General features: G+C 36.4%; 3 protein-coding genes across 5 annotated transcripts; 2 read left to right on the top strand and 1 right to left on the bottom strand.

The window, feature by feature from the left end:
- Window positions 1–12,255: 12,255 nt before the first annotated feature.
- LOC120414742 (uncharacterized) lies at window positions 12,256–14,604 on the bottom strand. The gene is made up of 2 exons (XM_039576052.2): window positions 13,132–14,604; window positions 12,256–13,073 (listed from the first exon to the last, which is right to left on the bottom strand). The coding sequence occupies exons 1-2, from the start codon at window positions 14,236–14,238 to the stop codon at window positions 12,354–12,356; spliced, it is 1,827 nt and encodes a 608-aa protein (XP_039431986.1). The 5' UTR covers window positions 14,239–14,604; the 3' UTR covers window positions 12,256–12,353.
- A 3,452-nt stretch (window positions 14,605–18,056) lies between these two features.
- On the top strand, window positions 18,057–23,955 carry LOC120414743 (uncharacterized protein DDB_G0289917-like). Of its 3 annotated transcripts, XM_039576054.2 has the most exons (4): window positions 18,057–18,696; window positions 18,933–19,147; window positions 19,247–20,358; window positions 23,301–23,955. In XM_039576054.2, exons 3-4 carry the CDS (start codon window positions 19,266–19,268, stop codon window positions 23,333–23,335), a joined length of 1,128 nt encoding a protein of 375 aa, XP_039431988.1. In that variant the 5' UTR covers window positions 18,057–18,696; window positions 18,933–19,147; window positions 19,247–19,265; the 3' UTR covers window positions 23,336–23,955. The 3 variants fall into 3 exon arrangements, with proteins under 3 accessions (XP_039431988.1, XP_039431987.1, XP_039431989.1); XM_039576053.2 differs by having other exon boundaries at window positions 18,933–20,358; XM_039576055.2 differs by having other exon boundaries at window positions 18,057–18,664; window positions 18,933–20,358.
- Window positions 23,956–64,288: 40,333 nt separating this feature from the next.
- On the top strand, window positions 64,289–65,230 carry LOC120414752 (uncharacterized). The gene has a single exon (XM_039576068.1). The coding sequence runs from the start codon at window positions 64,289–64,291 to the stop codon at window positions 65,228–65,230; it is 942 nt and encodes a 313-aa protein (XP_039432002.1).
- The last annotated feature ends 6,859 nt before the right edge of the window (window positions 65,231–72,089 follow it).

Raw genomic sequence — 72,089 nt, forward strand, 5'->3', positions numbered from 1 at the left:
TAATGGCCTATCTACAATCACTTAGCTTAGAAAATTTCACTTAGCTTAGGAATTTGAATCAATGGAAATGAATCTGAGTTTCTACAATGGAAAAGTAATCAAATTAGAAACTGACGTTTGGTTTGGAAAGTTTCAAAATCTACGGTAAGTTGACGTTTCCATATCAAAGGTAAACAAACAACTGCATAGCAACGTATATCAGCCCAGCAAGTTTTCTAAGTTGATTGTGGATGACGAACGTAAGTTGCAGACTTTCCTAAGTAACTACTTTACTTAGATGTTCTAAGCTAAGTGATTGTAGATAGGCCATAAGTGTGTCTAAAGTTTTAAAGTGCAATCTCAAAATACAACACTGCACTAAATGTGTTCTAAAAGGCCTGAAAAGTAGGCCGTTGCTTCATCGTAGAATGTCATTGTAAAACATAAATTCACCCGTCCCTAAATTTTACATCTACTGACGGTACTTTAAATCTATTATTGCAGCCAAATTTAGCACACATTTGACGCCATACGCCAAACTGTGGCTTAATAATTTTCAATTAACTTTCGGCCAGCTCATGAAATAATCATTGCCATTACATGGTCCAGCCCAACTTCCAAACTCCATTGGCTTTCATTACTCGCGCCCCGTTAAATTCCACCAACATTATTCCAAACAATTCAACCCCCACAGAGAGACACGGAGAGGAAAGATTCCAGCTGTTTTCATTGCACCGAAGCATAATCAGATTCCAGCATTGTTTTCCGCTACCTCCAAAACATTAAAACCACCCTGCCCACACTCTCCGCTGCCTTCCTAGCGTTGAACACGTTGCGGTTGCCAGTACAGTATGCTCGATGTCCTGAGTTCTCCGTTTCCCCCTGCCTGACCTACCCTCGCTCAGCAGACTAGACTAACGGACCGACAACCCGACCCAACCCAACCGGTGTGGTGTGCCGGTGGCGAAAATAAATTGTTCTCCTCTCCCAAAATACGAACTCGACTCTTTTGGGACGGGTTGGTTTTTGGCGCTTGTTGAGCAGTACGGCGTTTGTTTAGTTTTTCGCCCCCACCGATGATGTTAGAATGAACTCTCCCTGGGGAGTGGATGCTAGCAGGGTTGGGGAGTGATACAACAACTCCTAACCAGCCTCAACGGCCAACACCACAAAACGCGGGAGTTTGAGCTTCATTGGGCGGGGAGAGTAAATTTGTAGCAGCAGTTGGTATCGATTGCAGCTCCCTTCGGGACGGGGAATTACTGGAAAAGTCGGTAAATATTTTGTCAATTTTTCTACCCGTCACGTGCTTTAATTTGGGTGGACTTTTTCACTTACCCTCCTGCGACTGTTGGCATATTCCAACTAACTTTTGGGAACTTCCTCCCTCACAATTTCTGGTACAGCATACGTGTTTACGCGTTGGAATTTGTCATGAGCTGTATCAGGGGTGTCATGAGTTGGGTCAGGGGTGCTTGAATTTTTTTTTTGAAATTAAATATGTCTTTATTGAATTTTCTTTTAATAATTACATTTCATTTACATTCTAAGTGGTATGGCTACATGCTCTTCATCTTTGTTATATTTTTCGTTTTCTTATTAACTGTTCACATTCATTTATTTACTTCAAATTGTTTTACATTTTTGCATTGAATCGAATACATTTGGGTAAAAAAGAAAAAAACTCACTTTAACAACTAATCCTAACTTAAAACTAAGAAAGCAAATTCATTGAAATATTCAAAGTCATTAGAACGAGTAAACTACAAACTGTATTTTAAGATAAATCCTCCAAGCGTTCTTACTTGTTCCGCACGAGTTTTGCAACCACGCAGTGTTGTTGTCATCTCGATGAAAATGTTCATAAGTTCTTGTGGTGAAAACAGGTCACTACTGCCTTCATCTGTTGATGCTGGTTGGTTTTCCCTCGGTTGCTGACTGAAGCCAGGAGGTGTTGTATTCTCTGCAACTTTTGGCCGCTGATTCAACGGCAATGGCTGCAGATTTGGAACCACTCGAACAGATTCCGCTCCAGGTGACGCCAAAGCAGGAAAATCCACGTCCGTGAAAGTTGGTGGTGTTTTGCGACGATTTGGTTGGTGCCTCGTCGTCGCTTGCTGCCGAATTTTCACAAACTCAGCACGTTTTGGGCAGCTTCGATTCTTGGTCGAATGGTCGCCGCCGCAATTGAAGCATTTGGCTTCAATGTTCTCGTTGATTGTTTCGCAAGCTTGAGTTTTGTGCTCACCTCCGCAGGTTGCACAACGACTCTTGATGAAACAGTTCCTTCCGCCATGCCCAAACTGCAAACAGTTCGAACACTGTGTCACGTCACGGTGCACTGGACGATAACGCTCCCAAGTCACGATGATGTTGAAAATTGCCCGAACTGCTTTCAGCTCAGACGGCGTTGTCGATCCTTTCTCGAGATGAAACAGGTACAGTTGATCACGATACTTGATGTCCTTGTTGTGTCTCGTCATCTTGAAGACTTCGATCACGTTCAACTTAAGAGTTTTGAGCTCTTCTTTCAGCACACTCACATCCATGTCATACAGGCCTCGGAGGACCTGTTTCATGGGGCGTTTACCTGGATCGTCATGGCTGTAGTATTCAATCTTTGTGTTGTTCAGGAAATCCCGAACGTAGTTGTAATCCTTTCTGGTAGGTAGCAGAATGTTGAGTCCATCAGCACACAAGCGAATGGAAGCTCGTAAAGCACCAGATTTGATAAATCCAGTCAGCCACTTTCGCACCGAATCCGATGAAGATGTTTTCACAAAAATGGGTGGCAACTTTTCCCGTCGTTCAAATTCTTCCTTCTCGCTCACGTCCACAGGGAGGGTAGCGAACTGGTTTCCAGACGAATCTTGAGCGTCCTTGCTCAAACTGCCTGGCTTTGCAGGTAGCGCTTCGGCATTCTTTAGCTTTTTCAAATCTGCCGATCCTGCTGGTGAGGACCGCCTCTTTTTCTTGCCGTGAGGCATTTTTTTCACTTTTTAGCACTTTTTTGGTTTGTGAGGGACGCACGTCTGACTCGCTTCTCTGCTGATCGCAGACTCGGGGTGCTTGAAAGTTTGTGCTTAATCAAATAAAAGTACTTTTATACAGCAACAAGCAACCTGAGCAGGCATAAGCTGCTATTTTTTCATGTTCCATTGCATAAACTAATATTGCTATTTTTATTTTCAATTTAAAATTTTAAATTCAATCAATAACTCGAAAGTGGTGAAAATGCATATGGGACATTTATGCACGCAGGGGCAGATTGCTAACAATTTTTTTGGTTTTTTTTATGGAAAGTCATGATTTTGCCAGTAGTATTACGTATCTTTGGATATGTATTATGGATGGACGGATTAATAGTTCACAAGACATCGGAAGGGCTTTTTTCTGAAATCAAATTTTAATTTTGTTTTGATTTACCGGGATGAGTATGCGTCAAAAAATGAAAACCCGCTCGTATTTTCTTTATAGCAAAAACAATTTCAATATCATCGAAAATCTTTTAACGTAGAATTGTTCTTAGATAGTTCACAAACATTTTACCAAAATTTGGAGGAATTTGATGAGCTCTACCTTTAATACCCATTGTTTGAAAATCGACTCAATCTCACCCCTTAGAGGCGGTGACATTGGGTCAAAAGAAACTAAAATAATGTTCAAATAGAAAGATTTCGACGCTGTCGTGCTAACTTGTCGTATGTCGCTTTTTGACGTTCCGAGAAAAACGCGTTTTAATGTTTGACCTTGAATAAACAAAAACGAGAGCACGCATTGTAAATAAAAACAAACACATTTTGTTTGGCTGACCAATCTGTGTGCATTGTCCTGAAGTTTGGTTGAATTTGGTTGCCGAAGTCCCGAGTTATAATTATCACAAATGTTTACGGTAGTCGAGTCCATACTTGTGTCAAACGCGTTCTGAATTGAAATCCCTTTTGTCAATTGTCGCACTTACATCAATTTTCAGGGTGTGCCAAGATAGCACCGATGGTTTTCATTGAATGTCTCAGGATTGAAATCGAATTTTAAGGATTTGTGAAGGTCAAAAGGTGAGTGAGTGATTGAGTGTGTTCTGCACGAAATAAAAGAACTTTTATATGGTTTATGACGACCCATATAAAATATCTTTTAATGCGTCATTGATAACTTTTTGATTCATTATTTAAAAAAATGAAATGACAAGCCATGGTCTCAACATTTTAATGAAATAAGTGTTTTAAAGTGCATTTTACACCTGCCTAGTTGTTTTGCAATCATTTGTTTTCAAAATATCCAAGTAACGTCATGATTCGAATTCCCGGACGCTTCGAAACCCGGACACTTCATCTTGTTTTATCAATTATTTGGATATACGTTCGCATTTTGAATGTCAAAACTGTGTTATTTGATGAATTCTAACATCAACTTTTATTTAAAGTTTGTTTGAACGCTGTAGTTAGTGCCAAAACAATTAAATACAATAAAATTATAAGTTTACCAAAAATGCGAAACATTTCACTTGAAATATTTCATAGGCGTTCGAAGCACCGGGAAGGCAAAGCAGAAATTTATGGTTTCGATTTCCTTAAATTCTAGCAAATTTTTAATAAAAACTATCGATTGTTTTGATGTTAACAGCTTATTTGAGACCTAAAGAATGCCTTTCACTAACATTTCAGTCCAAATTTGTGCGATTCATGAGTAAAATCGAGTGTCCGGAATTCGAAGCAAAAGTGTCCGGATTTCGAATCAGCTTTTATCAGTGTCCGGGATTCGAAGCAGAACAAGACATTTTAATTTTAAAATTCTGAAGAAAAATTGTTAGAAAAGACATATTTTGCATGCATTTTCTTGAAACTGACTGTTTATACTACATCCTGATGATATTTCTACATTTCCAACTTATTACATGATTTTTTGCCAGCTATAACAAAAATGATATGCTACTAAGTGTCCGGATTTCGAATCATGACGTTATTGAAAAGATTTTTTTCGCCTTTGAAAAATATTTTCAGCGGTCTTATTGGATTTTGATGACTTAATATCATATTTCCATAACCAAATAACTATCCATGAACAGAAAAAAAATAAAATAATATAGAAAATGGATTCCAAATTACTGTTGCGAGCTTTAATGGTATCATTTTTCATGAGTATAAGATCAAAAAAATCAAACCATCCACATTAACGACCCCCGGGTCTTTTGTGGTCTCTATTGCAAGTTTTCTGCTCGAACCTAGGAGTCCGAAGGCTTGAATGGGGAGAGCACCCAAACCTCTTTTACTCCAAGGAACCTTCCACCCCAGTGTTTGAACTGACGACCTTTGGATTGTGAGTCCAACCGCCGCCAGCGATTCCACCGGAGTAGGCTTGGTTTGGTGTGTTGTTTGTACTTATGGCATGGAGACAACTCCTACACCTGGAATGACTTAACGGCCTAACAACCAAGGCCGGGACCGACATTTTACTTCCTCATCCGATGGAAGGTTGCAGCAGATGGGAATCGAACGTATAAGATGTATAAGTATAAGATAAAGTCTTATAAAATGTTTTACTGTTGAATTTAAAAGTAGCAATAAAATCTATGTGTTTTGCCTTCCTCACTGAGGTAAGGCTATAATCCTGCTCTGAAAATGAACTTTTGATTAAAAGCTCCTAGACCCACCTTCATGTATACATATCGACTCAGAATCGAAAACTGAACAAATGTCTGTGTGTGTGTATGTGTGTGTGTATGTGTGTGTATGTATGTATGTGACCAAAATTCTCACTGAGTTTTCTCAGCACTGGCTGAACCGATTTTGACCAAACCAGTTGCATTCGACTTGGTTTAGGGTCCCATACATCGCTATTGAATTGTTTGAAGTTTCGATAAGTAGTTCAAAAGTTATGTATAAAAATGTGTTTTCATAAATATCCGGATCTCAATTATATGCATGTAAACGATGTCCGGATCCATCATCCGACCCATCGTTGGTTAGGTAATTGAAAGAGCTTTCCAATGAGTCCAAAACATTGATGATCTGGCAACCCTGTCTCGAGTTATTACCACATAAGTGATATTTATGTACTTTTTTGAAGCCGGATCTCACTTAAATGTATGTAAACGATGTCCTGATCCATCATCCGACCCATCGTTGGTTAGGTAATTGGAAGAGCTTTCCAATGAGTCCAAAACATTGATGATCTGGCAACCCTGTCTCGAGTTATTACCACATAAGTGATATTTATGTACTTTTTTGAAGCCGGATCTCACTTAAATGTATGTAAACGATGTCCTGATCCATCATCCGACCCATCGTTGGTTAGGTAATTGAAAGAGCTTTCCAATGAGTCCAAAACATTGAAGATCTGGCAACCCTGTCTCGAGTTATTACCACATAAGTGATATTTATGTACTTTTTTGAAGCCGGATCTCACTTAAATGTATGTAAACGATGTCCTGATCCATCCTCCGACCCATCGTTGGTTAGATAATTGAAAGAGCTTTCCAATGAGTACAAAACATTGATGATCTGGCAACCCTGTCTCGAGTTATTACCACATAAGTGATATTTATGTACTTTTTTGAAGCCGGATCTCACTTAAATGTATGTAAACTATGTCCGGATCCATCATACGACCCATCGTTGGTTAGGTAATTGAAAGGGCTTTCCAATGAGTCAAAAACATTGAAGATCTGGCAACCCTGTCTCGTGTTATTACCACTTTAGTGAAATTTATGTACCTTTTGAAGCCGGATCTCACTTAAATGTATGTAAACTATGTCCGGATCCATCATCCGACCCATCGTTGGTTAGGTAATTAAAAGGGCTTTCTAAAGAGTCCAAAACATTGAAAATCTGGCAACCCTGTCTCGAGTTATTACCACATAAGTGATATTTATGTACTTTTTTGAATCCGGATCTCACTTAAATGTATGTAAACGATGTCCGGATCCATCATCCGACCCATCGTAGGTTAGGCAATTGAAAGGGCTTTCCATTGAGTCCAAAACATTGAAGATCTGGCAACCCTGTCTCGAGTTATTACTACATAAGTGATATTTATGTACTTTTTTGAATCCGGATCTCACTTAAATGTATGTAAACGATGTCCGGATCCATCATCCGACCCATCGTTGGTTAGATAATTGAAAGGGCTTTCTAATGAGTCAAAAACATTGAAGATCTGGCAACCCTGTCTCGTGTTATTACCACTTCAGTGAAATTTATGTACTTTTTGAAGCCGGATCTCACTTAAATGTATGTAAACTATGTCCGGATCCATCATCCGACCCATCGTTGGTTAGATAATTGAAAGGGCTTTCCAAAGAGTCCAAAACATTGAAGATCTGGCAACCCTGTCTCGAGTTATTACCACATAAGTGATATTTATGTACTTTTTTGAAGCCGGATCTAACTTAAATGTATGTAAACGATGTCCGGATCCATCATCCGACCCATCGTTGGTTAGGTAATTGAAAGAGCTTTCCAATGAGTCCAAAACATTGATGATCTGGCAACCCTGTCTCGAGTTATTACCACATAAGTGATATTTATGTACTTTTTTGAAGCCGGATCTCACTTAAATGTATGTAAACGATGTCCTGATCCATCCTCCGACCCATCGTTGGTTAGGTAATTGAAAGAGCTTTCCAATGAGTACAAAACATTGATGATCTGGCAACCCTGTCTCGAGTTATTACCACATAAGTGATATTTATGTACTTTTTTGAAGCCGGATCTCACTTAAATGTATGTAAACTATGTCCTGATCCATCATCCGACCCATCGTTGGTTAGATAATTGAAAGAGCTTTCCAATGAGTACAAAACATTGATGATCTGGCAACCCTGTCTCGAGTTATTACCACATAAGTGATATTTATGTACTTTTTTGAAGCCGGATCTCACTTAAATGTATGTAAACTATGTCCGGATCCATCATACGACCCATCGTTGGTTAGGTAATTGAAAGGGCTTTCCAATGAGTCAAAAACATTGAAGATCTGGCAACCCTGTCTCGTGTTATTACCACTTTAGTGAAATTTATGTACCTTTTGAAGCCGGATCTCACTTAAATGTATGTAAACTATGTCCGGATCCATCATCCGACCCATCGTTGGTTAGGTAATTGAAAGGGCTTTCTAAAGAGTCCAAAACATTGAAAATCTGGCAACCCTGTCTCGAGTTATTACCACATAAGTGATATTTATGTACTTTTTTGAATCCGGATCTCACTTAAATGTATGTAAACGATGTCCGGATCCATCATCCGATCCATCGTAGGTTAGGCAATTTAAAGGGCTTTCCATTGAGTCCAAAACATTGAAGATCTGGCAACCCTGTCTCGAGTTATTACCACATAAGTGATATTTATGTACTTTTTTGAATCCGGATCTCACTTAAATGTATGTAAACGATGTCCGGATCCATCATCCGACCCATCGTTGGTTAGATAATTGAAAGGGCTTTCTAATGAGTCAAAAACATTGAAGATCTGGCAACCCTGTCTCGTGTTATTACCACTTCAGTGAAATTTATGTACTTTTTGAAGCCGGATCTCACTTAAATGTATGTAAACTATGTCCGGATCCATCATCCGACCCATCGTTGGTTAGGCAATTGAAAGGGCTTTCCAAAGAGTCCAAAACATTGAAGATCTGGCAACCCTGTCTCGAGTTATTACCACATAAGTGATATTTATGTACTTTTTTGAAGCCGGATCTAACTTAAATGTATGTAAACGATGTCCGGATCCATCATCCGACCCATCGTTGGTTAGGTAATTGAAAGAGCTTTCCAATGAGTCCAAAACATTGATGATCTGGCAACCCTGTCTCGAGTTATTACCACATAAGTGATATTTATGTACTTTTTTGAAGCCGGATCTCACTTAAATGTATGTAAACGATGTCCTGATCCATCCTCCGACCCATCGTTGGTTAGGTAATTGAAAGAGCTTTCCAATGAGTACAAAACATTGATGATCTGGCAACCCTGTCTCGAGTTATTACCACATAAGTGATATTTATGTACTTTTTTGAAGCCGGATCTCACTTAAATGCATGTAAACTATGTCCGGATCCATCATACGACCCATCGTTGGTTAGGTAATTGAAAGGGCTTTCCAATGAGTCAAAAACATTGAAGATCTGGCAACCCTGTCTCGTGTTATTACCACTTTAGTGAAATTTATGTACCTTTTGAAGCCGGATCTCACTTAAATGTATGTAAACTATGTCCGGATCCATCATCCGACCCATCGTTGGTTAGGTAATTGAAAGGGCTTTCTAAAGAGTCCAAAACATTGAAAATCTGGCAACCATGTCTCGAGTTATTACCACATAAGTGATATTTATGTACTTTTTTGAATCCGGATCTCACTTAAATGTATGTAAACGATGTCCGGATCCATCATCCGACCCATCGTAGGTTAGGCAATTTAAAGGGCTTTCCATTGAGTCCAAAACATTGAAGATCTGGCAACCCTGTCTCGAGTTATTACCACATAAGTGATATTTATGTACTTTTTTGAATCCGGATCTCACTTAAATGTATGTAAACGATGTCCGGATCCATCATCCGACCCATCGTTGGTTAGATAATTGAAAGGGCTTTCTAATGAGTCAAAAACATTGAAGATCTGGCAACCCTGTCTCGTGTTATTACCACTTCAGTGAAATTTATGTACTTTTTGAAGCCGGATCTCACTTAAATGTATGTAAACTATGTCCGGATCCATCATCCGACCCATCGTTGGTTAGGCAATTGAAAGGGCTTTCCAAAGAGTCCAAAACATTGAAGATCTGGCAACCCTGTCTCGAGTTATTACCACATAAGTGATATTTATGTACTTTTTTGAAGCCGGATCTAACTTAAATGTATGTAAACGATGTCCGGATCCATCATCCGACCCATCGTTGGTTAGGCAATTGAAAGGGCTTTTCAAAGAGTCCAAAACATTGAAGATCTGGCAACCCTGTCTCGAGTTATTACCACATAAGTTATATCTGTGTTCTTTTTTTCTGGATCTAAAAAAATGCTGAAATGTGTGTCAAAACCACTCATATTACCCATTTTTGGTAAAAAGTGAGGAAGGCATCAACCACATAGGTGGATTAAGTTAGTTTTTCAATTCATAATGTTCAAAACGTTTAAGGGGTTACATACATGTAGAAAATCACACAATTTCATATTATAGAAAATTTATAAAATCCACTTAAAAGATGATTTTCAATCACTCCTGAAAGTTTCATAAAGATATTCCATGATTTAACTGAGTTAGAGACGATTTAAGTTCAGAATTTTGCCATGCGCAAAGCCAACTGTCTAACTTTCTGTGCGTTTTTCTCTGAACACCCAGTTGATTTACGGGTGCCACGATATCTCGAGATGAGATGGACCAAATCGTCTCAAAATTTTGGTGAAGACTCGTTAAACCAGTCCCGTGTGCATGACGAAGCCCAATTTTGAAATTTTGAATTTTCAAAAAATACAAAAATCAAAAACTAGCGATTTTTTATATGAAAAACAGAAAAAATATTTTTATCTTTTTTTTTAAATAAACTTTATGAATATCGGCCTTCGTCATGCACACGGGATCGGTTGCACACGGGACCGGTTTAACGAGTCATCACCAAAATTTTGAGCCGATTTGGTCGAAGCAATGTTGAGATATCGTGGCACCCATTTTTTGAAACTGCTAACTTCAAATAGCTATATCTCGGCAATGATGCAACCAAATGTCTTCAAATTTGTTTTGTTAATAGATGAAAATGTACATTTTATCGCCCTGAAAACAGATTTTGAAAAAAGTTTAAGTGTGTGCTCAAACCAACCTCTGACATTTTTGCCGATTTACATGTATGTAACCCCTTAATAATTCAAAACGTTCATAATGTTTAAAAAAATATGAAATATTATTGTCACGATTCCAATAAAAAAAATTAAACAGAAACATCCACTCCTAATTATTTGAACAAGAAATATCACCGACCAACAAAATTTCTGCGCAGGCTAAACTCGAGGGGAAGCATGAAGTTTGAGGTCACCAGAAACAGGTGCACTTAGGTTTTTTTTTTCAAAAATATTTTGACTCTGTCGAATGGTTTTTCCACAAAGTTTGTATGGAGGATTAGTGCTGTTCGCTACTCTCACATATTGCATGCAATTTTTTGCTTGTTTGCAACAGCGACAAACCGCCCTACACGAAAAAAAAATCAATTCTCAAAATCATGAACTTAATTCACGATTACGAGAATTGATTTTTTTCTGTGTAGTTCTCCATACAAACTTTAGGAAAAAACCATTCGGTCCGGTCTAAATATTTTTTCAAAGTGCACGTGTTTCTGGTGACTCCTAACTTCATGCTTCCCCTCGAGTTGAGCCTGCGCAGTCAACTTTTGTAGGTCAGTGTAATCAAAGGACGTGAAGGACGTTTTTAAAAAAAGTGATATTCATACTATTCCTGGATACTTGATCATTTCAAACTCATAAATAGTGTTTCTCACGAAGGTTGCAATTTGTAGCACGATTATTTGTGTTTAACATGTTTTGTGGCTAAGTAAATGTTTTATGTTTATTTATGGAAATGTGAAATTTATTCATAAGAATTAATAATACTCTTAACAATCTTTAACCTGCTAAAATCCTGACTAAGTTGATAGATGTTCACAAATCATAAGTAAAATGTTAAATTATGTTTGATTTTATTTTTGAATAAATCCCATATTCGGTTAAAACTAAATTTTCTAAATGTTTAGCGATTTGTAACCTTCTATAAAGTTGTTTCTTGTCTTGTTTGTTTGTTTTTTTTTGTTGATGAGTAATTGTCTCATAAAACACATAAACACATAATTTCGTCTGTGGGGTGCTATCTTGTGACAACGACAGCAGATGGGAATCGAACCCAATCCCGAACCCGAATTTTATTTTCAAAAACAAAAGTTGGCATTGATTATAAAAAATGTGTATCTAAATAAATTTGTGAAAAATAAGAAAAAAAACCACATTTTTCAACAACACGTATGACGAGTCGCAAGTGCGCACGATCATTTTGATGATAACTTGGTTTATGTCACAAGTGTGTGTTGCGAAAGCATCTTGTAGGGTTTGTTGAGTTTAACAAAACGTCATCATCGATCAAAATGGGCGTTGTCACAAAATAGCACACAAGAGACGGTTTCCCAAGTTGCTTGATCTCGTTTTTTGAAGCATCGGAAAGCTGAGAAAATTTCAAATAAGACACATTTAAAAGTAGCGATGACTATTTTTTCTTCTAGAGGTTGCCCAGAAAACACGCCGTGGAATATCAGTGATCAATTTTGATATTTATTTTTCCTAAAATAGATTTGCATTCAAAACACTTCAGATATTACTAAACATAGTTTTTTTTTCCAAGGTCAGCTTAATCTGAATATTCAGAGTCAGAATCATAATAATTTGAGAAATATTCTTCTCTTTTTGGCCTGATGGCGTTATTGCAAAAATGGTAGAAACCAATTTGCGATTGAAGCTTTTCTATGCTCTCCCGGGAGCGACTTGTTGTGTTGTAACAATCTGTTATAGAGAGGCTTTTCAGTTTGCTAAGCTTTTTGCATATTTTTAAGACAATATCATCATCAACTTTATCAACACAGTGTAACTTAAGCTCTGAAAGATTAGGGCAAAGAGAAAACAGTGCAATTAAGGTTGATTTACTGATTTCACATGAAGTAATGCTTAGAAATTTTAAATTATTGAAGTGTTCCGCTAGACATTCCGCTTCATTCTCAACTCTGATAGATTTTAGAGTTATGTGTTGGAGTGATTTCATGGCAGAATCAAATATGTACGACCAGGTTGGACATCTACAATCGTACAGATTGAGGTGGCTAACGTAGGGGAAAGCATTTGAGAAGCTTTTACTAATATTTAAGTCTCCCAAATGTAGAACTTTTAAGCTGTTATTTCTGCAGTTGATGAAGTCGATTGCATTGCTGTAATAACGTTCACCGCGATTGATTTCCAAGTGACTAAGATTTAACATTTGATGAAGAAATGCTGTAGAAACAGAATCCGTTCTTCCACGAAGAGTAATTCGTATTCGTTCAAGATCTGTCAGGTTTTTTCCAATCGCTTCGAGGGTCTAAAATACAAAACAAGATAAGTTTTCAATTGAAGTGGAAACATTCTACATATCTTACCGTTTCTGACGATGACAGACTCAAAGACTTGATGGTGGAATATTTTTGACTTAAATTTATTAAGTGGCTCTCTTTCATAGCAGATTGTTCATTGCACTTCGAGAGCGATATTCCTTGCAAACGAATTCCATCGATCGCATTAAGCATTTGCCATAAACGAGTTGACATGGGAAAGTCAACTTCTTGCAGTGTTCCTTTGACGGCATCGACTAGCTTGGCCACTTTCTGAGGATGTGTCTCAGTACAACTTCCGGTGGGAATTTTCAACACTTTCAGTCGAGGGCAAAGCTGCTTGAAAACATCCAATAGTTCGCTCTGGTCAACCTCCTCCAAAATCAGCGTTTCCAGCGAAGGCAATTCGAAGTTTAGTCTTGTTGGACAATTGCGAGCATTGACAAAGGGTCCACATGTAAATGTGAGACTTTTTAGGTTACGTAACGGTTCCAGCATGGTGAGCAAAGTGTTGATCGTAATCTGACTTTTCGATATGGAGAGACTTTCCAGATTTTCAGCTATCAACGGCCACCAGGTGTCCACTTGAATGATTCTTATCTGGTTCAAAACGATGTGTGAATAGCGGCTGTTGCATGCTAAAAGTAACTCAGCTTCTTCACAATCTTGATCAAGTACGATGCCATTTGAGACACGAAGCACCAATTTCTTCATAACGGATGGGGAACTGCCCACGATTTGATTCCAGCTGCGGCACGTCATTCGAATTTGGCGCAGTTGGCATCCATTTAAACTTTGGAATACCTTAAGCCAGATTTCCTCCGGCAAAAGTTCCAAAGCAGAAACCGTATCAGTCACACAATTTGTTGAAGGCTCACCAGAGTTGTTTTCGCTCAATTTCTTATTCACAGTTTCAAGCATTTTAAAGAGATCCGTCAACGTGACCGATTGGTTCGACGATTTGTTCCTCTGGTCGAGAATCGTTCGGCATTCGGTACAAAACCAGTACAGTCCAACCTTGGCGGCCAAAGCTCTTCCGTAGGTTTTGTTCAGATCGGCACATAGCAGGTGGAAAGCTTTCCCACAGGGACCACTGCATTTCACCTTCTTCTGGGATGGATCAATCGATTTGCGACAAACTTCACACACTATCATTTTGACGAAAACGTGTTGCTTAGAAGAGCGAAAGATTGCGAATGACTTCGAGAATGTATATACAAGCCTGATTGTGCTAACGAATCACTACGAAGCAAATTTGCTGACTTGTACAGATTAGAGAGCCTACATTAGAGAAGTGATATGATGTGGAAGATATTTTGCGCTTTGATTCTCCAAAGTAGGCTCTCTAGCTGATATTTTAAACAAAATAATCGCAAATACCGAACAACCAAGTGACTTTGTTCGCCTAGTGCTATGAAAACGATTGTTTCAATCAATCATAAGCAACACACGTTTTTATGAATATAGGTAAGCTTGATTTAACATTCTGACAGAAATTTAGTTTTAAAGTTAACTGAAGTAATCGTTCACATTGTACTCCTACTGAAGGTCATTAATAAAAGGCTGAAATTAAATCATACCAACTTCAACGCTTCTAAACAGCCTTTTCAGCAAGTGTTTGTTTTAGATAAGTCGCACACTCAACGAATATTTGTAAACAATCGCCTTCCTCGAAGCAGATTTTTGTTGATATTGTTGCTTTGTTATTAGTCATTATAGAGGCATGGTCACAGAGAGCGATAGAGTAACCGGCTCCGTGGCTTAATGGTTACGGCTTCTGCCTCACAAGCAGAAGATTCAGGGATCAAATCCCAGCCGGTACATTTGAAATTTGGAATCAGGAATTTGAACTTTGAATATGAACAAAAACGAAAATGAATCAGGTGGGATTCGAACTCACATCTCCAGATTGGTGGTCTGGGACGCTAAGCAGTCGGCCATCAGAAAGTTTACACTCTAGCAGTGAATTGATCCGTAGTGTTGAAACATGTTATCTTCTCATATTAAATACGCGCTGATCCCTGATTTGCCTGACGGGATTGGAAGTCTAAATATAGATCGAGTTTCCTTCAGATGTTTGCTTCTATGTTTAGGCGGGGCCGACCAATGCCCAGCGACCTCGGAATTGGACCGCAAGGAGCTCTGTCATTCTGAAACGGGTCGTTGGAAGCAGCGCGAGGGCTATCACCATCTAATACCCGGGACTGAGATATGTTATATCAGCATTCGGCATATCCAATGTCTGATACAAACTATACTTTCCCATAATATCGCTACCGGTTAGCGGGTATTGGATTGGACCACACACACACACACAAAAATGGTCACAAAGAGCGATAGAGTTATTTCAAAACTAAATTCATCGCCAGCGAACTTTACTCCCCAAAAAAAGTGAGTTGTGTGAATAATGGCGGAGAACATCTTTCCTTAGCTTACAAAAGAACATCACTTTAATATGTAGAAGGCTTTTAAAATCGTGTGTAAAAGTTGATTCCTGGTGAAGAATCCGATGTCCATTTTTATATATCTCTTGACGGTGGGGCGGTACGACCCCCTGGAATGTTTATAGATTTTTTACTAAGACACGTTTTTCGGTGATTTGTAGCTAGAAACCGTGTATTCTTGCAAGTTATGGGAATTTTACAAAACAAAGTTTTTTAGACAATTTTTACCAGTTTTTCGAAATTTTAACCCGCAAAACTCAACTGTGTGCTTTAGAAACTTATTTTTTCTTAGATTTTGACAAATTTTCCATAAGAATGAATCTGTGGATGTTTTTAGTGACTTGTGAATTACTAAAATGAGGGAATTTTTATTACAAAAAAATGTGTGTGGTTAACGGCAGTAGCCGGGTTGTTTCTTTATTTTAGAAAAATCCTCACATTCGAGCAGTAAACGAGCCACAACAATCATCCGAAAGGGTTATTCTTTTGCAAAATTTGCTGAACTCTTCGTAAAAAAACTTTTAAATGCATACGATTGAGTTTCAGGAGTTAAAACTTCAAAAACTGGTCAAAAACGATAAAAATCACCACCCTCTCAAAAAAAAAATTCACGTTAAATTCTCAAAACTCGGGGATTAGGAATTCAAAATAAGTATCCACGTGGTTTAAGGATGATCCCTATGTTTTTTTGCAAATTAAGTAATTTTGGACCACAGATCAGAAAGGGACAAAAAAGCAAAAAAAAAGTTTCTACTCATTTCTAGGCGTCCGAAGGTTATATTCTAGCAGAGCTGGTTCTGCCAGAATCCTGCTAGAACGGTTGAACATTTTTGCTAGAATGCTGTAAGAATATCCAGCTCTGTGAGAACTCTGCTAGAATCCTGCTAGAGCGTCGTGACTGGGTATGTGTGGTGAGTAGAGTGACAATAAAATAAATCGACATCAGAGATACGGGACCATCCATAAACCACGTGGACACTTTTTTGGGAATCTGTTACCCCCCCCCCCCTTCGTGGACAATTGTCCATACAAAAAAAACATTTTTGTATGGATCGTGGACAATCGCCATACCCCCCCCCCCCCCTAAAGTGTCCACGTGGTTTATGGATGGTCCCTACCCTCTGACTCGATTCCTAATGCAAAAATAAGTATCTGTGCCAATTTTGAGCCAAATCGGTTAAGGCTAAGGGGTCGCTTTTCATCGTTGAAGTTTATATGGGGAAAATCACGAAAATGTATGGGGAAAAACATCGTTTCAGTAATTTTCTGCTAGGTGGCGCAGGTCTCGCCCAAAATTGTCCAAGTGTGAGATTCTTGTAGGAAATTTAATTCCCTACAACTTTGTCCAAGGGTGCAAAACGATCCGAGTTGATCCTGATTTTTGGTGATTTTTCTAGAAAAAAATATTTTATTATATACTTCCTTAATACCCCTTGTATACTTTCAAGTATATAAGCCGACGATCGTGTTGCACCCTTCTACAAAGTTGTAGGTAATTAAATTTCCTACAAGAATCTCACACTTGGACAATTTTGGGCGAGACCTGCGCCACCTAACAGAAAATTATTGAAAGAATGTTTTTCCCCATACATTTTCGTGATTTTCCCCATATATACTTCAACGATGAACGATGAATTCAACGACCCCTTAGCCTTAACCGATTTGGCTCAAAATTGGCACAGTGACTTGTTTTTGCCTAAAGAATCGATCCAGGGGGTATCTCTTGCGATTTTCCGAAATTTTCAATTTTTCCTGTCACCCTAGTGGTGAGTCACCCAAAACCTCTTGAACACTGGAACCCCCAACGCATGTCCTTGTCCAACTTACACGGACGCCCAAGCCTCCCAAAAAAGTTGGAACGGTAACTTCAACACGCCCGTTCTCGGGAATAACTCAACCAATCGGGACGATTCTTGTTCCCAGTGATTTGTAAGAATGTCTAGATGATCCTAAAATTTTGCAGAACTTGATTTGAACAAATCTGTAATTTCTGCGACCGAAAACATCGTTCCACCTTTTTAAAAACGACTGCCTCCACGGAATTTTAGGCGAATTTTTTTTTACGCGCGAAAAAAAAAGTTGGAACGATGTTTTTGATCGCAAAAATTACAGATTTAATCAAATTAAGTTCTTCAAAGTTCTAGAATCATCTAGACATCCTAACAAATCACTGGAAAGAACTATTATCTTGATTGGTTGAGTTATGCCCGAGAACCATTGAGTTGAAGTTACCGTTCCAACTTTTTTGGAGCCTTGGGCGTTGGAATGTTAACGCAGAAAGGGACGTAAAGCTTGAAAAAAATTGTCATATATAAAGGTTAATTCTATTTTTCCTGATTTTTTTTAAAAAAAATTTCCAAAGTGTTAGATTTTTTTTTTGCATTTTATAAAAAGTACTTGCTCCTAAAAGCATCAAATTTTGTAAACAATGCCTTTTTCCAATCAAAAACATTTAAATATAGAGAAGACTAAAACAGAAAAATAATTTCATTAATTGTGAACTGTGTTCATCAATGTTGCATACGGGCCTTGGGCCAAACAACTGTACTAAAAATGTAACACTAATACACTCACAAAGAAAATGAATAAAACGACATCGCGACGGTTGTCGCGCTCTCTTTCGCTGTTCACCAGTGCAACATACAAGACGTGCGTTATTCTTTCATCTCGACTTGCATCCGATCTCTCCCCACCTAGCGTACGTTTTAGTGGCGACGGGGATCAAGGATTTTTTTTTTCTCCGGTGAAAAAGTAGTGATTTTGGTAATTTTCATCGCGTTTCGCGGTACGCGTTTTGCGTTTTTATAACTCCAAATCATTTACGGCTTTGCCGAGGCAAAGAAGTTCTTTTGTGAGAGTACGGGGCGAATTTCGCGGCAGTGTGCTTCAGTGGTGATCGGCTCGAGTCTACCAAGCAAGCGGCCATTTTGAAGCTTCTTCGGAGGGCGTCGGTGGAGCGAATTCCGTACGAGAAATCCGGCTGATCACGGTTCCGGAGTGGACGCAGTAGGCTGTGGCTGTTGGAATCTGGGAGGAGAATCGTTAGCGGCAAGTAGCAGAAGCGGAGGTCGGCAATTTTGGCAAAATCTATCGGCGTTGGCTGGCGTCGGCGTGGATAGGACAAAGGCTGCCACGCGGTACGATTCTTTTGTTTGAGCTGTTTCTTAAGGTAGGGGCGATTGGAGCCAAATAAGTTCCTTTTGCTTTTTTTTCTTTATTTTAAAATCATGTTCCACTGATCGTATCACAGTTGGAACAAGTTCGTGATTTTGTTTGTCCTAACATTTTAACATTTTAGAAAATAGAGTGTGCGTGTGTGTGAGCTCTTTTTGTTCTGGGTAGAACAAAGGAGGATAGAAAATTTTCATCCCATTTTAAGAGTGTTCTTCTTCTTTATTTATTCAGTGCGGTGAATTTGCCGAAGGTTTGTGAAGGTGCTTATTGGCGGCGGAGGACGTTCACGTTCTGTCTGCTGAACTTCCGGGTGAAATCCTCGGTGCTTTTCAACAAGGTCGGAGTTCTGGTATAGGAGAGCCGGAATTCTGGTAAAGTGCGTCGGCTTTTCTGCTGTCAGAACGACGGTGCTTCAGCCCAGGAGCAAAGGTTTGGTAACCTTGGTGGTGAGTTTTTAAGCAGACTTTTTTGAAAACTATTAGAGCCTAATTTGGCCATTTTTGGTGTTTTCTTTTCTTTTATTTTTGATCTTTTGTTTAAAAAAGTGGTTCTAAATAGAACAAGATGAGCATTGCTTCCACAATTGAGCAGTACCGAAAGGGTTCGTCCTTCGGTGACTGGGCTGAAAGATTAGAATACAATTTTAAAGCCAACAAGTATACCGACGACTTGATGAAAACTCACTTTATGAATTTATGTGGTTCATACTTATACTCTGAACTGAAAACTATTTACAAAAAATCTGATCTCGATAAAGCAACCTATACAGAATTAGTTGAAAAACTCAAACAAAAACTGGATAAGACTGAACCGGACCTGGTTCAGCGGTTCCGTTTCAGCAAGAGGATTCAGCATCCTGACGAAACCGCTGAAGAGTTTGTCCAGGCGGTCAAACTCCAGGCCGAGTTTTGCAATTTTGGGGAGTTTCGCGATAATGCAATTTTAGATCGGGTTTTAGTGGGTTTAACTGACGATGACTTAAAAGAGCAACTTTTGAAAGAGGAGAAATTGACGATTGCTAAAATGGACAAATATATTACTACATGGAATATAGCTAAATCAAATGTACACGCAATCAACGCACGAACACACACACCACCAGGGAACATCAATCAAATTAGAAGGCCAGTTCGGGAGCGACTTGGCTTTAACCCATACAATAATAGACAGAACTCGCAATATCGAAATAATTACAATAGAACAAATAACTACAATAGACAGGAACATTTTAACAATCAGCAACGTGCACACATTTCACCACGAGCTCACAATTCTCAGCGTACTGTTCGATTTCAACACAGCAACAGAAATTTTAATCGAAATGCTAATTACAACAACAATAACAATGGTTACAATGGGGGAAACAATAACTTCAGATACAGGACGGACTATTCCCGCATGACGTGTGATCACTGTGGTCAGTTGGGTCACATCAAGCGGAAGTGCTTCAGGCTGAGGAACCAGAGAAGGGAAGCGGTAAACTTTGTTACTGAGGACAGAGCGGGACCTTCAGGTAGACAGTCAGCTGGACCTTCAGGTGGATCGTCTGCTGAGACTGGTGCGGAGAGACAGCTGTCTAACATGATGGGGCGGCTGAGCACTGGTGGGAATGTTGATCTCGACACATCTGATACTGACTGTGAGGAGTGGAATGCAGGTGAATTACAGTGTATGTGTGTTGCGTCCTTGAATAAGATTAGTGAGCCTTGTTTGATCAACGTTTTGTTGGATAATATTTTTGTTGAAATGGAAGTGGACTGTGGTTCAACTGTGACTGTGATGGGAAAATTGCAATTTTACAATCTTTTTAATAAGCGTTTGCTGAAGAGTAACAAGCAACTTTTAGTTGTGAATGGGAACAAGTTGAAGATCTGGGGAGAAACTGATGTTTTAGTGCAACTTAATGGTTTGAAACGAAATTTGAAAATTATTGTTTTAGATACGGACTTCAAATTTATTCCTTTGTTTGGTCGAAACTGGATGGATGTTTTCTTTCCACAGTGGAGACAGTTCTTCTCTAACAATGCAGCAATTAATGAGCAGGTAAACAAAGTAACAGCGCCAAATGGTGACAAGTTGATTGAGCAAATTAAGAGTGATTTTCCAGAGGTTTTTATCAAGGATTTTTCTACACCTATCAGAGGTTTTGAAGCCGAATTGGTTTTAAGGATTAATGTCCCGATTTTTAAGAAAGCATATGATGTGCCTTACCGTTTAAGGGAGCAAGTTTTGGAATATTTGGACAGATTGGAAAAAGAAAACGTTATTACTCCAGTGAAATCTAGTGAATGGGCTTCACCAGTAATAATCGTAATGAAGAAGGATAATAAGATAAGACTGGTTATTGACTGCAAAGTTTCAATTAACAAGGTCTTAGTTCCAAATACTTACCCTTTGCCAATTGCGAGTGACTTATTTGCTAAACTGGCAAATTGTAAGGTTTTCTGTGCTCTTGATTTGGAGGGAGCTTACACGCAGTTGGCATTGTCGGAAAGGTCCAGGAAATTCATGGTGATAAATACAATTAAAGGTTTATATACATACAATCGCCTTCCACAAGGTGCTTCCCCAAGTGCTTCGATATTTCAGCAAATGATGGATCAAGTCTTGGGAGGAATTGAAAATGTTTATTGTTATCTTGATGATGTTTTGATTGCGGGAGAAACCCTGGATAACTGTCATAAAAAGTTGATGATTGTATTGAATCGTTTGGCAATGGCTAATATTAAAGTCAACTGGGAAAAGTGCAAGTTTTTTGTTTCTGATTTGAAATATTTAGGGCATATTATCAGTGAGAAAGGTCTCATGCCCAGTCCAGACAAAATTTCGACAATTCAAAAGGCAAAAGTTCCTAAAAATGAGAATGAACTGAAATCTTACTTAGGTTTGATTAATTATTACAATCGTTTTATACCTAACATGTCTTCAAAGCTGTTTTATTTGTACAATTTGTTAAGAAAGAATGTGAAGTTTAATTGGGATCATAATTGTGATAAAGCTTTTCATGACAGTAAACAGGCTTTGGTTGAAGCAAATATTTTGGAGTTTTATGATCCAAAGAAAGACATTATTGTGGTTTCTGACGCATCGGGCTATGGCCTTGGAGGAGTGATTGCTCATGTTATTGATGGTGTTGAAAAACCGATTAGTTTTACTTCTTTTACTTTAGATGACGCGCAGAAGAAATATCCTATTCTTCACTTGGAGGCATTGGCTTTGGTTTGTACAATTAAGAAATTTCATAAATATTTATTCGGACAAGAATTCATTGCTTACACTGATCATAAACCATTGCTAGGTATTTTCGGCAAAGAAGGTAAAAATTCGATTTTTGTAACGAGACTCCAACGGTACATTTTGGAACTTTCCATTTATAAGTTTGAACTTCGGTATAGGCCTTCTGCGAAAATGGGAAATGCGGATTTTTGTTCGAGATTTCCATTGGAGCAGTCGGTTCCTGCTGAATTAGATCAAGATATTGTACGGAGCATAAACTTTAGTAGGGAGTTCCCTTTAGATTCTGTTTCGATTGCTAAGGCAACAGTTGACGACGTTTATTTACAGCAAATTATGAACTATCTGCGTGTTGGATGGCCGCAAAAGATTGACAAACGCTTACTGGACGTTTACGCAAATCAAAGTGATTTGGAAGAAGTCGATGGGTGCTTATTGTACCAAGACAGGGTGGTTATACCACGTAAAATGCAAAGCGGGATTTTGAAGCTTTTGCATGCCAACCACGCAGGGATGGTTAAGATGAAACAACTGGCAAGGAAGCAGGTTTATTGGTTTGGGATTAACAAAGACATTGAAAATTATGTTTCTACGTGCGACGTCTGTGCAAGTATGACTGTCGTACCAAAAACTAAGATTGAGTCTCAATGGACACCTACGACTAGACCTTTTAGTAGGATTCACATTGATTTCTTCTACTTTTCCAATCATACTTTTTTGTTGATTGTTGATTCTTTTTCGAAGTGGTTGGAAGTAGAATGGATGAAGAGGGGCACGGATTGTGCAAAGGTTGTGAAGAAATTGGTATCGTATTTTGCGAGATTTGGATTACCGGATGTTCTGGTATCAGACGGGGGTCCTCCTTTCAACTCTTATTCTTTCACTTCTTTCCTTGAGAGGCAAGGAATAAAGGTGATGAAAAGTCCACCTTATAATCCACAAAGCAATGGACAAGCCGAAAGGCTAGTGAGAACAACTAAGGATGTTTTGAAAAAGTTTTTGTTGGATCCGGATTTGGATAGCGTTGATTTGGAGGATCAGATTAACTTATTTTTAATGAATTATCGTAATAACATTGTGACGAGTAGTGGGCAATTTCCCTCGGATAGAGTATTTTTATATAAACCAAAAACAGCTTTGGACTTGCTCAATCCCAAAAAGCATTATAAACAATTTTTAACTGTGTCACCAACCCCAAATGATGAAGTGGTAGAGGTACCAAAAGCAATCAGAAAGACGTCAAAGGACGAATTAGATGAGCTGATAGCTGGGGATTTGGTGTGGTACAAGAATAACAAAAATAGCATACCAAATAGATGGATTAAAGCAAGCTTTATTAAGAAATTTTCTCTAAACGTTTTCCAGGTGTTGGCTGGAAGCGGGGAAATCCTCGCTCATAGAGATCAGCTGCGACCATACCGGGCTCGTGAGGAAGCGAGGACAAATATCCTAATTCCGACGGCATCCGGTGCAAACATGAACCTGGAGCAACCAGCGACGCTGAGAGCGTCCGGAAGCGCAGACGAGGATGGAGATTTCCGTGGATACTCGAACGCCGAGCTGGCTAGGGCCAGAAAAAGAAAAGTCGATGCGGCTCAATTGCCGGAAGTGTGCTTGAGACGGTCAAAACGTTTGCGTAAACCTAAACAGGATTTCGAATTTAAATATGTTTAATTTTGTTATTTTTTTATGTCGTTGAATTGCGATTTCGGATTTATATAGAGAAATGTATTTTGATCAGAATTAAAATGAATTGATTTTGTTAACATTAGAAGTGAATTCTTTTACTTTGGAAACAGTGAATTGTAAAATATTTTTAGTTTAATCTTAGACTATAGAAACAACTTCCGAAAGGGGAAGGAGTTGTTGCATACGGGCCTTGGGCCAAACAACTGTACTAAAAATGTAACACTAATACACTCACAAAGAAAATGAATAAAACGACATCGCGACGGTTGTCGCGCTCTCTTTCGCTGTTCACCAGTGCAACATACAAGACGTGCGTTATTCTTTCATCTCGACTTGCATCCGATCTCTCCCCACCTAGCGTACGTTTTAATCAATTAGTGAACCTCGAAAAATTTATTAATTACACTCAACCCCCGGGTGATTGATCACTTTTTCGTTTGAGAGCAATTCCATGCCAAATAGGGAATCGGTTGTACCCGACCCTCTCCGATTTCAATGAAACTTTGTAGACATGTTATCCTTCGCTTATATAAGCCATTTTTGTGTATATGGAGCCAGTTCCACTCGATAATGACATTTGAGAAGGGCGTAAGTGTTTTAAATATTTTTGTAATTCGGAATTTAAATATTTCTGTATTTCGAAGCCGTTGCATCGTATCAAAAAGTGGTCAAAGACAAACTTGTAGGAAATTTGACGGGCTTTTCGATAAAAATACACTGAAAGAAAAAAACACCCAACTTTTATGAGATTTTTTGATTTTTAAGTTTAAAAGTCAAATTTGAGGGGGAGCCCACGATTTTTTTCGTTCAAAATTTTTGTGAAGATAGCCTAAGATGTTACAAAAAGACTCACGAAAAATGCAGGATGGAGCAACTCACCTAAAAAAATACAAAAATCATTTACTGAAACTGTTTTTTTGAAAAGTTCTCTAAACGTCAAAATTTTCAAAAACCGAATACGGGAATCGATTCTCCAGACAATTTTACATAAAAGTCTCCATATTGACCATTGTCCTAAGTCCAATCCTTGTAAAGTTACAGCGGTTTTAAAAATAAAAATGTTGAAAAAATAGGTTTTTTGATGGTTTTTAGATATTTCTATATGACAGACTTGATTTTTCAGTCTCGTAAATATTTTTACCGGAAAGCTCGTCCAATTTCCCATAAGTTTGTCTTTGACCACATTTCAATTGGATGTATGGGCTTACAGATATAAGCTAATTTACTATCCAGGTTACTATACTACACTGAAAAAATATGATGTTTTCAATTATGAGCAATGTAATTAGCTTATATCTGCAAGCTCATACATCCAATTTAAATGTTGTCAAAGACAAACTTATGGGAAATTTGACGAGCTTTCCGGTAAAAATATTTACGAGACTGAAAAATTAAGTCTGTCATATAGAAATTGCCAAAAACCATCAAAAAACCTATTTTTTCAACATTTTTATTTTTAAAACCGCTGTAACTTTACAAGGATTGGACTTAGGACAATGGTCAATATGGAGACTTTTATGTAAAATTGTCTGGAGAATCGATTCCCGTATTCGGTTTTTGAAAATTTTGACGTTTAGAGAACTTTTCAAAAAAACAGTTTCAGTAAATGATTTTTGTATTTTTTTAGGTGAGTTGCTCCATCCTGCATTTTTCGTGAGTCTTTTTGTAACATCTTAGGCTATCTTCACAAAAATTTTGAACGAAAAAAATCGTGGGCTCCCCCTCAAATTTGACTTTTAAACTTAAAAATCAAAAAATCTCATAAAAGTTGGGTGTTTTTTTCTTTCAGTGTATTTTTATCGAAAAGCCCGTCAAATTTCCTACAAGTTTGTCTTTGACTACTTTTTGATACGATGCAACGGCTTCGAGATACAGAAATATTTAAATTCCGAATTACAAAAATATTTAAAACACTTACGCCCTTCTCAAATGTCATTATCGAGTGGAACTGGCTCCATATACACAAAAATGGCTTATATAAGCGTAGGATAACATGTCTACAAAGTTTCATTGAAATCGGAGAGGGTCGAGAAAAAAGTACCTGAAAAATTCCTGTTTTGGGCTGGAATTGCTCTTGAAGCTTTTTTAGTTGGTACCCCGTTGGTTGGTCAAAGTCAAACTAAAAAGTGACGAACTGTCACTTTTTACACTGTGCTCACGCACACTATCAAAACAAACGATTGTTAGTGAGTGTGAACTCCGTTCGTTTGACTAGTTGGTGTCAAACCATCGGGATTTTAAGTGTAGTATGATGCATCTGCACTGGAATCGTGAATATATTCCTTCGGGGTTCTCAAATTCATGAAACAATTCTAGATTACGATAATTGTTTTTTCGTGTATCTTTCTTTGGATACTCAATAAATTACTCGCCAAATTTGGACACTTTTTTGGAAATAAAGATTCCAATACCAATGTGATGATGTCTTGTTGATGTCAGTTCATTGAGATTCATTTGAGCAACCCTGCCCACTCTTTTCCGCAAACCACGCGTGCCGTCACTCTCCCTTGCCAGCAAGCAAACGGAAGCAATTTTCCGCAACACTTCAAAAGTGTTAGGCGTTTAAACTGTCACTCAAAAAAGCCAGGCCGGTGTGTGGTGTTTGTTTCCGTCGTCACGGCCTTTTCCGCTCGCTTACAGGATAATCCACTTTGTCAATCCACGTTGAGGGTTCCACCTGTTTCGCTCGTCATGAAAAACTTTGCCCGACTTTTCTCGGTTTTCCGTCCAACGACAACGGAAGCTTCATACACGTGGCCATAAACATTTATTTTATGAAATTGAGCTTCCTTCCTGTCGGCGTTGTCGTCGAGACACAATCAACAAAGTCAGCGAAAAAAAAAGGGAGTGGGAAGCGAGACGTATCACTTATCCCTTGTGAGCCTTCGAAATGCTTCTTTAGTAGCTGATGTTTCTTTACTCTTCATATTGATACACAACCTTTTTTGAAGACTTTGGCCCCTCAAAGAGCGTAGTTGGAGGGATTTTATCCAATTTTGAAAAATGTTTAATTCATATTAAAAATTGTCAATGTTTAAACTGTATTTTTAATATTATAATAATAAAACTTATTAAAAAAACTTAAATTAGTACCAATGTAGAGCCTCCAACCCTAGAACGTTTTACCGCTTCAAGTCGAGGGGATAAACATTCAAATTTAATGATCCTCAACTTCGTTAAAGTTGAGCAACTCTCAGTCCGGCTGTTGCTGGGCCACCCCCACTGAGGAGGTTGAAAATCTATGGCTTAGGAAAAATCGAGCAGCTCTTGCAGTATGCGGGGGAAGATAAAAGGAAGGGGAGGTTGATTTTGCTTCGCCAGCTTTTGCAACGCGTATTGAAAATGAATTCTTTGTCGTTGGCCCCGAGCTCGTAGATAAGATTCAATTTTTCGGACTCGGGGTGCGAGACTAGACTGCTGGGGGCAGGGAGGAAAAAGTGAGCTGGACGAGCGATGAGTAAGGGATTTGGTTTTGTGCAATGCAGACGAAAAAGTTTGGAACAAAGTTGATGATAAATGTTTGCTTCGATCAGATGAATATCTGGAATAGTTTCCGGATTTGTTCTTAGTGCAGATCTGCTTAGTTTTTTCAATGTTTAAAGTAATTTTTTCTCTATTATTTTTTTTCTTGTTCGGGAGTTTTCTATAAATTCCTTTTTCAATAAGGCTGGTACAAATATTTTTAAAAGTTTTTGTCACCCCCCCCCCCCCCCCCCTTCAAAATTGGCTCGAAAAATCAGGGGGCAAAAAAAATATTTTTACAATAAACTTCAAAATTTCAATGAAAATTCAAGGGCAACCAGCTGAAATCAAATTAAAATACATTCTCCTGCGTTTAAAATCATTTTTAGCATATTTGGGTTTATCAAAATTTTTTAAGATTTTTTGAAAATTTTCGATGCAAAATCTTTTTTTTCGATACAATTTTTGTTTTTGTCAGATCTTAGAATATTTGAAAACTAATGATTGCAAAACAACTGAACTAGTGTAAAATGCATTTTAAAACACTTTTTTCATTTAAATGTGAAGATTATGGCTTATTATTTAAATTTTTATAATTTTTTATTCCCCCCCCCTCCCTCCCCCTTGACCTCGGCCAGGGCCGAGGGACAAAAACTTTTTTAAATATTTGCATCGGCCTAAGTTAAACATGAATATTATCAAATGAAAAGATGTTTGGATAATTAATGGAACAAATTGTTATTATGTACTCTTCGGAAAAATATGAACAAATACACATGTCAGAAAATTGGTATCAAATTGGTATCGAGTGAATGGTGAATGCATTTTGAACATGGATAAAAGCTAGGGTTTTATCCCTTATCCCCGAATCCCACTTTCCCGAATCCCATATCCCCGAAAATCATTTCCCCGAAAATTCCACATCCCCGAAAATCATTTCCCCGAAAGTACCACTTCCCCGAAAATCATTTTCCCGAAAATTCCACATTCCCGAAAATCATTTTCCCGAAAATTCCACATCCCCGAAAATTCCATATCCCCGAATGTCACCTGAATGGCCATTTTACCGAACTGCCTTTTTCCCTAATTTTCATATACCCGAATGGTTACTTCACCAAAAAATCATTTTTTCCGAATGATGACCTAGATATTAACTAAATTGTTATTCGAGATTTTTTTTTATAGAAGTATGACGTTAATATTAAATTCTCCTACGTGTTTTGTAAGATTAAAAAAAAAAACAAATAACCGTAGAAGGCCATTAATGAACCACGCGTACACTTCAAGAGTGCGGGGTATTGAGATCATCCACGTTCCATAAAAAAAGATTTTTTTTTGTAGCGGGCATTTTCAGCAAAGGACAATTTTCCAAAACGGTATCTACGTGGTAAGGATAGAACAGCAACGATAGCTTCATGCGACGACTCGATGCGCAGGATTCAGTTTGTTCTAGATTTTGTTTAACTGAACTAATTTGTCTTTATCAATTTTGGCTGGATGAAGGCTTTGAACATTTTTTTTTTTACGTCCAATTCGAGTTCTGCGACCAATACTTTTAATCAAATCTAAATAGTTGATTATTGAATTACAAAAAGCATTTTTTGAATATTTTATCACCGCCATTTTAGATAAAAAATTACTAAATCACTTTAAAGTAGTTTAGGGGCTATACTTAAGCTCGACAGCTGATTTTGGTTGCCAAGGTCCCGAGTAACAATTACAAATTTTTGCGGTAGTCGGGCCTGAACGTGTGTCAAACACGTTCTGACCTGAAATACCTTTGGCCAGTTGTCGCACTTACATCAATTTGAATATTCAAAATTCAAGTGAAGCTCGGAATTTCAATAGAGTAATCTACGTTCGTTTGTACTGCGTGTACGTACACAAAAATTAAGTGAGGTTCAATTTTGTCAGCCAGCAAAATCAAATGGTGCACTAGTGTGCGTACGCGAAACGTCATAAAGCTCTATTGTGGACATGATACTTTATGGCCGTTGCCCAGAACCCGCCTGACCGGGTTCGGGGATGTGGCGTTCGGGGAAATGGCCGTTCGGGATTATGGTCATTCGGGAAAATGATTTTCAGGGATGTGGAAAATTGGGGGAAGTGGCCATTCGGGAAAATGGTTTTAAGGGAAAGTCGCCATTCAGGGATGTAGCCGTTCGGGGAAATGGATCGTTCGGGGAAATGATTTTCGGGTAAATGACATTTCGGGAAAGTGTCTTTTCGGAGATGTGGCATTCGGGGAAATGTCTCTTCGGGAATGTGGGTTTCGGGGAAATGTCATAGATTCAAAAGCTAGAGCGTCCAATTTCTCGTCCCGGGAAAAAATCCCGGGAATTCCCGGGATATCCCGTAAAAAACATTTTCCGTTTCCCGGACAATTTTTAAATTTGAACCTTTGCGACTGTGGGCAGGGTTATCAGGACATCGACCATCTCGTATGGAAGTGTCCAGATCACCATGTTCACAGAATTAAGTTGAAAGATACCAGAAATCCCGATGCGAGACGCGTTATCTCAACTAGATCTTGATGTTCTCTATCCGATCTATCAGTTCTTCTTAGATTCCAAAATATCCATTTAGTTTTTCTTCAGTTAGTTTTCCTTCAGTTAGTATAACTCGCCTTCACACAAAGCCGTCGTTTCTGGTTGCACCGGAAGCAAAGCAAGAACGCCCCAGCAGCTGGACACCGAGTTGCGGCTGAGGACAACCAAGACCCCTACACAATCCCCCGTCCCTTCCCAAGCCTTGTCTTTAACATCAATCCCTTCCCTAATAACCCCGAGTAGGCCGCGGGTAATCGGCTCCCCTCCCATTAACATTTACACACAAGATCCTCTGTAATTGTTAAGTCAAATGTAATTACAAAAGCCGACTCGGTCCTAACCAGGTCCCAGTACCGAAAAGGACCTAATAATAGTAGTTTATGCAACAAGTTGCAAAAAGAGGATTTTTTCAGCACAAGTCGTACATTTATCCAACGAGGTTCACCGAGTTGGATAAATACGAAGAGTGCTGAAAAAATCAAGTTTTGCAACGAGTTCCATACAACATTTTTTGCAATTCCAAAAAACACACACTGAGTGAAATTTTATGTCAAATTTTCATGTATTTTGTCAATAAATCGTTTAAATCAAAAAATGTTAAAAAGTGTTACTTTTCGAAACAAGTGCTGAAAAGTTCAACTTTTCAGCACCCATTTGAGTGCTGAAAAGTAGAACTTTTCAGCATTTATTTTGAAAAGTGTTGCTATTCGATTCTGTTATTTTTTGTACAGAAAAGTAGGCTATTTTGTCGTTCAAGAATGACAGGAAAAGTGAGTAGTTTCACGACAGAATTGCAAAAAATGCATTTTCATAGCCATGCTCATGAATTAAATCTCAGACATAATACTATCAGAAAAAAAAAACAAATAATTTAACTGAAATGAAGTTTTTCGTAGATCAACTGGACCAAAAGTTGATCATGAGAAAACCACAAACTTTTACCAATACCGATTAAAATTAATCATTAAATCATGCACCAGCATCGAACAATATATAGGGGTAATCAAACCTTTCAAACCTTCAATCTTTTTTCGCTATTTCGTTGTAAAACAATTTTTTTCTTCCATTCTTGACGACAAAATGGCCTAAATTTAGTCGCCAAAAATCCATCCATCCATCCAAAAATTCATAAGAGTTCTAAAAATTTCAACTTTTTCGCACTATTATAGCTTTGGAGCTATCGTGTTTTGACTCATATCTTGAAGGCAAATAATATTCATGCGGGGAAAAAACGTTTCACTGAAGAAATCCGGAATATTTATTCCACTAGCTAAACCTAAGGCTGCGACTGTTCAAGAAGGTTCAAGTTTCCTCAAACAAATAATCAAACAACAACAACGGTAAACTTCATTGGGCAAATGAACGACTAGTGCTAAAAAATCTTCTTTTTGAAATTTGTTGCTTAAAGTTCTGTTTTCCCATTTTATAAATTTTACGGAGCCATTTTTTTGCATATTGACGACACAGCTGATCATTTTTAAATTCATTGTCAGTTTGAATTGAGCTCTCTGAAGACGTTCAGGATTAATTTTTAGTTAAATATCATGCAGCATTGCAACCAATTTTGAGATAGAGTTGAAATTGATCTTTAAAATTGCTTTTTTAGGTTTTCGATGCAACTTAGAGAACCCTAAAGCGTTACGTTACTGTGGGTAGTTAGGTTATGATTGATTTGAAAGTTATTCAAGCTGCTAATCCAAACATCTGACTGTTATTCCACCACTCACGCCGGAGGTTAGCTTCCACCTTTTGAATAAATCAACATCAATTAACGCCACCTTACTTCGGAAGTGTTTATCACCTCCAGAAAACTGCTCCCGACAAGTACCTTATCTCGCCCAGTCAATCACTTCCGCTCCGGGATCACAGACCGGACGTGGCCAACCGAACCGGAGCACACATCAACAGTAACGAACAATCAACGACCGGCGGCCGGAGGCGGCTGTTGACTAAAGTAACATCACAAGACTGAGGGAAAGTTCTGAAGAGGTGTTGAACTGTTTCATAGAGTGGGAGTGGGGGAGGAGGGACGTCCCCCCAAAACCCACCGCCGTCAGACAACATATGGGGAAGCTATAAATTTTCCAATTTTCTTGGCAACCAACTGGAACACACACACTATTTGCCACCGTCAAGAGAAGACCACCATTGAGAAGAAGAGGGGCGGAAATGGGCAAAAGTGTCACTTTGATAAAGGACTCCGAGGCGAAAGTTATGGTGGCAGCTGGATGTGTGAATGAAGGAGGGAAGAAAGCTGATGATGGTGGAACTGGTTCTGGTACTGGTCGTGAATGAGCGAAACTTTTTATGCCGGATGTGGTCGGCAGTCAAATGGTGGCAGGCAGTGGGGTGTGTGTGTGTGTCCCACATACGGGGCTTTCGACGGAGCCTCACTGGACGGACACATGGACAAACAATTACGGTGCGGAACGATTTTGGCACTTGGGCCACTTTATCGAATTTAGGGATAGGGGAACACAAATAGTAATCAAAGTGGATCGGGGATGGTCATGGAAGATATGCTGAGTAGCAACACTTTGGTGTTGGACTGCAGGTATCTGATCTATTCAGATGTCCATTCAAATATGAAAATATAATCAGTTATTAAAATTTATTTTATAACGTTTGCTATCAAACTCTACTGATTTTATCCGTGCCACACAGATATTTGTGACATTTTTGCCAGTTGGATTTTTGTACGAATTCTTGTTATAGTTTCCATAGCATGAAGTTTTCCTAACAATTTGATCATGATTTATGTTACTTAAAAAAAACTACCGTTTCGATTCGATTATCCAAAGCGATATTTTTCCGATAACTTTGGATAATCGAGTCTGGACTGTCATCATGACGATGCTTCTGTGCTCTCTTATGCTAACTAGATAGAAAACCAGCAAACTTAAAACAAGAGAGCACAGAGGCATCGATTTATTAAGTTATGCTTGATTTATTCATTTTATATATTTCACACCAATTTTCGAAATTCGTTAAACAATCGGTGCACAGCAACCAAGGAAGTTATTGTCTTCTTATTCTAAAATTATTGAACTTACGGACCCACTCCTAAAATAATTTGATTATAAAAATTTACAAATTTTATTGTAAATCGTTATGGAAATAGTAGCATAAGGGGATGAATACAAAAATATATCGATAGTTTCCGTAGTTTTGAAGATACTAAAATGTCTGTTACAAAAATCTGGGTGCAAAAGCTTTGGATAATGTGCACCGTTTTAAAGAATAAATTATCCAGATTTTCCACAGCTGTAAATTGCTAGCTATATTTTATTGATGATTGACAATATTCAGAAATTTTATTTACGTTTAACCAGTACATATTGACGCATTGAAATTGCAAAAAAATGAATTTTATATCAAAGACTGATAATAAGTAAAAATGAATAAAATATAATCGATTAAAAATAAATAAACAAATGATAAAAGGTACAATACTCAGAATGAACCCTTTCTAATTAAGATCAAATTTGGTGAAACAAAACAAGCAATAATCTCAATGTGTTCCAAAACTTAACAAGATTATGATAAATCTGAGCGACTGAAATTTGAATTAAAATTTTTTAAAATTTATGCAAAATTTAATTGATTTAAATTAAAATAACTAAAATTGGCCAATGAACAAAAACTATAAATAAAAAATACAATATTTTTATGTCAATTAATACTGAACTCTAAATATGTTAGTATTAAAATGGTTTCATTCATATTTTTTCCAATTTGTTTCCCTTGACTCTAATGTAATTAAAAGTGCAAGCCATACCAAAAACAGCCAAATCATTAGGCGTTTTAAATTATTGGATTGATTTTTTTTTATTTTGAAGAAAACATATTATGTTAAAAAATAAACAGGTTTTCACAATCATTCAGTTAATACTAACGAAAAACAAGGCAGAAAATACATATTTCAAATATTTTATAATAAATGTAATGCAACCTGTTTAAAAATCAAGTTTCAGAATTTTGGTAGCACTTTTCGGCCCCCTTCTTTCAATAATTGTAAAAAAATATTTTTTCAAAAACCATCAAAATTTTAATTAAAATAGAAGTCTAAACAACTAAAAACAATCTAAATACATATTTGTACAATACAATTATGTTTTGTTAACAATTTTGGCTTAAAACAACAACATAAAACCTAACAGTCATTTAACACATTTATTTCCGAAAAAGGTCAGAGAAAACGTTTCAAAAACAACTGTTAACATAAAAATGATTAAAAAAGTAATTTTTATGAAATTTTATCCATATTAATTACATAAATAGCTGACCGAAACATAACAATAGATTTGATTAAAAAAAAAAATAAAACCACGCGTGTTTATTTTCCAAAAATGTTTCGTTATTGATGTATCATTTTAAAATACCATTTCAAACTTCAATTTGATGTTTCAGTTAAGTACATTTAAGTATAGTTTTGATTAGTTATAAATTCTTACGGCTTCAGCATTTTTGGAACTTTTAACATGAAAACAGCTTTATTTATACTCATAATTGAAAAAAATATGCGTTTAGGTTGATAACAACAGGCGTTTATTGTATATTCAAGAGAAAATTTTGTTAAAATACACAGTTTCTTAAATTTTGAAGGTTAAATTAACAGGGGTCCACTTTTGGAAAAGTTCGGATTTTTGTTGTCCTATATTGGACCCCCAAATTTTGCTGGAAAATGAGCAGTTCTTCGCTTTATTTTAGTAAAGTTCCTTAAACTTACAGTATTTTGACTTACTGAAGTTAAATAATCAATCAAAAAATGATTGAATAGTTAATTCAATCATATAATAGAAATGCTGTTTTGTTGTGAAAATGCTAGTGGCCGTGGCTGATTTCAGACGTCGAACTCAAAACACTTATTTTGGCAAAAAGGACACTTCAATGTCAGTCAACATTGTTTCAAATGATGCTGAACTTGCCAAATAAGAGATTCGCAGACAAAACACGCTTGAAATTTTTCCTTTCTTACAAAAGAAAGGTTGAAGGTTTGCTTTTAGAAAAACGCTTTTCACGGAAATCTTTAAAAAATCGTGTACGGCGGGGAATCGTCCCAGAGAAAAAATTCAATTACATATTTGAAGGTTTTGATGCACTCTTTCGATTGCCTTCTGGCCTGAATCCCGGAACTCAAAGCCTGATTTTTTAGTGCTCTTTTTCTGAAATACTTGGCCGATGTCTGTATCCGCTCTTAAAAATTTGTGTCTTCCATCATTGGAAAACCGCTTGTAAAACTCACAATTTTTAAATTTCAGATTTGTAGCCGTGAGGTCGGAGACGAACATTTTATTTCTCGATTCACAATTTTCGATCAGAAAATGTGGTCAAAAGCATTTTAGAGGTATTTTTTGGACTATTTTACAGATAACACAATTAAATTAAAATAATTCAGTTTCAAACAAAAAGCCATTCGAAAACATGCGTCATAAACAGCTTGGGCCCAAAATTTCCAGAGATATAGCCATATTAGTTTTTTTACGTCTTATTTTTCCTATTGAATTGTTGGTTTTATACAGAATCATATACTGAACATAAAATTCGAAGTCCCGGCTCGTTTTCGCTCGAAAGATCGACAAGTCGTCAAGTCAAAGCATAAACGCTAGCACATTTACGCTTGCGCGTTTTACGCTGCGCGTGGAAGTGTTCTTTTTGGCTTCTCATAATAGATCGACAAAGTGCAATATCGATACATATATTTTTAGGTTAATCATAGCCTAACGTTAAAGACTGAGTACCCTATATTTTTTTCTTAAAATTTCAAACCAATATATTTTTCTTAATTAAATATAATTGGCTTGCGACCCATAATGTACCTCTGAAATTAAAAAAAAATGTCATTCGAGGTTTAGTCTTAAAATATTTGAAGTTTTAGGTCAATTTCTCACTAAGTGGCATCGACATGTTTCTAAAAAAATAATTGCACCAATATATTTGTCGGAGTTCCATCATTTTGTAAGAAAGGCTCTTTTTCACCTCTGGTGTTATTAAATCGGGTTTTCATCAAAACCCTTCAGATGGTCCACTATAGGAAAGGGGTCCACTAATGGATAACGTACCCTACTCACATTTAGCATGTTTGGGCTCGTTCAAAAATATTTTAAATTTTTATGAAATTTCGATGAGCAGCACCACAAAAACGTTTTTTCTTGTCAACAAAAATAAATCTTTGATGCTTAGTTATTTTGAAAATTTATGAAATTTCAAATTAAATTAAAACATGAAGATTACTTGAAAAAAATAATTAAAATAACTCACGTAAAATGTAAAAATATTTAAGTAGTAAAATTTTATATTGATCCATATTTGAATAAGATAAAAATGTATTTTTCTGCTGAGTTTATGTACAAACTATTGAAAAAAACTATTATATTGATAAAAGTAACAATAATAATTTTATTAATTTATTTATTATATTAACAAGCATCATCCCTACCACACCTCACACCAGTACCATAAATCGCCCAAAAATGCCGTTTCTCATATAGCACGAACGTTTTTGCTTCAAACTCTAAAGTTACGGTTCCATTCGACCAGCCAGTCAACCAGACCTGCTTGCCGGCTCCATAAAGGACGATGACAAGTAAGACAATACAGCAGTGAGTCCAAGTTTCCCCCAAAAAGGCTCCCCACTCCTTCCTCCCTCTCCGGGTTCCCCTCGGCAATGGCACTGTTGGGCTGACTGGCAACAACTTTAGAGCCATCATCGTCGCAAAGTGCCCCAGCCCGGGTTGTCGGTTGTCTGAAGAAGTATTACATGAAATTCAAATTTAGAGATGATTGTACGGAAAAGTGTGGACTGAAGTTTCACTCTGGGAAACGATTCATAAATGTGAGTGTGTGTGTGTGTCTCGTATAGCTGGGCGAGTTTGGACCGGAAAATGTGGAGAACAGATAGGCCGGGTTGCCAGACTGAGGGTGACGGGACGAGGACCATGTTTTACTGTGTTGTGTCACTTTTGTTGTCTTCACCAAGTTATTGTGGCGAGGGGACAGCAAACAGAACATATTACCACACTTTCTGCTATCATCGTATCGTCATCATATCGTCCCGCGCCGTCTTCCGTGACATCTTTTAACACTTTTGAGGTCTCGAGCCTGCTGAAGAGCAGTGAAGAAGACGACGGGGTCGGGGAGAACGCCGGAGCAAAACGACCATTTTCATGAGGTTTTCCGGCCAATAAACAATCTTGAAGGTGGCGGCAAAGGGCCCCTCTCCGACTACTGAATGTGACAACTTTTAGCACCGATTTGGAAAGGGTTTTTGGGAAGCGTTTTTTTTTTGGGTTGGGATATCGTTATAGTGTCGTAAGTTGAGGCTTGTTGGGAAAGGACTCGTTGGAGAAAAACTGTTGTCACTGGATTGTGATGTTTATGATATGCAGATGTGGTTATAGTGAGCATTTTTATGGAGTGAAAATTGTTTTAGGCGAGTGTGAAATGTCGTAAATTATGCATGAAATGTTGCAGATTTAATATTAGATCTTGCTTTTGGACTGTTGAAGTTTGTAAACATTTTTCTCCAAGGGAAACTAAAATTATGGTTCAGTATAAACTAAAATGTTCGTAAATTGAAAGAAGCATCTTTTGATATCAAAAACGTATAGGTCAGTTTTGGTGAAAAAAGTGAATTTTGCCACATATCACGCCAAAAATCCCAATTTCAAAAATCTTATCCCTGAATCCTGTTAATAAAACTCAACTTTGTTTTTTTGATATGTTATGCAAAATTGTATGGGGAATCTGATAGAAATATTTTCACATATAAGCAGGCTTCTTTGTCCCGAGGCTTTTTTTTATCAAATAAGGCACAATAAGACTGTTTGCAGTTTTTTTTTTATTTTAGGACCACAGTTTAGACATAAAACTTAAGGTTATATTTTTTAATAAATTCATTGAAAATTTTCTTTAAAAAAATTAATAATAGGCATGATATTTGGAGATTGAGTATTTCTTGCCTTTCTTACTAAAGGTTTTCTTACCTATAGGTTTTACTTTATGGCTAGACATTATTTTCATGTTCGTAAATATGACGATTCAGCATGAATTTTAATCGGAAAATCGCTAAAAAATCACACTGCATAAATTTTCGACGCTCTATTGATTCATCTTGACAGAACTCGTCTATCTCCAACCCTCGAATTTTGAGAAAATAAATTCCGTGGAGATCGAGTGATGTTCGTAAGTGGTAAAATTTTGCCAAATTTTGTGTCACGTCGTTCTCAGCTCCCCTGAATCCGATTTTGATTCTTCTGAATGCAGATGAATGCTAGTGTGCTGAACCTGGGCGAGTTGCCGCTCAAATTTCGAATTATCCATCTGTTTTCGGATGTGATAAGATTTTCCAACGAATTACGCAGTTGAGCAACTCTCTACGAATTCGGCCGATTTCGACCATTTTTATTTTTTGTATTTTTTTATTTGACTCAAACTTTGTGGGGGCCTTCCCTATGACCAAATATGCTATTTTGTTTGATTGGTTCATCCATACAAGTCTCCATACAATTTTGGCAGCTGTCCATACAAAAATGGTATGTAAATATTCAAACAGCTGTAACTTTTGAATGAATTTTCTGATCAATTTGGTGCCTTCGGCAAAGTTGTAGGTATTGTTGAGGACTTTTGAGAAAAAAAATAGGTACACGGAAAAAAAATTGCAGATTTTTTTATCAACTTTTTTTTCACTAAAACTCAATTTCCCAAAATACATATTTTTTGATTTTCGAGATTTTTTGATATGTTTTAGGGGACAAAAATCCGCAACTTTTGAGCCATAGAGAAACATGGTTAAAAAATCTGCCGCCGAGTTATGAATTCTTGAAAAAATAGTGATTTTTGGAAAAAATCGAAGTTTTATGCAAAAACAAGTTTGACATTACTTTTTAATGCAAAATTGAATTTGCAATCGAAAAGTACTTTACAGATTTTTTGATAAAGGGCTCCGTTTTCAAGATATAGCCACTGAAAGTTTGATTTTAGCGAAATATTTGCAGTTTTTCAATTTTTAAAAATAGTGACCATGAGTGACCATTTCTAAAAATATTTTTTTTTAAAGTTCAGAAAATTTGCTATAAAATTGTCTAAGAGACATTGAAGATTGGACCTCGGGTTGCTGAGATAGAACTGCTTTGAGAAAAAGAAACACGAAAATTGAAGCAAATTTTCTGAACTTTAAAAAAAAATATTTTTAGAAATGGTCACTCATGGTCACTATTTTTAAAAATTGAAAAACTGCAAATATTTCGCTAAAATCAAACTTTCGGTGGCTATATCTTGAAAACGGAGCCCTTTATCAAAAAATCTGTAAAGTACTTTTCGATTGTAAATTCAATTTTGCATTAAAAAGTAATGTCAAACTTGTTTTTGCATAAAACTTCGATTTTTTCCAAAAATCACTATTTTTTCAAAAATTCATAACTCGGCGGCAGATTTTTTGACCATGTTTCTCTATGGCTCAAAAGTTGCGGATTTTAGTCCCCTAAAACATATCAAAAAATCTCGAAAATCAAAAAATATGTATTTTGGGAAATTGAGTTTTAGTGAAAAAAAAGTTGATAAAAAAATTTGCAAATTTTTTTTCCGTATACCGTAAAACGGGGTGACTTTGATAGCCGGGGTGACTTTGATAGGTTTGCGATTTTTCCGCAAAATGAATTGTACAATTAAAATACGTAAGGAATGGTTTAGAAACATACTGACCGTGGTAGAGAAGTGTTCAAAGTACCTCAAGAAGAATTTTTAATAAAATTTTGACAAGTTTAAAAAGTTAGTTAACTATAGTTAAGAAAATGTTGATGAATGTCATTATTTTAAACTTCTCAAATTGTTATGATTTTCTCAATGAACATGATTTTTAATCGGAAAACGGAATGAATTTTCGGATTCTTTGGACAATTTTCCACTAGGAGAAGGTTAAAAAAGTTTGTAAAAAATAAATAATATTTGAAACACAATTATAAAAACTCTCTAAATTTATAGGCGATTTCAGTTGAACAAATTTCATAAAAAATGTGAAAACTTGTGATTCGTGCTTCGAATTCAGTATAAAATGCAATATAAATCGATAATTTTATAAACAAAACTAATTTTAACAAATTTTAGGCAAAATTCCGACTTTTTAACAATTTTACCTAAAATTTATATGTATTTTGCTTAAAGCTTATACACTTAGTTAACTAAATATAAACATTGTTTTTTTTTAAATACTATATCAGCTACTTTAGTGATGGTACATTTAACGGACAAATGAAGTTTAAACATCTTAAATATGATTTTAACAAGAAAAACTATGACTATCAAAGTCACCCCGGAATTCAAACTCAGAATTTTTAACGTAACTATTTTTCTAAACATTATTGAAAAAACTTTTTTTTCGAAATAGTGCATGGACTTTGTGTGGTCTACCCCAGTACATGTTTTAAAAATAATAAATAATAATCTTAAGAAAAACCTTACCTGTTGGAAAATATTCTAAAAACAAATTGAAATCCTATCAAAGCCACCCCGGTTTACGGTACCTATTTTTTTCTCAAAAGTCCTCAACAATACCTACAACTTTGCCGAAGACACCAAATTGATCAGAAAATTCATTCAAAAGTTACAGCTGTTTGAATATTTACAAACCATTTTTGTATGGACAGCTGCCAAAATTGTATGGAGACTTGTATGGATGAACCAATCAAACAAAATAGCATATTTGGTCATAGGGAAGGCCCCCACAAAGTTTGAGCCAAATCAAAAAATACAAATAAAATCCATTTCCGGTTTTGGTGGAGAATTGCTCAGTTTCCAAAGGGACCATCCATAAACCACGTGGACACTTAAGGGGGGGGGGGGTATGGCGATTGTCCACGATCCATACAAAAAAGTTTTTTTTTGTATAGACAAATGTCCACGAAGGGGGGGGGGGGGGGGGTAACAGATTCCCAAAAAAAGTGTCCACGTGGTTTATGGATGGTCCCAAATGAAAATATGGTTATTTTTTTTTCATTTTCATATATTTTATTTGTCTCAAAAATTGCTTTTTTTCGAGCTCTATAACCTCCCACATTTACATCCAGATTCATAATCTGGTTCTGGAGTTAGAGCCGTTTGATTAACCTACCATAAGAAAAAAAAAATACCAAAAAAAGGTAAAAGCCCACCTGGTGACCTTCGCCAACATTTTTCGTTTCTAATTTTATCCGAAATTTCTTCCTACATTCATAGTGCAGACCATTACTGAGCATCTGAAACAAATTTGACATCTACCGGCAATCCCGATCAATTTTTAGAACGATTTACTTTTTGCCTTTCTTACTAAAGAAAGGTATTGGTTTTACTTTATGGCTGGACATCATTTTCATGTTCGTAAATATGACGATTCAGCATGAATTTTAATCGGAAAAACCGCTAAAAAATCACACTGCATCGATTTTCGACGTCAAGTTGAGCTTCGAATACTGGCGCGGGAATGCTGGCGCATATATGTTGTGGCTCGAGATATACTCGTTTGTAGTAGCTCATCTACCAATGTTTCCTACAACATGTAAGATATCGTAGCTTTTCGGTTTCTTTTGCCCTGTCCGTTTTTGCATAACTGTCCAATGTTTATGCAAAAACTTTTGTGACATAGGACATTCATCCGGCTACAAACAATTTGTTTCCCGTGTGCTCCTAAAATCGCCTTTAAGTAGGCTTCATTTTGTCGTGATTTCGTAAGTTTATTTAACAGAGTTTATTGGATTCCAATAGGAGCTTTCTAAGCTTTTCATCGTTTATATCGTTTTCAATGTTTTTAATGCTGGCGACGCCAATGGCTTTCTACGTAAGGTATCGCGATTGAGTGTGTAGTGGTTGTTAAAATAGCTATCTCTGACTCTCTCATTTTCGTAGATGCTGAATGGCAAGCTTCCCTGCACTAAAGCACACGCGGTTCACTTGTACCTCGGTTTTGCTTTGCGCCTGCTTTGTTCGGTTTTTGGGCTCGTACCAAAACTAGAAAACCAAAACCGCGGTGTGCATCGTCACTGGCGCATGGGAAGCTTGCTATGCTCGCGTTTGTCATAAACGCTGGTTTGATTAAGAATTTGTACGATTAAAAATATTCTTTTGGTGAAAATTGCGTTTTCAATTTCTTTTGGAAAACACATCATTAATAATACCTTCATCATAAGATTTTTTGTATCATCATCATCATTTTGTGCTGACGTTATAAATAAACAAAGTCGATGTTATGAATTGAAAGAAGTTATATTCTTTAGTAAGAAAGGCTCTATCTCACCCCTGGTGGGTTTAAATCGGGTTTTTTGATAAAAAACTTATTTTAAAACTATTCGTTTTTTTTATATATCCTGTTCCTAAATATCATTTCTTGCAGAATGAAAAAGTTTTTTGTTTATTCTCTTGCAAGATTTCATGATTCTTGAGTACAATCAAGGGTTTTATTATTGTTATAATTAAAATTTTAAAAGGGCATTTTTTATTGAATGAAATTTGACTATAAATTTAAAAATCATTGCATCAAAAATTATTGATAATGTAAAGTCGTTTAATCAGCTCAACTAGTTCACTAAACTACACCACGACCACATAAACCATCCATCCATCAGTCTTCGCACATGAAACTCGCAACATAATGATTCGCCAAAACTTTCCCCCCTCACACACACACACTCATCTCGTCATGAAGCCAACCTCGAACCGGGGACTGACAAGTGCTAAATTGTTTTATAGTGATTCCAGCTGCAGCAAACATCACTTTACAGCAGAACAGAAACTGTGCTGGCACATTCCTTCCAAGTGTGAAAAATATCCATAAAACATAGCAAATAACAGTTTTACCCCAACATCAGGGCGAGTGTTGTGCTTTTCAAAAAGAAACACAAAAAAAAAACGAAAAAGAAGAACTTTCCACGTGAAAACGGGCACCTTTCGCCCAAAAGAGTAAAAGGATAAAAACCGTAACAGTTTGAGGAAAAACGACAACAACAAAAATAAAAGAGAAGCATCAAGTGTGAAAGTGAGAAGCCGAGTGAAACAAGAGATAAAATATAATAAATTCAGCGATCGTGAGTTGCTGCTGGTCGCCGTTGAGAAAAAAGGGAAAGTGGCTGCGGAAAAGTGAGTGAAAAGAAGCAAAAAAAAAAGAGCCGAAACAGAAACGGTGAAAGACATCGTTTCCCACTTCACTGACTAAGGACACTGATCGTCGTCCTCTTTTTTTTCTGTGAGTGAATGAGTGGGCAACTAAAAGGCAGCTCATTTTGCTGGTGATTTTGAGGATTCTTGTGCTTTTTTTTGCTTCTGCTGTTCTCTGTCATGTCCGTTGGATGCTTCCACTGACGGTCGTTGGCGATTATCCTTATCGGACGGAGCGCACCGTGCTGAAGAGCAGCAGTCTATCAGACTGAGCTGGACTTTTGACTTCCGGTAAGTGTTGGAATTGTGTTCATTTGCTTTTGTAACTGTGTAGTATTCCAAGAAAGAAAACGTTTTTAGCAGAGATAGCTTTGGAATATTTATTCAATGAAATAATAGTTTAAGCAAGATTCTTGTGATTAAATTGTTTTAATTGAATTTTCAGATGTTGTGCTAAAGATTTTTCGCAGCAAGTGGAATCCAGATTGTTTTCAGTAGAGACATAATTGGTTTTGTGATACTTTAAAATCAGGGCTGCGGAGTCGGGTCATATTTCAAACGACTCCGACTCCGACTCCGACTTCGGCTTTCTCAGATTAGCCGACTCCGACTTCGGCTTTCTCAGATTAGCCGACTCCGACTCCGACTCCGGCTCCGGCTTTCAATAAATGGTTCGCTCCGACTCCGACTCCGACTCCGGCCTACCAACTCTAGCCGACTCCAACTCCGACTCCGACTCCAGCTTTCAACAAATGGTTGGCTCCAACTCCGACTCCGACTGCACATATTTTTAAATGTTTCAAAAGTAAGTTAACTATTATTAGTTAATTATTTTTAAAACATTGATAAATAGGATTATTGAAATACTCTCTAAGCGTCATGTTTTTCTCAAGAAAAATAAGTTAAGTAAAAGTAAAGAAAGTAAATAAACGGAAAAATAGTTTCTAGGTTACAAATTTTATACGTTATGAAAACAGAAATCAAAAAAATATCTTCAGTTTTAGAGGCATTTTGAGAAGAACAGTTTTGTAAGTAAATTTGGATTTATTAGCTTAACCTCAAATTTTAAAATATATTTTTTTCAAAGCTAATAAATTTAAATATTAAATTGTTATTTTTGAATGAATAACTAAAAGAAACCTAGCCTTAATGATCTATTGAAAAATAAAATTCAATTTGCTCACTTTCAGGCTAACATTTGTCTGAAGCACAGTGACAGGCACCTTGTTTTTTTAAATGACAATTTTAAACGAAACATTTTTTTTTAATTTTTAATTTAATTTTAAAATTTTGCATACTTTAAAAAGGAGGTTCACGATACTTCGTGAAACCTAAAACTAAGCTTTATGAATGACCTTGCGCCTCCATTATAATATATGAGAAAACTTAAAATATAAAAAAAAAACAAATATCCACAAGTAAAATATTTTCTAGGTCACAAATATTTCATTTTTTAAGGTACATTGATACGCAATGATTATCACCTTCCGTCATATTGGCGTGGGACATACAGTATGAGAAAATTCGTACCAGTTAATAATATATTGATTTTGTTTTTTTTAATAATATTTGGAAAATAAATTTAAATCCTATATTTTGTTCTATAAATTTTTATTAGTTTATTTTTGTACTGAATTCTTGAGATTTGTTCAACGATAATTTGCAACGATATCAAAATAGTTTACCTAAAATCAACATCAACAATCAATGATTATTTCAAAATTTGTTGCAACTTCTTTTGATATTTTTTGATAGTTTCAATTATTTTAAATGCAACACTTTGATTTTCTTGTACTCACACCCAAACGGCGGTCGCATGATTTTGATTCATGGCGGCATGAAAGTATATCAGAATCTGCATGAAAACTGTCCTCATGCATTTTTTGCGATGTAGGGGTATGACATTTTTGCCCGTTACCGACAATTATCGACATTACCGACGGCTTTATCAGAACGAGGATTGAACCACCAACTTCTTAGTTATTGATCCGACACTCTACCACAGTGCCATGGACGCTAAATGAAAAATGAGTGGAAGAGCACCAACATATGCTTCTCTTTGGAGTGTTGCTCGGGGATGGGCCAGCATTATATGTGTTGGTGAGAACTGCAGATCGCTGAAATGTTTACACGTGGGCAAAAATGATCTACGGGCTTGCTGTTGCAGATTTTGAGATATATTTTTCCTTTGAGTGTGATTATAGTGTAATAACACAATTAGAGCTTTTAAATCACAATAAAAAGCTTCAAAAACATAATGGCATCTGTTGAATCAATTAAAAATATAACATATTTTTTTAAATTAAGCTGTTCTATAGGAAATACTGATCAATGAAAAAACATATTTTTTGTTGAATTAAAGATAACTCCGGCTCCGACTCCGACTCCGGGTTATCAGAAATCTTCGGCTCCGACTCCGACTCCGACTCCAGCTCTTAAAATTTAGCCGACTCCGGCTCCGACTCCGACTCCAGCTGTCCGAGTTTTGACGACTCCGACTCCGACTCCGACTCCAGGTCCCCAAAAAGATCCGACTCCACCGACTCCGGCTCCGACTCCGACTCTGACTCCACAGCCCTGCTTTAAAAAACAATCAATTACCATTTTAAGACCACGTGAAACGGTCATTTTCAGAAGCTAATAACTTTTCAGCAAAAAATCTTAAAAATATGATGTCTTGGGGAATGTTGTTCTAAATTTAATGAAAGTCCTAGAATTGATAAAGATTGGGCGATTTTTGCGCCCTCCACAGGTAAAAAACTGAAACAGTTGCTTTTATCCATACATTTGACAATTTTTCCCATACAAACTACAAGGGATTGAAGGGAGGGGTTTTCCTGGTCAGAATAATTGTGTCATTGGTATAACCTACGAATTTAGGATTTCATTAAAAAAAATGAAATCAGGAATTGTTGATTGCATAAAATTCTGAAAAACTTGACCAACCAAGCCATGTAGTAAATGATTCTATGACACCGATTCAAAATCAATGCAAATTTAATACCATCTTTTTTTTACGGAAAGCATCTTTCACACATAACTCTGAAACGTTTGGATTTGAAAATTATGAAAGGTGTTATAATCATATTTCATTAAACTTTTTCAAGTTTAATTTTACATTTTATTCCAAATGAGATTTTTTTACATTAAAAAAAATCCACAAATCGGATAATCGGAAAAATGATCGAAATAAGAATCTTCATGAATTTCCTGATATTCTTAAGAGCCATATTTTCGCTAGGGGGCACGGCTTTGTTCTAGAGGTCGTATCGATGAGCTCCGATTTTGATGAAACTTTCAGCGTTTGTTGGTCTACACAAAAGATGAACTCATGCCAAATATGAGTCCTCTACGATGCGGGGAAGTGAGGTAAAATATCAATTCAAAATTTTGCAAAAATGTTCAAAAAAAATAGGCCGAATTTTTAAAATGCTCATAACTCAAGTTTGGCAATACGTAAACCTGCTCGCTTGGTTTCATTTGAAAGGTTTTTACATACACTACAACTTCGACTCTGAGTGACATCTGTCGGTTACTTACTTCCAGAGATATTTACAAATTACAAAAAAGTCGTGATTTTTTCAAAATTGTCGTATCTTTCTCAAAAACGTAGATACCACCATACCCTATGTGGCGAAATTGAGGCATGGCTTGTACTCCAAGTCTACAATAAAAACTTTTTGGTACCTCCGATTGTGGTAAAAAAATCAATAATTCTTTGAAAATCAATTTTTATTAATAAAATTTTACAATTCCACCAAACCCAAAACAATGTTTCTATATGAAATTGTTCTTGTTGAGTCTCAATTTTAACACCGAATATGTTTTATACGCTGGAGATGTTAAATATGGCATATTTTGATACAAGACTTTGCGCAAAACATCAGTTTTCATTCAAAAAACAATTTTTAGGACTGCACAAAAAAAAATCAATTCCCGTAATCGTGAATAAAGTTCACGAATGTGAGATCCACGAAGGAATATATTCATGAGTATGGTGCATTTGCACTATAAACGTGAATATATTCCTTCGTGGTTCTCACAATCGTGAACTTTATTCACGGTTGTAGCGACCCTAAGTCGCATACCTACTATACATAGACTACAGTTATTTTGTGTCATGAACAATGTCAAGTTCACGACAACGGTAAATGGTCTAGCACACGCGGTGTGTTATACAAAACATTCAGGTAGCGGTAACGCTTGACACCTGATGTTTTGTAAAACATTTTTCGACCACGACCTAGGGCACTGAGCTTGTTCAGTCGGGGCTTCTTGTATTGTGCAGTCAATAATCAGTGCTTCTTGGGCTTTTTGTATTGTGCAGTCAATAGTCAGTGTTTCTTATGCTTGTGCTCTGTTGTCAGTTGTGCAGCCAATAGTCTTGTGCTTGTGTCAGTCAGTACTCATGTCAATGTAATAAATAAAAAGCAGTTAAAATCAAAGTGCAAGTGTTATCTTAAGACAGTGCATAATATCACAGTTATCCCGCTCGGACACTCGGTCCGACACATCTGGTGACAGCGGTGGGATAATACGATACACGGTTTCGAGAATTGATTTTTTTCTGTGTGGGGTGCTCAAAATTTTTGGATGCCGGGACAACTTTGAAGCTCAAATGAGCTTACGGGCTAAATGTATAAAATTGGTTATTTAAAAAATACATTTCGTTATTTTAATTTATAATTCTAAAAAGTTCATCTATCACTTGAATTTTTTTAAGACTTTCTGTTTTTTTTTTGAAATTTTTGGTATTTAAAAAATAATAGAAAACAGAAAATGAAAGTTGTCAATCAGTTTTGTTGATTTTATTGTTGTAGGTATTTGAAATAAGGTATTTAGTTAAATGTTCTTGTGTTTTCATTGAAATTTTAGAGTTTTTTTTTTTATTTTGAAAATGGTGACATGAATTCTGAACAGTTTATGTAATGGCGTAATTTTATCTTTCAATCAATTGTAACGTTTTGGACGTGATATTCCAACAATTTTACTTTTACTATGGTCGAGGGGAGGCAAAAAAAATAAAAGAAATATAAAAAGTGAAATTACAAGTCAGAATTTATAAATTTCAGTGAAAAAATGGTTATAAAATGTATTGTACACGCATTCAGTTGATTTGCAATCATTCTTTTTAAAAATGTCTCAATAATCTCTTTTCGAACGCTGTTATTGGAATTAGTTTGGCATAAAAGCTGAAAGATATGTCAAATTATGCCATATTTAATATCTCCAGCGTATAAAACATATTCGGCGATAAAATTGAGACTCAACAAGAACAATTTCATATCGAAACATTGTTTTGGGTTTGATGGAATTGTAAAATTTTATTAATAAAAATAGATTTTCAAAGAATTATTGATTTTTTTACCACAATCGGAGGTACCAAAAAGTTTTTATTGTAGACTTGGAGTACAAGCCATGCCTCAATTTCGCCACATAGGGTATGGTGGTATCTACGTTTTTGAGAAAGATACGACAATTTTGAAAAAAATCACGACTTTTTTGTAATTTGTAAATATCTCTGGAAGTAAGTATCCGACAGATGTCACTCAGAGTCGAAGTTGTAGTGTATGTAAAAACCTTTCAAATGAAACCAAGCGAGCAGGTTTACGTATTGCCAAACTTGAGTTATGAGCATTTTAAAAATTCGGCCTATTTTTTTTTAAACATTTTTGCAAAACTTTGAATTGATATTTTACCTCACTTCCCCGCATCGTAGAGGGCTCATATTTGGCATGAGTACATCTTTTGTGTAGACCAACAAACGCTGAAAGTTTCATCAAAATCGGAGCTCATCGATGCGAGCAGCGTGCCCCCTAGCGAAAATCTGGCTCTTAATTTTTTTGGCAGAAGCATAACTTTTTTGATGTTACAGGCACTACACGATACCGTCTTCTGGGGCGAATCTGTATGGGATTTGTTTGTTTTTTTTTATGCTCAATATTTCGATACTTTTGATTTCGGTTAAACCACACACAGAAAAATAAAATTAGTTCACTCAGTTTCAAAATTTTAACCCTTTTGTGCTTTAAAAATTGCTGTCCTTATTCAGATTGTAGTCTCGATTTGTCACCTTTTGCTTATTTTGAAAGTTTTTCTGAATTTTGTTTTGCATTTTATTTAGTTAACTTTTTTAAGAGATAAAAGTTTTCTAAAGGTACTTCAATTGATTTCGAGGTGACTTTGAAAGTCACAGAGCAGAAACACAAATTATTACAAGTTGAAAGTTGGCAAATTCATTGAACTATTTGTGGGCGTTATATTGAATGTTTGGACCTTTGAAATGTAAGTCTAGATTCCATTATTTTCAAAATATTCTTTTCCTTAAGAGCGTAACATTTCACAGATGTTTCATTTTTCAAAATTGACAATTGGATCATTAGTTGCTGAGAAATTGGCATTAGAAAATGTGGGAATGTTTGGTTGAGACATAAAAAACTCAATTTTCTTTTTGTTTTATTCGCTGTATTTCAGCAACCTGAGGTCTAATATTCAATGTCTCTTGAGCAATTTTATTGGAAATTTTCTGAACTTTTACAAAAAAAACTTGTCTGTTTTTGTTCAAACTTCTCTTCGGCTCAAAAGTTGCGGTTTTTTTGTCGTCCCTAAAACATATTAAAAGATTAAAGAATATGAATTTGGGAACTTATTTTTTTGTAAATTAAGGCGTTGAAAATATTTTTAGAAGTTTATGTCCCGCCAAAGTAGAAGGGGATAAGGGGAGGGGGAGGGGGGTTGTCAAACAAATAAAAAAAATATAAACATTTAAATTACAAGCCATGGTTTTGACACTTAAATTAAAACAGTGTTGAAAAATGCATTTTACACTTGCCCAGATGCTTTGCAATCTTTAGTTTTCAAAATATCAAAGTATTGGCGAAATATTTTTTTTTGAAAAAAAAAAATAAACTTTTTGCAGCACTGTGTACAATGGAATTCCACAAAAAATATTGTTAATCGTTTTGATTTTATGATTTTAAAAATGAATTTCAATTTTTTTTCAGTTCATTAGACTTCTGTGTGAGATGACATAAACTTCAAAAAATATTTGAAACGGCCTTAAACATATAATTTAAAATTTGCATTTTTTCCCGTGTATTTTTTTCTAAATAGTCCTCATCAATACCTAAAACTTTGCCACCAAACTGATTAGAAAATTCCTTCACAAGATACAGATTTTTGTGTATTTACATACCATTTTTGCCTTCCTCACTGAGGTAAGGCTATAATCCTGCATGTATGTGACCAAAATTCTCACTGAGTTTTCTCAGCACTGGCTGAACCGATTTTGACCAAACCAGTTGCAATCGACTTGGTATAGGGTCCCACACATCGATATTGAATTGTTTGAAGTTTCGATAATTAGTTCAAAAGTTATGTATAAAAATGTGTTTTCACATATATTCGGATCTCATTTATATGCATGTAAACGATGTCTGCATCCATCACCCGACCCATCGTTGGTTAGGTAATCGAAAACCCTTTCTAACGAGTTCACAACATTGATAATCTGGCAACCCTGTCTCGAGTTATGACCACTTAAATTATATCTGTGTACTTATTTTTCTGGATATAAAAAATAGCTGAAATATGTGTCCAAACCACTCATATTACCCATTGTTGCTAAAAAGTGAGGAAGGCATCAACTACATTGGTGGATTAAGTTAGTTTTGTATGAACAACTGCCATAATTTTATGGAGACTTGTATGGGTGAACCAATGACACGAAATGTTTTTTTTTTGTCGTAGAGAAAGACCCCCTATTAAAAAATATAAATACCCCTCGTAATTTATCAATAACCAAAACAATTCAAATTGCATCGAAAATCGTTAAACGTGGAATTGTTCCAATGCTAACATTTTCCCAAAATTTGGTGGAATTTGATGAACTCTACCTTAAATGCCAATCGTTTTAAAATTGACCCAATGTCACCCCTTAGAGTGGGTGACATTGGGTCAAATGAAACTAAAATAATGCTCAAATACAAAGATATGGTAAAATCAATTAATCCTACAGTGTTTCTTGTTCGAAGGAATCGTGACATGCTATAATGTTTGAAGAAGAGATTATCAAACATCTAAGTAATTTTCGAGCAATTCCAGCAAAAATATGAAAAAGTTGATTTTAAGTCAAAAACGTACCTCAACTTCAGACAGCTACCAAAATTACAAGATTTGTTCTAGGAACGAGATTTGTTCAGCTAAGTTATCTTGAGATGTACCCTACACAACTCTTTTAACCGAATTTAGTTTCATTGAGAAGAACCTGAGAAATTGTCAAATCCGTAAAAATCACAATGAGTCATTCTCACCCCCAGGCCCAATGTCACCCCCACTGACGGTTATCAAAAATATTGTGAATAATTGAATTTGCATTTTTGTTTTGTGATATAATTTATTTGTCTATCAATCATTTTTTATGTTAAATTGAAGTTTTCCCAAGATTATGTCCCTCAAAAATAATTCCAATTTGGAGATATTTTTCACTGTGATATAGCAAAATTCATTGAAAAGTATGAAAGCCGTTGAAAACATTCATTGAAATTACAAATGTATCATTTTGCATCTTATTGTGTATGTTTTGTTGTAAAAGTTAACAGTTTTTGAAGAAATCGAACTGGGGTAATTCTCCGCCAACTCACACAGCAGTTGCCCCGACCCCTCTTCGATTTGCGTGAAACTTTGTCCTAAGGGGTAATCTGTTTTCTTGATCACGAATCCGAGGTCCGTTTTCTGGTATCTCGTGACGGAGGGGCGGTACGACCCCTTCCATTTTTGAACATGCGAAAAAAGAGGTGTTTTCAATAATTTGCAGCCTGAAACGGTGATGAGATAGAAATTTGGTGTCAAAGGGACTTTTATGTAAAATTAGATGCCCGATTTGATGGTGTACTCAGAATTCTGAAAAAAAACGTATTTTTCATCGAAAAAATACCAAAAAAGTTTTGAAAATTCTCCCATTATCCGTTACTCGACTGTAAAAAACATTGGAACATGTCATTTTATGGGAAATTTAATGTACTTTTCGAATCTACATTGACCCAGAAGGGTAATTTTTTCATTTAGAACACAATTTTTCATTTTAAAATTTCCTGCAAGGGTTATTTTTTAGAGTGTTACAATATTGTACAAAATTGTAGAGCAGACAATCACAAAAATTTTAATATATACACAGAAAAAAAAATCATGGTAATATTACATCTGGGAAGGGTACATCTTTTATGTCAGAAAAAATGTGTAATTTTACCTCTGGAAATGTGTAATTTTACCACTTTTCTGGTGTAATGTCACTTTTTCAGTCTAAATTGAGGTAAAATTACATCATAAAAGAGGAAATATTCAACCTTCCAAAATTACAGCTTCCAAATTTACATTATTTTTTCTGTGTAGACATAAGGGGTTTGCTTATAAACATCACGAGTTATCACGATTTTACGAAAAAAAAGTTTTGAAAAAGTTGGTCGTCATCGATCATGGCCGTTCATGGTCACACGCGACAGACACGGACAACGAAACAAAGAGAAACGCAAAAAGTAACTTTTTCAAAACTTTTTTTCGTAAAATCGCGATAACTCGTCAATATAGATTCGAAAAGTACATTAAATTTCCCATAAAATGACATGTTCCAAATTTTTTTCACACAGAAAAAAATAATGTAAATTTGGAAGCTGTAATTTTTGAAGGTTGAATATTTCCTCTTTTATGATGTAATTTTACCTCAATTTAGACTGAAAAAGTGACATTACACCTGAAAAATGATAAAATTACACATTTCCAGATGTAAAATTACACCTTTTTCCTGACATAAATCATGTACCCCTTCCCAGATGTAATATTACCACGATTTTTTCTGTGCAGTCAAGTAACGGAAAATGGGAGATTTTTTAAAAAATTTAGTGTTTTTTCGATGAAAAATCCGTTTTTTTCGGAATTCTGAGTACGCCTTAAAATCGGGCGTCTAATTTTACATAAAAGTCCCTTTGACACAAAATTTCTATCTCATCACCGTTTCAGGCTGCACAGAAAAAAAAGTTGAATTTTGGAATGTTGAAAATTTGGTAGGTTGAATATTACCTCTTTTTTTGAGTAATATTCCATAAAAAATGTGTAAAAATGTGAACCTGATGAATATTCATCAAAAACTGATGAAAATTCATCATTTTCTGGGGTAAATTCATCATTTTTTTAGCCACAAAATCTGTCACCATTTTCTGATGAATATTACCATCATTTTTTTTTTCTGTGTGCACATTATTGAAAAACACCTCTTTTTTCACATGTAAAAATGGAAGGGGTCGTACCGTCCCATTGTCACGAGATATCAAAAAAAACGGACCTCGGATTCGTGACCAGGGACAAAAGTTACCCCTTAGGACAAAGTTTCACGGAAATCGAAGAGGGGTCGAGGCAACTTTCCCCGATTTCGTGTGCGTTGGTAGAGAATTAGCCACTGTTGTGTAAAATATAATATTTAATAATTCCTATAAATTTTCAGAAAACAAAAAAATATCGATATGCAAAAATAAGCTTTTAATTGAATATTTAAAAACACAATTCATATCAAGTAAAGATTTGGCTACACATGTGATGCTTAAATGTGATAGAAAAAAAAGATAAATAATTGCAAGACAATGAGACAGAATAGAAAATACTAAATTTTACTCCTTACCCCAGCCTTGTTACAAAGGAAACCAGCGATTGTCACCGCACTGTGCGTACCATTCCTGTTTGGATTGCGGTGCGGCGGGGAGGTGGGAAAAGTTTTGTAATAAATTAATTTTCATTATGATGATGAGTGCAAATTTATTATCCCTATAATTGAGTTTCATTTGTTTATTACATTTTCGGCTCATGAAGCGAGCGGTGTCTCGACGGCTTGAGTCGGGGTTCGTTTGGGGTGGGATAATCGAAATGGGGTCCAAAGTGTGGTGGTTTTTCCGGGAAAACTGTGTGGGTGGTGGAGGGAAAACCACAACAAGCGCGCCTGAGGGGGAATTTTTGGGGGTCGGTTTCGCGCGCTGTAAATTTATAGTCAAAGTTAATTTAATGAATTATGATAAAGCCAACCGGAGTGTAGAGGAGGATGAGGAGAAGAAAGTGACTGTTTTTTTGCGAGTATTGTGTTTTCTGAAAAAGGAGATGAATGTTGCGCTGTTGGAACATAGGAAGCGGCTGCTGGAACAAATTGATATCTTTGTGAGGGGGAAGGAGGTTGTACGACAGCAGTCTTCTAAGTTCTTGAAATTATGGCACTTGTATTGTTGCTCGTCGGGAGAAGAAGACGTGGGATAGGTCAGTCAAGACAGTAATGGGTTTAGAAGAATGAATGCCAGTGATAAATGGCTTTTTCTGGATGAAAAGTAATCCGTTTCACTGAGCTAATTTTGGAGAGTGGAAAATAAATTACTTTCCTTTAACCATTATGCCAATATTGCTCTTTCGGAACACGGCTCCTCATTTAATAATACATTTTGTGGTATTTTTTGAAGAGCTTCTGATAATTTTCAGTGATTTACTTGGAAAACTCGTCCCAAACTGAGTACTCTACAATACATTTTCAAAAATATTGTAAATATTAATCAAACAAATCTTAGTTACCTGTCTTGACATGATATTTTATTATAAATATCTTTTACTCTCCATTCTCCCAATCCTTGTAAACTAAACAAACGGTGCGCACTTCCTTCAACTACAATAACGTGAAGTCAGCTTCTTCACCCACTTTTGCACGTAATTAACGTGTGTACACCAGAAAACTTTTTGCCAAAGTTGTCGCCGGAGCCGAGCTTGAAAAGTTTTCTTCGACAAGCTTTTTTTGTTCAACTCTTTCCCCCCGTTTGCCGATTCCGTTCGGCAATGCTAATTAAGTGATTAAGAATTATGGGAAACTTTCCCGCGGGAGCACCAGCCCCGAGCTGGCCCACTTTCGAAAAGTCGAACATAAACAGTCAGTAAAAGTTAATTTAAAATACATTACTTTAAGTTTTAATAACCTTGGAACGACTTGGGCGAGCTTACGGGCTCCTCCACGTGGCAGCACTGACTGACTGCATTTTCATTCAAGACCAGCTGACTGCAGTCTGTGGAAAATCCCTTCGAAAAAAAGAAAAACGTAAAAAGTACAACTTTATACATGCACAGCCAGGCAGAAAGGGCACAAGATATATAAGAAGCAAGAGTATGGTCCTCCCCCTTAAGAAGGGAGAAAATTCCTCCTCAAGTCTTGAAGAACGCCATAAGGGCTGGGGGGTTGAATATAACTGGAAGCAACAAATGCGTTTTCGTTATAATAATGGCTAAAAAGAGCACACACAAAAAATACTTTGTACATAAACTTAAGTCCCACCCCCTCGCTCTCCCCCAAAATCAAGAACTTGGCGGAAAATCGAAGAAAACTGGCTTCCTCCTCTGTGTCTGGGAGCAATGGCTGGGGCTGGGGTAAATGCAATCATAGCCTTGATTGGGTGATGAGAAAATTCCACGTCGGGCTCGTATCAAGTGGCTGGTGCTTCGTTCAAGTAACAAGAATTTAAGTGTAGTTTACGAAACACGTACGCGGTTGGGGGAATCTTGCTAGTGATGTGGTTTGATGGGAAGTTGTTTAATATGGTGACAGGATGATTTTGTTTATCGAAGAGTGATTTTCTGTTACTTATCTTTTTGCAGGGGAAAAAAACTTACAAAAACATTTTTCGGATAGAAAAAAAAAAACATTTTTTAATTTTTTAAATGAGTGTGTTTTTGTGTTGAGGAGCTTTTACCTGTTTTTCTAAGGAGCGGCCGTGGCTGACTGGTTACGGTGTTCGCTTTGTAAGCGAATGGTTCTGGGTTCGATTCCCATCTGCTCCCAACGAGAAAGTTAAGAACACAGAAATTTGAAAAGATGAATATGAACGAAAAATCAAAATCGCTCTAGGCGGGGTTCGATCCCCCGTTCTTTGGACTGGTAAGCAAGAATGCTAACCACTAGGCCATGACGACTTGGTCACATGAAAACACATTTATCTGAAATTATGATTAAAATGAACACACACAAGTTTTTTATTGAATTCATATTTTTTATAAAAAAAAGTATTCTGGTAATTTTTTTGAAAAGTATTGAGTATAAAACGATTGAAACAAATCTCATTTCAAATCAAGAAAGAATTAGATTATCAGAAATGTCCTCCGAGTTTTTTTTTCAGCTAGTGCACTAAACAATGTGTACTTTCAGATGCTTCTACACAGCAAAAAAAAGTTGAATTTTGGAATGTGGAAAATTTAGTAGGTTGAATATTACCTCTTTTTTTGAGTAATATAACCTTAAAAAATGTGTAAAAATGTGAACCTGATGAATATACTGATGAAAATTCATCATTTTCTCATGTAATATCACACATTTTTTGCCACAAAATTTGTCACCATTTCCTGATGAATATTACCATCATTTTTTTCTGTCTAGGATCGATGTCGAACTCCACCACCTTTTTGAGAAATTGTTTTTTTTTTTAAATCTCGACTCTTTAGTCATCTTTTCGCTATAAATTCGTTTAAATTAACCAATTTTCTTAGCAAATTTAGAAGGTTTTTTAAAAATATTTTTTCCTTCTGTTGGCAAATCCATTGTTAGAATATCCAATTACATCAAAATGAACTATAGTACAAATCATAGTTGAAAGGTACTCCAAAACTCTATTAGGTTATAAGAATTACGAAATTGTGAATTGATTATTTCCCGGATAAAAAATTACCATTTGATTACCATATTGGATCATACAATGACACTTTGAGAAATGGTAACTATTTGTGAAATCGTTTTTCAATTTCCCAAAATTAAAATTTAACTATATTAAACTGTTTGTGAACTGTTTGATTTAAGGTTACTTTTTGCCAAATAGTACTTAAACCATTTATTTACCATACAACAAACAGTTTTTTGACGAAAATAGTACTGAGTTTTTTAAGGTTACCATTGCTAACCACCCTTATGCCAGATGGTTAAACCATTTGTGAGATAGTAAAAATTCATGCCAACCATATAAATACCATTTCTAAAATAGTAGTCAAACATTTTTGGAAATGGTAGTAACAATATAGTTTAAAGTTCAATTACCATATGAAAAAAAGTTTTTATATGGTACTTTTTTATGCGGGTTACTAATAAAAACTAATTGAATTGGGTCCTAAAATGAAGCTTAGATTGCTGATATTATTGTTTACAGCGATAAAGCTTATTTTTCTGAGTACAATGACCCTTTGAACGACCACAAAGAGTTTAAAATGGATTTTTAAATCAATTTTTAAAAATTAACCTCGCGGTCCTTCTTGACAGAAAAGCTCCTACTTGACAGCTCGTTCCAAGGGGACCATAGTTGATCCATCGAAAAAATGTTGTCTAGTCAAAAAAAAAAAATTTGCAGTAAAATGAAAAAAAGTGATCAGAAATGGTTTTTAATCGTGTTTTTTACCGTTGTACATAAAAATTGACATAGGGCTTTAGTACCCAATTGAATTGAATTAACAAATTTTCATTCATTTGGGAAAAGTTTGTTTTATTAAATTTAATAAATCCCAAAACTAATTTTTCCATTCCATTTCCACAAAAATGGCTCTCAAAACTTTCCGTTTGCAGATAGAGCTTTGCACCCAGGATTGCCAGGTTAAAAATGCAAAAATCTGGCCCAGTACCGAAAAAAAATCTTACAGTTGATTAACTGAAAATGCCAGACATTTTAAAATTATTTCAGTGTTTTTTTCGATGAAAAATACGTTTTTTTTTCGGAATTCTGAGTACGCCATCAAATCGGCCGTTTATAAAAGTCTCTTTGACACCAAATTTCTATCTCATCACTAGGCTTAGTGATTTTTCACGCTTGAAAATTGCAAAATTCACGGGGACCTCATTTTCAAAACACCAAATTTCACGCAAATTTCGCGGAACTTGAAAACTGGTAAAATAAATCTGAAAATCCTATGTCTACTTTTTATGATTCATAATATATTATTCTTCATTGAACTTAAAAAAATCTTCACTAGATTTGAACGTGACACAAAGAAAATTTTCCTAATCTTAAAAAAAAAATCATAATATAAAATGTAGGGCACGCGTATTGTCATTTACTGAACTGCTCTTGTAATATTCGACTAATAAAGCTAAAATGTTTTCGCTAATTTGAATCTGTTCTATCTTTTTACATTTTATTGAATTTCATATCAAAGCAAGATTTAACAATCTTGTCCAGTCAAAATGAGGAAGATACATTGAATTTTCTGCGACATTTAGCCCATTAAAAATATTTTTAAGGTTATCAGCTCACTTTTCAAAAACTAAATTTAAAATCAATTTGCAAAAATAATATAATTGTTAACAAAATCGAAATTTTTGTTCTAAATGAGAAAAGAAAACAAAAAAGTAGTATTTTTTAACTATCACGGGAATCATCCACCCAAATCAACAAATATCGTTAAAATTAAACAAGACTCAGAATTTTTTTTTTTATAGATAGACAAATAATACAGCATCTAATTTTTTAACACAGTGAATGAAAATATCCCGCCCGTGTGGATCAATTAGACCGCGCACTGGACTCACAATCCAGAGGTCGCTGGTTCGAATCCCGCGGCGGGCGCTCTAAAAATTCTTTGTGTAAATATGGGTATTCGGCGCCGTCGCTCCGTGCCATACTTCATACACTTAGGAGCCCAGGGCGGCGAAGTCCTTGTAGATAAAAAGGAAGACACTAGTGGTTGGTACTAGCAATGGTGGCCGACAGCTATAAAGTCAACTTCGTTTTTTCGAATGAAAATATGATTAAATTTAGTTAGCTTCTGAAAAAACTCAAAAATCTTAACATTTCTTCAAATGGTTCATAGCAACTTGATTTACAATGTTTATTATACATATATATTCAGGCATTTTAATTTAAAACTATGGATGAAGTATTTATTAAATGTAGATATTAAAAAAAATAGAGAAAATTGATAAATTTGACAAATTTCATGCCGTCTACGAAATCGTCACAAATCACTAACTCTTTATTAATTACAAAACCAGGGTGTTCACTCGCTTAATTCTTCAGTAGATCATAAGATAATTTTTTTGTTGAGTTTGATAAATAATTTTAAGAATAATCGTTACATTTCCACACAAACATAAAATTTCACGGGATTTCGCGGAAAAAAGCCAAATTTTGCGGATTTCACGCTGTCCGCGAAATCGTGAAATTTCACTAACCCTACTCATCACCGTTTCAGGCTGCAAATTATTGAAAAACACGTATTTTTTCGCATGTTCAAAAATTGAAGGGATCGTACCGCCCTTCCGTCACAAAATATCAAAAAACGGACCTCGGATTCGTGATCAAGGACGAAAATTACCCCTTAGGACAAAGTTTCACGCAAAACGAAGAGGGGTCGGGGCAACTTTTCCCGATTTCGTATGAGTTGGTAGAGAATTACCCATTACAAAAAAAAACATGTTTAAGATAATGGGCAAACGCACAAAAAATAGTTTGGAAGTTAGGCCGTTGCAAATATTTTTCTAATTTTATGTCGAAAAAATAATTACTAAATTTTATGTCGCCCCCCTTCAAAATCAGCCCGAGAAATCAGGAGGAAAAAAAACATTTCTTTTCAAAATATTCAAATTTTCAATGAGATTAACCGAAAACATTCTTTAATTCATTTTCCTGCGTTGATAAACATTTTTAGCATGTTTGAGCTTATCCAAAATTATTTTAAAATTAAAAACAAAATCCAATGTACAATACCTCAAAAATTTCGTCTGTCCTTAGATATTCTTTAAACGAATGACTGAAAATCAACTGGACAGGTGATAAATACATTTTTTGCAATTCCGTCGTGAAACTACTTACTTTTCCTGTCATTCTTGAACGACGAAATAGCCTACTTTTCTGAACCAAAAATAACAGAATCGAATAGCAACACTTTTCAAAATAAATGCTGAAAAGTTCTACTTTTCAGCACTGAAATGGGTGCTGAAAAGTTGAACTTTTCAGTACTTGTTTCGAAACGATTTATTGACAAAATACATGAAAATTTGACATAAAATTTCACTCAATGGGTGTTTTTTGGAATTGCAAAAAATGTTGTATGGAACAAGGGTTTCCAGAAGCGTTAATTACTTGCCAGTCTGCCAATTAATTACTCAAATTACTGGTTCAAAATTATTAATTACATAAATTACTTAATTACTTTTCACTACGATAGAAAACATTTAATTTAAATTTAAGTATTAATTTCTACGGTTCTAAACTAAATTATTTATAAATAGCTCATTCGCTAGCTCTTTCAAAAATTATAGCACATTTTTAGGAAAAGCATAAAAAATTAATCAATTCTAATGTAGTTCTTGCAAAAAAATACATATTTTATTAATTATTTAAAAAAAATAATAGATTTCGGATTTACAAAAAAAAAACACTGGGAAATATATCATGGCGTTGCTATTTGTTGTTAATCAGCTTCGATAAACAACATGATAAAAATAAATTTTAGGAGAGTTTTAGGAGAGAACTATGGTGAATAAGGCCTTCTACATACAGAACCAGTCTTTTTAATCTTTGTTATTCACTCTTATTTAAAATTAATAAAATACTGTTATAATAGATTATTTTAAAAGGCTGGTATGCAGATCGGAAGGAAAGGGGTCAAGAAACAGCTTTACGAACGGCAGAACAAAGGAGAGGGAGCGATTTCTTGGGGCTTTTCTTCACCCTCTCTGACTTGCTTGCGCTGCCGCTGCTGTCCATTTGATTTTTTTCTTGACCGGTTCCTTCCGAAGTGCGTAAACCGCTAAATAGTAAATAGTTTCGTTGAAGAAGTACAATTTATAAAAATCATTTTCTTTAATTACTCAAAATTTACTTACATTGCATACTTACATTAAGTTTCTCTTATTACCATGAATTACTAAGTAATTTAATAATTACTTAATTACCAGCTAAAAATCAAAGTAATTAATAATTACTTGCCAGTCTGAGGCCTTGCTGGAAACCCTTGGTATGGAACTCGTTGCAAAACTTGATTTTTTCAGCACTCTTCGTATTTATCCAACTCGGTGAACGTCGTTGGATAAATGTACGACTCGTGCTGAAAAAAATCCTCTTTTTGCAACTTGTTGCATAAACTACTATTAAAACACTTTTTTCATTAAAAAATTTAAACCATAGCTTGCTATTTAAATTTCACTAATGGTGTACATTTCTTCATACTGCATTTAAAGTTTCATTTACATAAAAAATACAAAAATAATCACTGTCCGAAGTCCTTCTAATATCAACAATAATCGGAAGGCACGACGTCGAGAAATATTTGTGCGTTCATTTTTCGAGTAATTTGAGAGTAAATGCTATGCGATAAATAAAGCTTTCGCTTTATCTTCGTCGATTAAATAGTACGCTGACCTTTCGTGGTTCTGCAAGCTGGTATTGACAAGTACACCAAAAATCTAAATTTTTGAGAGAATTGCTCAACTCAATCAAAGATTTACTCTTTTAAATACAGCAAACATGTTCTTCAATAAATCAACTGATTTTAGATTTTCTATAGTATTTATAAAATAAACAGGAAAAAATATTTAAATTTGGTTGACTTAAAATTAAAAATCAAGAACCAAATCTTTGACATGGAAAGTTGCTATCAACATCTTATTTTCCACCCCTTTTGTTCATCAGATTTGTCCTACCCAAAAAAACAAAACCCGTCATGGGGTGTGAACTAGGGTGGAAAGATATCGCAAGCCTCCCATCATCCCTCCCATTTGCCATCAGCATCATCATCATCATGATCTTCCTCCACCATCAATGGTCGTCACGACGGCTCAGCGTACAGAAAAGAAAATAGAGTGAAATCGTCCCAAAGACAGAAAAAAGATGGCTCAAATGCTCAAAATGAAATAATTAAAGATTACTATCGCAAGATTGCGAGCTTTTTTCCCCATACTTTGTGAAGTTTTTCCTCGAATCGAGCAAAAACAGAAGAAAACGAGAAAAAAATGTGTGTATGTGCTCAGCTCATGTTGTCTGGCGTGGAAGAAATTCCGAGCTTCAAACTGCCAAAAGGATCATCCAGACGTTCTTTTTTCAACTCTTTTATTTTAGTGCGTCGCTTTGCGAGGGTTGGGTAGGGGAAATGCATTTCGGGGTGCTTTGAGCTAATTTCAAAGGATTTAACGCTAATTGAAAGTTGTGCTTTTGCGCGCTGCGTGGAGCTTTCTCTGTCTCACTCTTCAATGCACTGCCAGCCAGCTGGCTCGCACTCATGTGAGTGCTTTTTTTGCTCTCACTGTGGGTGGATTACGAGCAACATTATGCAACAACACTTGGAGAAAGAAAGCTGGGGGTTTTTGTAGAATTGAAATTGCACACATTTGCAAACTTTTCCAATTGAGTTGCGCGAATGAATGAACGCTAATGTGGAAAAATGAGCAAATGGGAAAAGTTCTTCCAACTCCTTTTTAGTGGGAATTTTTCCGGATTGAAATGTCTTCTTGGAAAAATGCGTTGCATTTGTATTTAATCATGTTGGTTTCGTTTTTGAACTGTAGTTATACAAAAAGACATCGAATCGCTTATCTTCTTGTGCAGCTTTCCTACCATAACCTTCGAAGATCTCATAATCTACCCGAGGTAAGCACCAAACCACGCCAGAGTGGCATCAACACGTACCTTAAGCACCTCACACAAAAGGCCACGCTGTTACACAACATCTTGTACCGTGGTAGACACACAGGCCAAAATGCAAATTCTCAGAAGAAAACCCAAAGTTGCAATGCACCCACAATAATACCTACAGCTACCGTGGAAAAGACGGCCCAGACAGTTATTTTTGGAATTACACAAAAGAAAAACATTCCTTAGCTTTCTCGACCTTCCCTTCCCCCTTTGAGAAGCATAAAGCCATTGTGCTTGGCAGTGGTTTTTGCCTTTATTTTGCGAAATGTTTACATTTATATGTTATGTAAAATTCTTGAGTCGCTTCACACAAAACAAGAAAGAAAAAGAAGCCACCACGCTCCAGTTGTTGCCCTATTTAAACGATAAGCATCAACTTCTTGGCGCGCGGAATCTTAACTGAAACCGACTGTTCGGCCAATGCCGAAGTTTTCAACCAGATTTGCGCAAATTTCTCTCAGTGTGCGTAACCCACCCCTGCAGCGCTGACAGGCCGGCGCTGCCAACTTTGACAGTCGAAAACAACGGCGCGACAACGAGAGTTCGCGCGCAAACGAGCAAGTCGCCAAGAGGAACGCGAAGCGTGAAGACGTAACTTGTAGATAGATCGGAGAATAGAGAAAGTTTTCGTAGTTTTTAGTGAACTTCACCGTGTTTTATTCCTCCGAAATCGTACCCCAAAAATCCGCGAGTGTTACAGTCCGCTCGATCGAAGATACGCCGCAACATTTGGTCCATTCGAACCGGACAAAAGACGGTAGCCTACGGATCGGAAAAGTTCGCGAGTGAAGTGAGAGGTGGCGTAGGCCAACCGGATGGCCGCCATTTTGTGCTAACTCGTTTCCGCAAAAAAGGTTCGAAATCGCGACGGATTCGAACTTCCCGCGTTCCTCCGGATGAGGATAAGAGCTTCCTCCATCCCGCGACCGTTTCGAGTGTTCCGTGCCGTGTTTGTGTCCTGCAGAACGACGGAACGGTAACGCTGACGGAAGGTCAACGGACCACGTTGGGCGGAAGAAAGTGGCCCGATTGCCACCGGCTGAAGCCATCTTGAAAAGAACAAAAGTGTTTGTGTGAACTCTCGACAAAAAGGAGGCACGCGCCACCATTTGTCCCGGAAAAAACGTGTGTTTGTGTGTGCGCAAGGCAAGGAGCAGGCAAGGGCTGCCATCTTGCCGCAGAAAGAGTGCGCAACAGTGAACCGAAAAAGATCAGATTCGAGAACATTCCGGAAGGCGAAACGGCGGAAACAGTGGCGGCAAGAGACCGCAAAAGAAAATGTTCGCTTAAAAACCTGTGCGTGTGAGTGTGTGTGGTGAGCGTAGCGACGCCATTTTGTGTAGTTCCCAAGCGTGGAACATTCCAGTTCGCAGCACCGCTGCGGATTTGGCAGTCGCTCCAGCTGCACACGGAAAGAAGATCGGAACGCGACCCGCTGCAAGCGTCAGTGGGACGGTTCGCAAATCCAGCTGCGTCGAGGCCACAGCACTGACGGAAAGGGCCTGCTGCAAGCGCCAGTAGGAAGGTTCCGGAAGGTGTGGCTGCGACGAGGCATCCCGAAGAGAAGTGTTTCGCTGAAGAGCCAGTGTGACACCCCGACCAAAGTGATTCTTGCTGCAAGCGCAGAAGAACCCCGAGAAGAAAAAAGTGTCTCGCTTACAAGCAAGTGTGACACCCCGATCAGAAGTGTTTTTGCTGCAAGCGCAAATCCCGAAGAAAAAGTGTGCGAGTTGACCTGCTGCAAGAGCCAGCAAAATTCTGCAGAATCCATTGACCGAACGCTGCCGCTGCTGTGTCGCCACGAGCGCGACCACGGCGGAGTAACCGATTCCCGAGAGACCTGATCAGCCCAGTTAAGATGAACCCAGCCGAACAACCGTGGTCCGCAAAGCGCTTGGCCAACAAGCGACGCCAGGTCAAGGGTAAGATCCTGCTACTCCAAAGCAGACTTACCGAACTGGAGGAAGATCATCAACTGCCATCCTTGCCAGAGTTCCGGGTGTTCGCGAAGAACATAGAGCGGTACTACGGTGAGTTAGATCAGGTGCTGCAAAATGTTGAGGAGAGTGATCTTTTTGCCGATGAACGAGACGCCCACGACATGGAGTGCGCGGCGATTGAGGGGCTACTCCAAGGAGTCAATCTGAAGATCGTAGCCCTCAGTAGCGCACTGCTTTCCCAACCCGTTCAAGTCACTGTCCTTGAGCAGTGCCAGCACCAGCCACCAGTCAGTACCGGAAATGAACCCGCCGATCCAGCTGTAGCAGCCCCCAAGGTATGTGCACCACTCGAACCCATCTCGAACCCACCCATCACAACCAAAGATCATGATCAGCCGTTGCTCACGCGGTGTGACGGACGCCACTTGAATACAGTCTGCTACACGGACAGTGAAGTACCGCGCGTTCTTAGTCAAGAGACAAACCCCAATCCGATCGAACCCCAGATCATGCCAGTAAGATCCCTCCAACAAGAGAAACCCTTCGCAGAGCATAAAGAGATACAACCGCCCGCCGAACCTGAAATGGTTCGACACGGCGCCTCGGCAAGAGTTCGAGGTGACGTCGACATGTCCGGCGATTCAGGCGTACCTCCTACGCTGCGGTCAGAAGAGCGGATCCACGGTGACCGACGACGTTCAACCGACCGTAACCGTGCAGCCGAAAAGTTAGCAGAGAAGCTGCTGCAGTCTGTAATCTTAACCAGCATCGAGAAGCAGTTCCGTTTGGTTTGGGACCCGGGAGTGCAGCCGAGCTCTGCTTCCAGCTCAACCACTCAACTGACCGAAGAACACCACTAGATGACAGCAAGTTCGGGACGAAGCATGCCATCTGGTCCGAGAGCATGAAATACCAACAAACTCCAGCGTGGTCAGCGGCCGATTCTCTTCTAGCGGGTTAGATTTTAGAAGTCGAGCCTTCAACCCGGGGGGAGAATGTTCGGCCAATGCCGAAGTTTTCAACCAGATTTGCGCAAATTTCTCTCAGTGTGCGTAACCCACCCCTGCAGCGCTGACAGGCCGGCGCTGCCAACTTTGACAGTCGAAAACAACGGCGCGACAACGAGAGTTCGCGCGCAAACGAGCAAGTCGCCAAGAGGAACGCGAAGAATGAAGACGTAACTTGTAGATAGATCGGAGAATAGAGAAAGTTTTCGTAGTTTTTAGTGAACTTCACCGTGTTTTATTCCTCCGAAATCGTACCCCAAAAATCCGCGAGTGTTACAGTCCGCTCGATCGAAGATACGCCGCAACACCGACTAAAGTTGTACTAAATTTCCGCTTCCCATTTCCACGTCTTGTTTACACTCTCCGCGGAAAACTTTATTTTACTATTTTTTTCTGCTGTTGTTTTGCGGTTGTGGTTTCGAAACCCTCAGCGGTAAATAAATCGGACAAACTTGCCCCCTAAGCGGAAATCATAACTCATGGTGGAAAGCTCCCACCTGTTAAGCAGCAACCGCAGAAAGCTTGGTGGTGGTGGAGGGAAAATAAAACGGAGAAAAACTTCGGAAAATGAGAAAGCATAAAGGTGGGCACAAGTTAAAGAGTAAATTTATTTTATTGCAAAACACATATTTTAACGCAACATAGTTTAGGGGGAAAGGATTGTGTGCAGTGACCTGGCAGGTTGGTTCGGCTCATTTGAGTCGGAACTTTGGAATGGGTATTACAAAGTCGTTTTATCAGTCGAAAGAAGGTAGATGAAGAGATTAAGAGGTTGTTTATTAATCTAGTGCTGTTGAGTATTGACGGTGAGTCAAACTCGTTGAATTTGCACCACAATATCATTTATTTTCAAAAGAAAAAAAATCAGTTGAAAAAAAAAATTAAAAGGGTTGCAGCTCAAGCTCCAAACATCTTTATATCTTAACAACAAAATTAAATATGCAAATTTCTAATCCACAAACTCTCAAACTATTAAATTCTCAAATTCTCAAATTGTTAAAAACTCAAATAAATAAGATCTCAAAATCTTTGAATCTTTAAATCTCTAATTCTCTTAATCTCTAAATCTCTAAATCTCTAAATCACTAAATCACTAAATCTCTAAATCTCTAAATCTCTAAATCTCTAAATCTCTAAATCTCTAAATCTCTAAATCTCTAAATATCTAAGTCTCTAAATCTCTAAATCTCTAAATCTCTAAATCTCTAAATCTCTAAATCTCTAAATCTCTAAATCTCTAAATCTCTAAATCTCTAAATCTCTAAATCTCTAAATCTCTAAATCTCTAAATCTCTAAATCTCTAAATCTCTAAATCTCTAAATCTCTAAATCTCTAAATCTCTAAATCTCTAAATCTCTAAATCTCTAAATCTCTAAATCTCTAAATCTCTAAATCTCTAAATCTCTAAATCTCTAAATCTCTAAATCTCTAAATCTCTAAATCTCTAAATCTCTAAATCTCTAAATCTCTAAATATCTTGAATCTTTGAATCTTTGAATCTTTGAATCTTTGAATCTTTGAATCTTTGAATCTTTGAATCTTTGAATCTTTGAATCTTTGAATCTTTGAATCTTTGAATCTTTGAATCTTTGAATCTTTGAATCTTTGAATCTTTGAATCTTTGAATCTTTGAATCTTTGAATCTTTGAATCTTTGAATCTTTGAATCTTTGAATCTTTGAATCTTTGAATCTTTGTATCCTTGAATCTTTGAATCTTTGAATCTTTGAATCTTTGAATCTTTGAATCCTTGAATATTTGAATCATTGAATCTTTGAATCTTTCAATCTTGAATCTTTGAATCTTTCAATCTTGAATCTTTGAATCTTTGAATCTTTGCATCTTTGCATCTTTGAATCTTTGAATCTTTGAATCTTTGAATCTTTGAATCTTTGAATCCTTGAATCTTTGAATCTTTGAATCTTTGAATCTTTGAATCTTTGAATCTTTGAATCTTTGAATCTTTGAATCTTTGAATCTTTGAATCTTTGAATCTTTGAATCTTTGAATCTTTGAATCTTTGAATCTTTGAATCTTTGAATGTTTGAATGTTTGAATGTTTGAATCTTTGAATCTTTGAATCTTTGAATCTTTGAATCTTTGAATCTTTGAATCTTTGAATCTTTGAATCTTTGAATCTTTGAATCTTTGAATCTTTGAATCTTTGAATCTTTGAATCTTTGAATCTTTGAATCTTTGAATCTTTGAATCTTTGAATCTTTGAATCTTTGAATCTTTGAATCTTTGAATCTTTGAATCTTTGAATCTTTGATTCTCTGAATCTTTGAATCTTTGAATCTTTGAATCTTTGAATCTTTGAATCTTTGAATCTTTGAATCTTTGAATCTTTGAATCTTTGAATCTTTGAATCTTTGAATCTTTGATTCTTTGAATCTTTGAATCTTTGAATCTTTGAATCTTTGAATCTTTGAATCTTTGAATCTTTGAATCTTTGAAGCTTTGTCAATTTCTTCAATGAAGTTAATCAATAATTAACAATGTAATCATCACATTACTTCCACCAATTTGTGTAAACACTCCAACTATTCAGTAAACCGCGTTCCACTTAGTACAAAACACCTCCCCCAAAACAGCATCCACTGGCTCATCTCAACCTCGTCAAATCTACCGTCCACGGCACTTCATCACCACGTGGTGTGGCGATCGATTGGGTCACGTGAATTGAATGGTGTTGGATGATTGCCTCCGGTCCGGCTGCATAGAAGCCATAGAATCAACAACATTGTGGCAGTATGTGCATTCCCTGTCTGCACCCTTTCCCCAATCGATTAATACTCTATTCATGGGGTGTTTGGACAAACACCGGTAGTTGCACTGTTGTTAAAGTTTAGTAATTGTAGTTTGCAGTTGGCGAAGTAACGAAATTTATCATAAATTGGTTTCTTACTTTTATTTTAACTGAATTAAATCGGAAAAATTTTAATTGCTAATTGAATTTTTCTAATTAACAGTGTCCATCGATTTAGACAATACCATTTGTCGCTTGTTCAGGTAATGTACACACATAAATCCCCACTGTATTTGTGAGTGCAAGTGTTCGATTGTCACACATATACACAAACAGTTTCACACACGGTTTAAACTGTAAATGCACTTGTGTGTGTGTGTTCCGCGCTCTAATGCGCTTAAAAGGTGTAAATAAGTGGAAATCAAACACGAAAATGAGATTTAAACCAAGTGCATCCGGGTGAAAACCAAAGTTCCACACACACAGCCGGCCATCCGCAGGTCGTGGTTGGAATGCATTTGACACGGGAAAATGCTGTGACATTTGGTAATCGAATATTGGCGAAAGTTGTTCTGGTAGGTCCAATCAATAGATTAAATCTTGCAGAATTTTGATGAATTTTAGGGATGATTTTCATCTTGAGCAGGAGTGTTTTTTCTTACAAGTGCAAATTAGTAAAAAATCGATAATTTGGTAACAAATCTAACTCAAAAGAGAACAAATAATAGATACACGTTTATAATTATTGTTGATTTAACCCTTTCAAGCCTGATGGGTCATATATGACCCAAAAATGAAAATTTTCTAAACTAGCCTATAATTTTCGTATGGTCTTAACGGTACACATCAACCATCGCTTTTGCACCCAGATTTCTGTTACAGACATTTTAGTATCTTCAAAAATACGGGAACTATCGATATGATTTTTTATTCATCCCCTAAATTACAGTCTTCAAAGTTATTTACAATAAAGTTTGACCATTTTGACAATCAGATTCTTTCAGGATTGGGTCCGTAAGTTTGACATATTTGGAATAAGAAGACAACAACTTCTTCGGTTGCTGTGCACCCTTAAGAATCATTTTCCCAGCATTAGATTAAAAAATATTTTTTTGAAAATTCAGGCTCGAAAGGGTTAAGCAACCCTTTACCTATAAAAGTACTTACTTTTAATCCTAATTACAATTACATAATTATAATATAAAAAACATGTAACTGCAACACACAAATATTTTCAATAACCGTCATTAGGGGTGACATTGGGTCTGGGGGTGAGATTGGGTCATACAATAATGCTGAAATTTGTATGACCCAATGTCACCCCTGATGACGGAACATTACAATCACATTACAATTACATTTCAAGTACATCACAATAACAATCTTTCAATACTACAATTGTATTGCAATATTATCTAGTACTTCTCTAAAAACTTTTACGTGTCATCTTTGTTTCCACTCTGTGATAAAAATGTAATAATTTTGTTGAGTTTTGTTTTGTTTTGTTGCAAACTGTTATTATATGGTATTCAATTCAATATTTTTTTTTATTTAGGAATAAAAATTGCATACAAAAATGATAGTGAAAGTGAAGCTATAACAAGAACAGTGTGGAATGTCTTATCATTACGTTTTTTCAAAGATTTGTTTTACGCAGACTTTTTTTTCTAACAGGAATTTGAATTCTCTACCAGTGTTTGGTTTTGATAAAATTAAAAAAAATGATAAAATGATGAAATGCTATGATAAAATGAAAAAAAATATATATAAAAAAATGATGGATAGTGAAACTATACTATCTGTTATTTGAAACATTTTTATCATTTATACATATTTATCACAGATTAGATACAGAGATGAAACTTAGTAATAAAAAAATCTAGTTACTAGGTTAAAAAAAATGAAACAGGATCTCAGAAAGAATCGTGTGTAATATTTAATTTTACATAATTTCCAATATTAACCAATATTCATAAGATATGATCACTTTTTGACTTTCCAATATTAAAAAATATTTGATCAAAAATATTGCAAACAACATAAAACCGTGATAACATAGTTTTTTATACATTTTCTTTATTTTGATTATTCAGAATATCAGCCATGGTTTTTTTTTTATTTCAGTTTGATTAGAACTATTTGGGGGTCATTCGTATGACCGTAGAAGTGAGTTTGCAACATTGGTTCGCTCATTCATGTTTCCATACAAATTTGACAGCTTTTCCATATAAAATCTTAAGTGTCTGTTACAATTCGTTAAAAAATAGTAAAACTGTACACAAAATTTACCCATTACAGTTTTGACTCCAACAAAATGTTATTTTTTTTAATTTTCGTTCAAACTAAAGTGCAGCAAGGGTAAAATTGTGTGTCAGTATTGCCATTGTTTGATTTTTTTTTTTACATTTTCGATTGTTTTTACCTTATTTTTAGACTGAAATTTATTTGGGATCATAACTGAAATTTTGTTTGAGTGTACCGTTATCGTGATAAATCTACTATATCAATAGATGAAGTAAATCAATTTTTCTCATGCACTGCTTTGGGCATCTAGAATTGCCTTAGATTTTGATTTTTGGTGTTCAAATATTATTATTTTTCGTAAATTGTTAAACTCACTGAAATTGATCTTTCTACTTAAGATTTGACAATTTGATTATTTGAAGATATAAACAAGGAAAAATTTTAGTACAATTATGACACTTATAGAGATCCGAGCATTTCTTATTTTGAAGATTTGAAGGTATGAAAATACCAAAAAAGGTAAAATCTTTATGAATTTTATGATGCTCATGAAAATTACAGTTTTTTTTGGTAAACCAACAACAACAGACATTTCTAGCGAAATGATATCTGGGGAATGATATTCTAGGGTCATGGTTTATTCCAGAGAATGGTATATTTTCGAGAATAGCATTCTGGTGAAAGGGATAGAACAAAAAGAGAAATGTGTTAAAAATGAATCTATTAAATTGAGAATTTTAACCCTATGGGTCATTCGAAAAAAAATTCCAACACCTAAATCTAATGTAAAATTTTCTGAGGATTCCGAATATGTCAAAATTGAGACCAAAAAGTGCCGCTATGGAAGCCTACAGGGCAAAAACCAACGTTGTCAAATGTTTGTTATAGAAAAATCGTAAAACTATGAGAAAAGCTGCGATTGGCCAACAAGTTAATACCGTAGGCTTATAGTCCACGAAATTCCCTAACTTTTGACCTATGGGAGTATGGGTGTTTGAGGTTGTTGCAAAAAGTTATTATGGTTTTAAAAAAATCAATTTTTAACAGTAATTTGCAAAAGCTATGAGAAAAAGTCAAACCAATCCTGGATGTCTATAGCACATTTTGAAGTGCTTCAAAAGACCTTTCGAATGCATCTAAGAGAGTTGAAATTAATGAAGTTTTACGGAAATGCGAGCAATTTTAAGATTTTTTATGTTTTTTCGAACTCAAACTTCAAAGCCCGTTTTACCCCACTTCCCTTTGTCGTAGAGGGCTCACATTTGGCATGAGTTCATCTCATGTATAGACAAACAAACCCTGAAAGTTTCATCCAAATCGGAGCACCTCGATACGACCTGTTTCACATCGTTGAAAAACTCGCTCTTGAATAAAATTTGTTATTCTAGGCCTAAAAAACACGATTTTGTTTTGTGGTGATGCTCGGTCCGTTGTGCTCGATGTCCGTATTGATCGCCGTAGAAGTTGCCGATTGAGGTAATCGCCGCTTGTTGTCGTAGCTGCACCTCGAGAATAGGATATCATCGCGAATATTCAGGCGAAACCCTTAGTTGAAACTCAAATCTGAGAACCACTGCCATCATCAATTGATTCTCTAATCCTGCAGCCGGTTTCTCTATAATTTCATCTCTTCTATCAATTACCGATGCTGGAGGTAAAGTGGCATCCATTATCTATTCACGCCATCATTTATGATCCTGATGATCGGCTACGGGAAAA

This window comes from Culex pipiens, chromosome 2 (genome assembly GCF_016801865.2).
Source record: "Culex pipiens pallens isolate TS chromosome 2, TS_CPP_V2, whole genome shotgun sequence".
NCBI lineage: Eukaryota > Metazoa > Arthropoda > Insecta > Diptera > Culicidae > Culex > Culex pipiens.

What these genes read in the sequence shown, in the direction of transcription:
- LOC120414742 (XM_039576052.2), bottom strand. Translation starts at nt 14,238, where the DNA reads ATGATAGTGTGTGAAGTTTGTCGCAAATCGATTGATCCATCCCAGAAG. An exon ending in GTCTGTCATCGTCAGAAACG is followed by an intron (nt 13,074 to 13,131) that starts GTAAGATATGTA and finishes TTTGTATTTTAG; the next exon opens with ACCCTCGAAGCGATTGGAAA.
- LOC120414743 (XM_039576053.2), top strand. Translation starts at nt 19,266, where the DNA reads ATGAGCATTGCTTCCACAATTGAGCAGTACCGAAAGGGTTCGTCCTTC. An exon ending in CTGTGAGGAGTGGAATGCAG is followed by an intron (nt 20,359 to 23,300) that starts GTGAATTACAGT and finishes AACGTTTTCCAG; the next exon opens with GTGTTGGCTGGAAGCGGGGA.
- LOC120414752 (XM_039576068.1), top strand. Translation starts at nt 64,289, where the DNA reads ATGAACCCAGCCGAACAACCGTGGTCCGCAAAGCGCTTGGCCAACAAG.